Source organism: Engystomops pustulosus, chromosome 4, assembly GCF_040894005.1.
Source record: "Engystomops pustulosus chromosome 4, aEngPut4.maternal, whole genome shotgun sequence".
Classification (NCBI taxonomy): Eukaryota; Metazoa; Chordata; class Amphibia; order Anura; family Leptodactylidae; genus Engystomops; species Engystomops pustulosus.
The window spans coordinates 26,791,390-26,863,478 of NC_092414.1; the positions used below are offsets into that span (position 1 = coordinate 26,791,390).

The 72,089-nt window shown below is 44.7% G+C and overlaps 1 long non-coding RNA gene across 1 annotated transcript; it reads left to right on the forward strand.

The window, feature by feature from the left end:
- The first annotated feature begins 18,854 nt into the window (after nt 1-18,854).
- On the forward strand, nt 18,855-22,850 carry LOC140128910 (uncharacterized). The gene is made up of 3 exons (XR_011855180.1): nt 18,855-18,917; nt 19,964-20,026; nt 22,674-22,850. It is a non-coding gene; the product is annotated as an uncharacterized lncRNA (long non-coding RNA).
- Nucleotides 22,851-72,089: the final 49,239 nt, after the last annotated feature.

Here is a 72,089-nt window from a genome sequence, read left to right on the forward strand (position 1 = left end):
TGCCAATAAAGTCTGGCAGCACATTCTGGGGATGAAACAGAGGTCAGACAGCTCGATCTCAGGATCGCCCCGGGAGTCAGACAGCCTGCTCTGGAGGGCGGACAAGGAGTCTAACAGTCTGACAAAATTCAGACTGGGGCGGACAAGGAGTCTGACAGTCTGACAAAATTCTTTTAGTCCACCCTGGGGGTGGACCAAGAAATGGACAGCCAGCTCCGGGAGTGGCACAAAAGTATGACTGCACATTCTGGGGAAGACCAAGAAGACTGACAGCACACTCTGAGGGTGTGGCCCAGGAGTCAGACAACCTTCTCTTGGAGGGGATCCAGGAGTCTGTCAACCAACTCTTGGGTTTGACTCAGAAGTCTGACAGCCCACTATGGGAATGGCCCAGAAGTCTGACAGCTGGCTCTGGGGAGGGCAAAGTATTTTACCAGTGCTAAACACGTATTTCAGGGCAAAACCAAATACAAGGTGGTTGATTTTAATCCTGCCAATTTTTATGAAAACCAATTAAATTGATTAAAGTTCACCTATTAAAAAACGGCCTCCTCCATAAACCCCTACAGCCGTCCTAACCATCACCAGAATAGGTGAATATTCCACCATTATAGATAGAAAAACCTTTAATCAATTTACTAAAAATATGGACAAAGTGAAAAGATTATATACCATAGAAATCTGCTAAATAAACTGTTAAAAACTATCTAACTTACATTGTAAAAATTATTACAGATAACATACTCAGTCTTTGCTTTACTTGTTATTTCTTCATTATGGGTGGCCACGGAGTTCCATTGCCATGAGCTAGGGATGCCCCAGAAGTTTGGCAGCTTGCTCCGAGGGTGACTTTGGAGTATTGCAACTTGTAAATGGTGGTGATCTAGAAGTCTTCCAGACTCTTCTGTAAGTGAACCAGGTCTCTTACAGCCTCCTTTGGGGGTGACTACTGAGTCATACATGAAGCACTGTTGGTGACCAAGGAGTCTGACAGCCTGCTCTAGGGGTGGCTTGAAGTTTGACAGGCCTATCTAGGGGTGGCTCAGCAGTCTGACAGTCTGCTCTAGGGGAAGCTAAGGAATCTAACAGCCCACTCTTGGGTTTACCCAAGAGTCTCACAGTCCACTCAGGGGATGAACCAAAAGTCTGACAGCACATTCTGGGTATGACCCAGAAGTCTGAAAGCATGATCAGAGGGTGGCCCAGGCAGAGGACAGTCTGCCCTGGGAAGTGACCAATGAGTCTAAGAGCCCACTTTAGGGGTGGCCCAAGAGTTTTAAAGTCCACTCTGGGGGTGGCCCAAGAAACTGAAAGCATGCTCTGGGGCTGGGCCAAAAGTCTGACTGCACATTCTGGGAATGACACAGAGGTCAGACAGTGTGTGCTGGAGGGTGGCAAAGAAGTCTTACTGCCACATCTAGGTGGGGCCCAAAAGTCTCACAGTCCACCCTGGGGGTGGACCAAGAGATGGTCAGCTAGCTCTAGGGGTGATACCAATGTCTGAATGCACATTCTAGGGAATAACCAGGAGTGTGACACCATGCTCTGAGAGTTGAACCAGAGGTCTGACAGCATGATCTTAAGGTGGCCCAGGCAAAGGATAGCTTGAACTGAGAGTTGGCCAAGGAGCCCACTCTAGGGGTGGACCAAGAAAATGACAGCCTGCTCTGGGATTGGGCCAAAAGTCTGAATGCACATTCTGGGGTTGAAACAGTGCTCAGCCAGCACAATCTCAGGGTGACCCAGGAGTCAGACAGCCTGCTCTGGAGGGCAGCCAAGGAGTCTGACAGCCATTGGGCCCAAAAGTCTCACAGTTTACCCTGAGGGTGGACAAGGAAACTGACAGCCTGCTCTAGGGGTGCCAATAAAGTCTGGCAGCACATTCTGGGGATGAAACAGAGGTCAGACAGCTCGATCTCAGGATCGCCCCGGGAGTCAGACAGCCTGCTCTGGAGGGCGGACAAGGAGTCTAACAGTCTGACAAAATTCAGACTGGGGCGGACAAGGAGTCTGACAGTCTGACAAAATTCTTTTAGTCCACCCTGGGGGTGGACCAAGAAATGGACAGCCAGCTCCGGGAGTGGCACAAAAGTATGACTGCACATTCTGGGGAAGACCAAGAAGACTGACAGCACACTCTGAGGGTGTGGCCCAGGAGTCAGACAACCTTCTCTTGGAGGGGATCCAGGAGTCTGTCAACCAACTCTTGGGTTTGACTCAGAAGTCTGACAGCCCACTATGGGAATGGCCCAGAAGTCTGACAGCTGGCTCTGGGGAGGGCAAAGTATTTTACCAGTGCTAAACACGTATTTCAGGGCAAAACCAAATACAAGGTGGTTGATTTTAATCCTGCCAATTTTTATGAAAACCAATTAAATTGATTAAAGTTCACCTATTAAAAAACGGCCTCCTCCATAAACCCCTACAGCCGTCCTAACCATCACCAGAATAGGTGAATATTCCACCATTATAGATAGAAAAACCTTTAATCAATTTACTAAAAATATGGACAAAGTGAAAAGATTATATACCATAGAAATCTGCTAAATAAACTGTTAAAAACTATCTAACTTACATTGTAAAAATTATTACAGATAACATACTCAGTCTTTGCTTTACTTGTTATTTCTTCATTATGGGTGGCCACGGAGTTCCATTGCCATGAGCTAGGGATGCCCCAGAAGTTTGGCAGCTTGCTCCGAGGGTGACTTTGGAGTATTGCAACTTGTAAATGGTGGTGATCTAGAAGTCTTCCAGACTCTTCTGTAAGTGAACCAGGTCTCTTACAGCCTCCTTTGGGGGTGACTACTGAGTCATACATGAAGCACTGTTGGTGACCAAGGAGTCTGACAGCCTGCTCTAGGGGTGGCTTGAAGTTTGACAGGCCTATCTAGGGGTGGCTCAGCAGTCTGACAGTCTGCTCTAGGGGAAGCTAAGGAATCTAACAGCCCACTCTTGGGTTTACCCAAGAGTCTCACAGTCCACTCAGGGGATGAACCAAAAGTCTGACAGCACATTCTGGGTATGACCCAGAAGTCTGAAAGCATGATCAGAGGGTGGCCCAGGCAGAGGACAGTCTGCCCTGGGAAGTGACCAATGAGTCTAAGAGCCCACTTTAGGGGTGGCCCAAGAGTTTTAAAGTCCACTCTGGGGGTGGCCCAAGAAACTGAAAGCATGCTCTGGGGCTGGGCCAAAAGTCTGACTGCACATTCTGGGAATGACACAGAGGTCAGACAGTGTGTGCTGGAGGGTGGCAAAGAAGTCTTACTGCCACATCTAGGTGGGGCCCAAAAGTCTCACAGTCCACCCTGGGGGTGGACCAAGAGATGGTCAGCTAGCTCTAGGGGTGATACCAATGTCTGAATGCACATTCTAGGGAATAACCAGGAGTGTGACACCATGCTCTGAGAGTTGAACCAGAGGTCTGACAGCATGATCTTAAGGTGGCCCAGGCAAAGGATAGCTTGAACTGAGAGTTGGCCAAGGAGCCCACTCTAGGGGTGGACCAAGAAAATGACAGCCTGCTCTGGGATTGGGCCAAAAGTCTGAATGCACATTCTGGGGTTGAAACAGTGCTCAGCCAGCACAATCTCAGGGTGACCCAGGAGTCAGACAGCCTGCTCTGGAGGGCAGCCAAGGAGTCTGACAGCCATTGGGCCCAAAAGTCTCACAGTTTACCCTGAGGGTGGACAAGGAAACTGACAGCCTGCTCTAGGGGTGCCAATAAAGTCTGGCAGCACATTCTGGGGATGAAACAGAGGTCAGACAGCTCGATCTCAGGATCGCCCCGGGAGTCAGACAGCCTGCTCTGGAGGGCGGACAAGGAGTCTAACAGTCTGACAAAATTCAGACTGGGGCGGACAAGGAGTCTGACAGTCTGACAAAATTCTTTTAGTCCACCCTGGGGGTGGACCAAGAAATGGACAGCCAGCTCCGGGAGTGGCACAAAAGTATGACTGCACATTCTGGGGAAGACCAAGAAGACTGACAGCACACTCTGAGGGTGTGGCCCAGGAGTCAGACAACCTTCTCTTGGAGGGGATCCAGGAGTCTGTCAACCAACTCTTGGGTTTGACTCAGAAGTCTGACAGCCCACTATGGGAATGGCCCAGAAGTCTGACAGCTGGCTCTGGGGAGGGCAAAGTATTTTACCAGTGCTAAACACGTATTTCAGGGCAAAACCAAATACAAGGTGGTTGATTTTAATCCTGCCAATTTTTATGAAAACCAATTAAATTGATTAAAGTTCACCTATTAAAAAACGGCCTCCTCCATAAACCCCTACAGCCGTCCTAACCATCACCAGAATAGGTGAATATTCCACCATTATAGATAGAAAAACCTTTAATCAATTTACTAAAAATATGGACAAAGTGAAAAGATTATATACCATAGAAATCTGCTAAATAAACTGTTAAAAACTATCTAACTTACATTGTAAAAATTATTACAGATAACATACTCAGTCTTTGCTTTACTTGTTATTTCTTCATTATGGGTGGCCACGGAGTTCCATTGCCATGAGCTAGGGATGCCCCAGAAGTTTGGCAGCTTGCTCCGAGGGTGACTTTGGAGTATTGCAACTTGTAAATGGTGGTGATCTAGAAGTCTTCCAGACTCTTCTGTAAGTGAACCAGGTCTCTTACAGCCTCCTTTGGGGGTGACTACTGAGTCATACATGAAGCACTGTTGGTGACCAAGGAGTCTGACAGCCTGCTCTAGGGGTGGCTTGGAGTTTGACAGGCCTATCTAGGGGTGGCTCAGCAGTCTGACAGTCTGCTCTAGGGGAAGCTAAGGAATCTAACAGCCCACTCTTGGGTTTACCCAAGAGTCTCACAGTCCACTCAGGGGATGAACCAAAAGTCTGGCAGCACATTCTGGGTATGACCCAGAAGTCTGAAAGCATGATCAGAGGGTGGCCCAGGCAGAGGACAGCCTGCCCTGGGAAGTGACCAATGAGTCTAAGAGCCCACTTTAGGGGTGGCCCAAGAGTTTTAAAGTCCACTCTGGGGGTGGCCCAAGAAACTGAAAGCATGCTCTGGGGCTGGGCCAAAAGTCTGACTGCACATTCTGGGAATGACACAGAGGTCAGACAGTGTGTGCTGGAGGGTGGCGAAGAAGTCTTACTGCCACATCTAGGTGGGGCCCAAAAGTCTCACAGTCCACCCTGGGGGTGGACCAAGAGATGGTCAGCTAGCTCTAGGGGTGATACCAATGTCTGAATGCACATTCTAGGGAATAACCAGGAGTGTGACACCATGCTCTGAGAGTTAAACCAGAGGTCTGACAGCATGATCTGAAGGTGGCCCAGGCAAAGGATAGCTTGAACTGAGAGTTGGCCAAGGAGCCCACTCTAGGGGTGGACCAAGAAAATGACAGCTTGCTCTGGGATTGGGCCAAAAGTCTGAATGCACATTCTGGGGTTGAAACAGTGCTCAGCCAGCACAATCTCAGGGTGACCCAGGAGTCAGACAGCCTGCTCTGGAGGGCAGCCAAGGAGTCTGACAGCCATTGGGCCCAAAAGTCTCACAGTTTACCCTGAGGGTGGACAAGGAAACTGACAGCCTGCTCTAGGGGTGCCAATAAAGTCTGGCAGCACATTCTGGGGATGAAACAGAGGTCAGACAGCTCGATCTCAGGATCGCCCCGGGAGTCAGACAGCCTGCTCTGGAGGGCGGACAAGGAGTCTAACAGTCTGACAAAATTCAGACTGGGGCGGACAAGGAGTCTGACAAAATTCTTTTAGTCCACCCAGGGGGTGCACCAAGAAATGGACAGCCAGCTCCGGGAGTGGCACAAAAGTATGACTGCACATTCTGGGGAAGACCAAGAAGACTGACAGCACACTCTGAGGGTGTGGCCCAGGAGTCAGACAACCTTCTCTTGGAGGGGATCCAGGAGTCTGTCAACCAACTCTTGGGTTTGACTCAGAAGTCTGACAGCCCACTATGGGAATGGCCCAGAAGTCTGACAGCTGGCTCTGGGGAGGGCAAAGTATTTTACCAGTGCTAAACACGTATTTCAGGGCAAAACCAAATACAAGGTGGTTGATTTTAATCCTGCCAATTTTTATGAAAACCAATTAAATTGATTAAAGTTCACCTATTAAAAAACGGCCTCCTCCATAAACCCCTACAGCCGTCCTAACCATCACCAGAATAGGTGAATATTCCACCATTATAGATAGAAAAACCTTTAATCAATTTACTAAAAATATGGACAAAGTGAAAAGATTATATACCATAGAAATCTGCTAAATAAACTGTTAAAAACTATCTAACTTACATTGTAAAAATTATTACAGATAACATACTCAGTCTTTGCTTTACTTGTTATTTCTTCATTATGGGTGGCCACGGAGTTCCATTGCCATGAGCTAGGGATGCCCCAGAAGTTTGGCAGCTTGCTCCGAGGGTGACTTTGGAGTATTGCAACTTGTAAATGGTGGTGATCTAGAAGTCTTCCAGACTCTTCTGTAAGTGAACCAGGTCTCTTACAGCCTCCTTTGGGGGTGACTACTGAGTCATACATGAAGCACTGTTGGTGACCAAGGAGTCTGACAGCCTGCTCTAGGGGTGGCTTGGAGTTTGACAGGCCTATCTAGGGGTGGCTCAGCAGTCTGACAGTCTGCTCTAGGGGAAGCTAAGGAATCTAACAGCCCAATCTTGGGTTTACCCAAGAGTCTCACAGTCCACTCAGGGGATGAACCAAAAGTCTGGCAGCACATTCTGGGTATGACCCAGAAGTCTGAAAGCATGATCAGAGGGTGGCCCAGGCAGAGGACAGTCAGCCCTGGGAAGTGACCAATGAGTCTAAGAGCCCACTTTAGGGGTGGCCCAAGAGTTTTAAAGTCCACTCTGGGGGTGGCCCAAGAAACTGAAAGCATGCTCTGGGGCTGGGCCAAAAGTCTGACTGCACATTCTGGGAATGACACAGAGGTCAGACAGTGTGTGCTGGAGGGTGGCGAAGAAGTCTTACTGCCACATCTAGGTGGGGCCCAAAAGTCTCACAGTCCACCCTGGGGGTGGACCAAGAGATGGTCAGCTAGCTCTAGGGGTGATACCAATGTCTGAATGCACATTCTAGGGAATAACCAGGAGTGTGACACCATGCTCTGAGAGTTAAACCAGAGGTCTGACAGCATGATCTGAAGGTGGCCCAGGCAAAGGATAGCTTGAACTGAGAGTTGGCCAAGGAGCCCACTCTAGGGGTGGACCAAGAAAATGACAGCTTGCTCTGGGATTGGGCCAAAAGTCTGAATGCACATTCTGGGGTTGAAACAGTGCTCAGCCAGCACAATCTCAGGGTGACCCAGGAGTCAGACAGCCTGCTCTGGAGGGCAGCCAAGGAGTCTGACAGCCATTGGGCCCAAAAGTCTCACAGTTTACCCTGAGGGTGGACAAGGAAACTGACAGCCTGCTCTAGGGGTGCCAATAAAGTCTGGCAGCACATTCTGGGGATGAAACAGAGGTCAGACAGCTCGATCTCAGGATCGCCCCGGGAGTCAGGCAGCCTGCTCTGGAGGGCGGACAAGGAGTCTAACAGTCTGACAAAATTCAGACTGGGGCGGACAAGGAGTCTGACAAAATTCTTTTAGTCCACCCAGGGGGTGCACCAAGAAATGGACAGCCAGCTCCGGGAGTGGCACAAAAGTATGACTGCACATTCTGGGGAAGACCAAGAAGACTGACAGCACACTCTGAGGGTGTGGCCCAGGAGTCAGACAACCTTCTCTTGGAGGGGATCCAGGAGTCTGTCAACCAACTCTTGGGTTTGACTCAGAAGTCTGACAGCCCACTATGGGAATGGCCCAGAAGTCTGACAGCTGGCTCTGGGGAGGGCAAAGTATTTTACCAGTGCTAAACACGTATTTCAGGGCAAAACCAAATACAAGGTGGTTGATTTTAATCCTGCCAATTTTTATGAAAACCAATTAAATTGATTAAAGTTCACCTATTAAAAAACGGCCTCCTCCATAAACCCCTACAGCCGTCCTAACCATCACCAGAATAGGTGAATATTCCACCATTATAGATAGAAAAACCTTTAATCAATTTACTAAAAATATGGACAAAGTGAAAAGATTATATACCATAGAAATCTGCTAAATAAACTGTTAAAAACTATCTAACTTACATTGTAAAAATTATTACAGATAACAGTAATAAAAGTCTTTGCTTTACTTGTTATTTCTTCATTATGGGTGGCCACGGAGTTCCATTGCCATGAGCTAGGGATGCCCCAGAAGTTTGGCAGCTTGCTCCGAGGGTGACTTTGGAGTATTGCAACTTGTAAATGGTGGTGATCTAGAAGTCTTCCAGACTCTTCTGTAAGTGAACCAGGTCTCTTACAGCCTCCTTTGGGGGTGACTACTGAGTCATACATGAAGCACTGTTGGTGACCAAGGAGTCTGACAGCCTGCTCTAGGGGTGGCTTGGAGTTTGACAGGCCTATCTAGGGGTGGCTCAGCAGTCTGAAAGTCTGCTCTAGGGGAAGCTAAGGAATCTAACAGCCCACTCTTGGGTTTACCCAAGAGTCTCACAGTCCACTCAGGGGATGAACCAAAAGTCTAACAGCACATTCTGGGTATGACCCAGAAGTCTGAAAGCATGATCAGAGGGTGGCCCAGGCAGAGGACAGCCTGCCCTGGGAAGTGACCAATGAGTCTAAGAGCCCACTTTAGGGGTGGCCCAAGAGTTTTAAAGTCCACTCTGGGGGTGGCCCAAGAAACTGAAAGCATGCTCTGGGGCTGGGCCAAAAGTCTGACTGCACATTCTGGGAATGACACAGAGGTCAGACAGTGTGTGCTGGAGGGTGGCAAAGAAGTCTTACTGCCACATCTAGGTGGGGCCCAAAAGTCTCACAGTCCACCCTGGGGGTGGACCAAGAGATGGTCAGCTAGCTCTAGGGGTGATACCAATGTCTGAATGCACATTCTAGGGAATAACCAGGAGTGTGACACAATGCTCTGAGAGTTGAACCAGAGGTCTGACAGCATGATCTTAAGGTGGCCCAGGCAAAGGATAGCTTGAACTGAGAGTTGGCCAAGGAGCCCACTCTAGGGGTGGACCAAGAAAATGACAGCCTGCTCTGGGATTGGGCCAAAAGTCTGAATGCACATTCTGGGGTTGAAACAGTGCTCAGCCAGCACAATCTCAGGGTGACCCAGGAGTCAGACAGCCTGCTCTGGAGGGCAGCCAAGGAGTCTGACAGCCATTGGGCCCAAAAGTCTCACAGTTTACCCTGAGGGTGGACAAGGAAACTGACAGCCTGCTCTAGGGGTGCCAATAAAGTCTGGCAGCACATTCTGGGGATGAAACAGAGGTCAGACAGCTCGATCTCAGGATCGCCCCGGGAGTCAGACAGCCTGCTCTGGAGGGCGGACAAGGAGTCTAACAGTCTGACAAAATTCAGACTGGGGCGGACAAGGAGTCTGACAGTCTGACAAAATTCTTTTAGTCCACCCTGGGGGTGGACCAAGAAATGGACAGCCAGCTCCGGGAGTGGCACAAAAGTATGACTGCACATTCTGGGGAAGACCAAGAAGACTGACAGCACACTCTGAGGGTGTGGCCCAGGAGTCAGACAACCTTCTCTTGGAGGGGATCCAGGAGTCTGTCAACCAACTCTTGGGTTTGACTCAGAAGTCTGACAGCCCACTATGGGAATGGCCCAGAAGTCTGACAGCTGGCTCTGGGGAGGGCAAAGTATTTTACCAGTGCTAAACACGTATTTCAGGGCAAAACCAAATACAAGGTGGTTGATTTTAATCCTGCCAATTTTTATGAAAACCAATTAAATTGATTAAAGTTCACCTATTAAAAAACGGCCTCCTCCATAAACCCCTACAGCCGTCCTAACCATCACCAGAATAGGTGAATATTCCACCATTATAGATAGAAAAACCTTTAATCAATTTACTAAAAATATGGACAAAGTGAAAAGATTATATACCATAGAAATCTGCTAAATAAACTGTTAAAAACTATCTAACTTACATTGTAAAAATTATTACAGATAACATACTCAGTCTTTGCTTTACTTGTTATTTCTTCATTATGGGTGGCCACGGAGTTCCATTGCCATGAGCTAGGGATGCCCCAGAAGTTTGGCAGCTTGCTCCGAGGGTGACTTTGGAGTATTGCAACTTGTAAATGGTGGTGATCTAGAAGTCTTCCAGACTCTTCTGTAAGTGAACCAGGTCTCTTACAGCCTCCTTTGGGGGTGACTACTGAGTCATACATGAAGCACTGTTGGTGACCAAGGAGTCTGACAGCCTGCTCTAGGGGTGGCTTGGAGTTTGACAGGCCTATCTAGGGGTGGCTCAGCAGTCTGACAGTCTGCTCTAGGGGAAGCTAAGGAATCTAACAGCCCAATCTTGGGTTTACCCAAGAGTCTCACAGTCCACTCAGGGGATGAACCAAAAGTCTGGCAGCACATTCTGGGTATGACCCAGAAGTCTGAAAGCATGATCAGAGGGTGGCCCAGGCAGAGGACAGTCAGCCCTGGGAAGTGACCAATGAGTCTAAGAGCCCACTTTAGGGGTGGCCCAAGAGTTTTAAAGTCCACTCTGGGGGTGGCCCAAGAAACTGAAAGCATGCTCTGGGGCTGGGCCAAAAGTCTGACTGCACATTCTGGGAATGACACAGAGGTCAGACAGTGTGTGCTGGAGGGTGGCGAAGAAGTCTTACTACCACATCTAGGTGGGGCCCAAAAGTCTCACAGTCCACCCTGGGGGTGGACCAAGAGATGGTCAGCTAGCTCTAGGGGTGATACCAATGTCTGAATGCACATTCTAGGGAATAACCAGGAGTGTGACACCATGCTCTGAGAGTTAAACCAGAGGTCTGACAGCATGATCTTAAGGTGGCCCAGGCAAAGGATAGCTTGAACTGAGAGTTGGCCAAGGAGCCCACTCTAGGGGTGGACCAAGAAAATGACAGCCTGCTCTGGGATTGGGCCAAAAGTCTGAATGCACATTCTGGGGTTGAAACAGTGCTCAGCCAGCACAATCTCAGGGTGACCCAGGAGTCAGACAGCCTGCTCTGGAGGGCAGCCAAGGAGTCTGACAGCCATTGGGCCCAAAAGTCTCACAGTTTACCCTGAGGGTGGACAAGGAAACTGACAGCCTGCTCTAGGGGTGCCAATAAAGTCTGGCAGCACATTCTGGGGATGAAACAGAGGTCAGACAGCTCGATCTCAGGATCGCCCCGGGAGTCAGACAGCCTGCTCTGGAGGGCGGACAAGGAGTCTAACAGTCTGACAAAATTCAGACTGGGGCGGACAAGGAGTCTGACAGTCTGACAAAATTCTTTTAGTCCACCCTGGGGGTGGACCAAGAAATGGACAGCCAGCTCCGGGAGTGGCACAAAAGTATGACTGCACATTCTGGGGAAGACCAAGAAGACTGACAGCACACTCTGAGGGTGTGGCCCAGGAGTCAGACAACCTTCTCTTGGAGGGGATCCAGGAGTCTGTCAACCAACTCTTGGGTTTGACTCAGAAGTCTGACAGCCCACTATGGGAATGGCCCAGAAGTCTGACAGCTGGCTCTGGGGAGGGCAAAGTATTTTACCAGTGCTAAACACGTATTTCAGGGCAAAACCAAATACAAGGTGGTTGATTTTAATCCTGCCAATTTTTATGAAAACCAATTAAATTGATTAAAGTTCACCTATTAAAAAACGGCCTCCTCCATAAACCCCTACAGCCGTCCTAACCATCACCAGAATAGGTGAATATTCCACCATTATAGATAGAAAAACCTTTAATCAATTTACTAAAAATATGGACAAAGTGAAAAGATTATATACCATAGAAATCTGCTAAATAAACTGTTAAAAACTATCTAACTTACATTGTAAAAATTATTACAGATAACATACTCAGTCTTTGCTTTACTTGTTATTTCTTCATTATGGGTGGCCACGGAGTTCCATTGCCATGAGCTAGGGATGCCCCAGAAGTTTGGCAGCTTGCTCCGAGGGTGACTTTGGATTATTGCAACTTGTAAATGGTGGTGATCTAGAAGTCTTCCAGACTCTTCTGTAAGTGAACCAGGTCTCTTACAGCCTCCTTTGGGGGTGACTACTGAGTCATACATGAAGCACTGTTGGTGACCAAGGAGTCTGACAGCCTGCTCTAGGGGTGGCTTGGAGTTTGACAGGCCTATCTAGGGGTGGCTCAGCAGTCTGACAGTCTGCTCTAGGGGAAGCTAAGGAATCTAACAGCCCAATCTTGGGTTTACCCAAGAGTCTCACAGTCCACTCAGGGGATGAACCAAAAATCTGACAGCACATTCTGGGTATGACCCAGAAGTCTGAAAGCATGATCAGAGGGTGGCCCAGGCAGAGGACAGCCTGCCCTGGGAAGTGACCAATGAGTCTAAGAGCCCACTTTAGGGGTGGCCCAAGAGTTTTAAAGTCCACTCTGGGGGTGGCCCAAGAAACTGAAAGCATGCTCTGGGGCTGGGCCAAAAGTCTGACTGCACATTCTGGGAATGACACAGAGGTCAGACAGTGTGTGCTGGAGGGTGGCGAAGAAGTCTTACTGCCACATCTAGGTGGGGCCCAAAAGTCTCACAGTCCACCCTGGGGGTGGACCAAGAAATGGTCAGCTAGCTCTAGGGGTGATACCAATGTCTGAATGCACATTCTAGGGAATAACCAGGAGTGTGACACCATGCTCTGAGAGTTGAACCAGAGGTCTGACAGCATGATCTTAAGGTGGCCCAGGCAAAGGATAGCTTGAACTGAGATTTGGCCAAGGAGCCCACTCTAGGGGTGGACCAAGAAAATGACAGCCTGCTCTGGGATTGGGCCAAAAGTCTGAATGCACATTCTGGGGTTGAAACAGTGCTCAGCCAGCACAATCTCAGGACGACCCAGGAGTCAGACAGCCTGCTCTGGAGGGCAGCCAAGGAGTCTGACAGCCATTGGGCCCAAAAGTCTCACAGTTTACCCTGAGGGTGGACAAGGAAACTGACAGCCTGCTCTAGGGGAGCCAATAAAGTCTGGCAGCACATTCTGGGGATGAAACAGAGGTCAGACAGCTCGATCTCAGGATCGCCCCGGGAGTCAGACAGCCTGCTCTGGAGGGCGGACAAGGAGTCTAACAGTCTGACAAAATTCAGACTGGGGCGGATAAGGAGTCTGACAGTCTGACAAAATTCTTTTAGTCCACCCTGGGGGTGGACCAAGAAATGGACAGCCAGCTCCGGGAGTGGCACAAAAGTATGACTGCGCATTCTGGGGAGGACCAAGAAGACTGACAGCACACTCTGAGGGTGTGGCCCAGGAGTCAGACAACCTTCTCTTGGAGGGGATCCAGGAGTCTGTCAACCAACTCTTGGGTTTGACTCAGAAGTCTGACAGCCCACTATGGGAATGGCCCAGAAGTCTGACAGCTGGCTCTGGGGAGGGCAAAGTATTTTACCAGTGCTAAACACGTATTTCAGGGCAAAACCAAATATAAGGTGGTTGATTTTAATCCTGCCAATTTTTATGAAAACCAATTAAATTGATTAAAGTTCACCTATTAAAAAACGGCCTCCTCCATAAACCCCTACAGCCGTCCTAACCATCACCAGAATAGGTGAATATTCCACCATTATAGATAGAAAAACCTTTAATCAATTTACTAAAAATATGGACAAAGTGAAAAGATTATATACCATAGAAATCTGCTAAATAAACTGTTAAAAACTATCTAACTTACATTGTAAAAATTATTACAGATAACATACTCAGTCTTTGCTTTACTTGTTATTTCTTCATTATGGGTGGCCACAGAGTTCCATTGCCATGAGCTAGGGATGCCCCAGAAGTTTGGCAGCTTGCTCCGAGGGTGACTTTGGAGTATTGCAACTTGTAAATGGTGGTGATCTAGAAGTCTTCCAGACTCTTCTGTAAGTGAACCAGGTCTCTTACAGCCTCCTTTGGGGGTGACTACTGAGTCATACATGAAGCACTGTTGGTGACCAAGGAGTCTGACAGCCTGCTCTAGGGGTGGCTTGGAGTTTGACAGGCCTATCTAGGGGTGGCTCAGCAGTCTGACAGTCTGCTCTAGGGGAAGCTAAGGAATCTAACAGCCCACTCTTGGGTTTACCCAAGAGTCTCACAGTCCACTCAGGGGATGAACCAAAAGTCTGACAGCACATTCTGGGTATGACCCAGAAGTCTGAAAGCATGATCAGAGGGTGGCCCAGGCAGAGGACAGCCTGCCCTGGGAAGTGACCAATGAGTCTAAGAGCCCACTTTAGGGGTGGCCCAAGAGTTTTAAAGTCCACTCTGGGGGTGGCCCAAGAAACTGAAAGCATGCTCTGGGGCTGGGCCAAAAGTCTGACTGCACATTCTGGGAATGACACAGAGGTCAGACAGTGTGTGCTGGAGGGTGGCGAAGAAGTCTTACTGCCACGTCTAGGTGGGGCCCAAAAGTCTCACAGTCCACCCTGGGGGTGGACCAAGAGATGGTCAGCTAGCTCTAGGGGTGATACCAATGTCTGAATGCACATTCTAGGGAATAACCAGGAGTGTGACACCATGCTCTGAGAGTTGAACCAGAGGTCTGACAGCATGATCTTAAGGTGGCCCAGGCAAAGGATAGCTTGAACTGAGAGTTGGCCAAGGAGCCCCCTCTAGGAGTGGACCAAGAAAATGACAGCCTGCTCTGGGATTGGGCCAAAAGTCTGAATGCACATTCTGGGGTTGAAACAGTGCTCAGCCAGCACAATCTCAGGGTGACCCAGGAGTCAGACAGCCTGCTCTGGAGGGCAGCCAAGGAGTCTGACAGCCATTGGGCCCAAAAGTCTCACAGTTTACCCTGAGGGTGGACAAGGAAACTGACAGCCTGCTCTAGGGGTGCCAATAAAGTCTGGCAGCACATTCTGGGGATGAAACAGAGGTCAGACAGCTCGATCTCAGGATCGCCCCGGGAGTCAGACAGCCTGCTCTGAAGGGCGGACAAGGAGTCTAACAGTCTGACAAAATTCAGACTGGGGCGGACAAGGAGTCTGACAGTCTGACAAAATTCTTTTAGTCCACCCTGGGGGTGGACCAAGAAATGGACAGCCAGCTCCGAGAGTGGCACAAAAGTATGACTGCACATTCTGGGGAAGACCAAGAAGACTGACAGCACACTCTGAGGGTGTGGCCCAGGAGTCAGACAACCTTCTCTTGGAGGGGATCCAGGAGTCTGTCAACCAACTCTTGGGTTTGACTCAGAAGTCTGACAGCCCACTATGGGAATGGCCCAGAAGTCTGACAGCTGGCTCTGGGGAGGGCAAAGTATTTTACCAGTGCTAAACACGTATTTCAGGGCAAAACCAAATACAAGGTGGTTGATTTTAATCCTGCCAATTTTTATGAAAACCAATTAAATTGATTAAAGTTCACCTATTAAAAAACGGCCTCCTCCATAAACCCCTACAGCCGTCCTAACCATCACCAGAATAGGTGAATATTCCACCATTATAGATAGAAAAACCTTTAATCAATTTACTAAAAATATGGACAAAGTGAAAAGATTATATACCATAGAAATCTGCTAAATAAACTGTTAAAAACAAGTGGAAGAGCCCTTTAGGGGTGGCCCAAGTGTTTTACAGTCTACTCTGGGGGTTGCCCAAGAAACTGAAAGTATGGTCTTGGGCTGGACAAAAAGTTTGACTGCACATTCTGGGTCAGGTCAGTCAGCATGTTCTCAGAATGGTGCTGGAGTCAGACAACCTGTGCTGGAGGGCGGCCAAGGAGTCTCACAGCCCAGTCTAGGTGGGGCCCAAAAGTCTCACAGTCCACCGTGACAATGGACCAAGAGATGGTCAGCCAGCTCTGGGGTAATACCAACGTCTGGGAAAGAACCAGGAGCGTGACACCATGCTCTGCGAGTTTGACCCAGAAGTCTGACAGCAAGTTCTAAAGGTGGCCCACCTGCATTGGGATGTGGCCAAGTAGCGTATGAGCCCACTCTAGTGGTGGACCAAGATTATTTTATGTGGAAATAATTTACTAAAAAATTAGACAAAGTGGTAGAACAATATCACATGCAACTATCCTCACTCAACAATCATGGATTGTCTACTTTACACTCTAAACACTATTCTATTGAATACTCTTGCCCTTGGGTCTAATAATGTCAGAACACAATTGGTTAGCCTAATAGATGGTTAAAATCCACAATAGACCGCCCATGTTGGTTATTGTCAAAGTACTGAGTTTGCGGCACTCGACACGTAGTACAACACACATCAATGCACAAGTTCCTGCAATTAAGTTAAAAAGTTATAATTTTGCCTATGATCAACATATATCCCAATTTGCTAAAATTGTAGACAGCTGCAGGCATGCTACAGGGAATTGGAGACAAGATTTTCCCTATACAAGATAGAATTATGCCTAAACTAATTCAGGAACTATGGGTGCCCCTAGGTGGTGTATACATAAGATAGAAATATGCAGCTTTCTGGCGCAAATTATACTAAAAATATTAAAACAAGTCATATGAGAGTTGCCAAATTAATAGAAGACATAAGCTTTAGCTGTGTGCCAAAGTTTTAATCTGTTTTTATACAATTTATACTGGAAATCGGCAGTAGCGGCGTCGGCCGTGACGTTGCTTGGCCATGTTTACTGGACCGGAGTTACCATGGCAATCAAGGCCAACATGCAAAATCTGAGCAGTTTTAGTGGGCCTACGTTAGATTGTTTTTTTAATAGAAATTGTTTGTTAAAGTTTTAGTATTATGATATTACAGTACTACTACTCTTATCCTGTATATATATTATGGATATCACAGTACTACTACTCCTATCCTGTATATATATTATGGATATAACAGTACTACTACTGCTATCCTGTATATATATGGATATCACAGTACTACTACCGCTATCCTGTATATATATTATGGATATCACAGTACTACTACCGCTATCCTGTATATATATTATGGATATCACAGTACTACTACTCCTATCCTGTATATATATTATATGGATATCACAGTACTACTACTGCTATCCTGTATATATATTATATGGATATCACAGTACTACTACCGCTATCCTGTATATATATTATGGATATCACAGTACTACTACCGCTATCCTGTATATATATTATATGGATATTACAGTACTACTACTGCTATCCTGTATATATATTATATGGATATCACAGTACTACTACCGCTATCCTGTATATATATTATGGATATCACAGTACTACTACCGCTATCCTGTATATATATTATGGATATCACAGTACTACTACCGCTATCCTGTATATATATTATGGATATCACAGTACTACTACCGCTATCCTGTATATATATTATATGGATATCACAGTACTACTAACGCTATCCTGTATATATATTATATGGATATTACAGTACTACTACCGCTATCCTGTATATTTATTATATGGATATTACAGTACTACTACTCCTATCCTGTATATATATTATATGGATATCACAGTACTACTACTCCTATCCTGTATAAATATTATATGGATATCACAGTACTACTACTCCGATCCTGTATATATATTATATGAATATCACAGTACTACTACTCCTATCCTGTATATATATATTATATGGATATCACAGTACTACTACACGATAGCGTATATAAGCACAGATTAAACCACAACTGATAAAAGTGGCAGGAGAGGTGCCAAATTAATAAAAGTTGTAAGCTTTGGCAGTACACCAAACTTTGGACATTTTCATACAATTTATACCAGGGAATGGTCTAAAATGGAAGACAACATCCCTCACCCCTCCATAATAAGCGCTTGAGTACTTAGCTTCTTTCCTGTGCTTTAGTCATCATTGCCTTCTGGACAGGTATTGCGCTCTACTGGAGTTCAGGTCTCCGGGTCTCTAGGGTCCAGGTCTTCCAGTCTCCATGTCCTTCTCCTAGCTCTGCCACCTGCAGAATGACTCTAGTGCCTGCAGGCGCAGGTATTTATAGCCTGGAAGGTGGGCGGGACTACAGAAAATGTTCCTGATTGGACAGTTCGGTTTGGCGGAGCTGTAGAATCTTACACCTGTTGGTTATACACATTGTGACTACAGAATCGTCAGTGTTCTATCCCATGACGTTGCTCGCCCATGTTTACCGGATGGCAGTAACCAAGGCAAAAGTGGCCGACAGGCAAAAATTGAGCATTTTTATGGGCCTAAGTTGGGCTGTTTTTTAATAGATGTTGTCTATTAAAGTTTTAACATAATGATAATACAGTAATATTACTCCTATCCTGCATATATAGTAAGGGGATATCACAGTACTACTATTCCTAGGCTGTAAATATAGTAGGGGGATATCACAGTACTTTTACTCTTATCCTAAATACATAGCATAATGATATCACAGTAATACTACTCCTATCATGTATATATATATATTATCAGGATATCACAGTACTACTACCTCTATCCTGTAAATAAGCCAAAAATATACTAAAACTGATAAAAGTGGCAATTAATAAAAGTTGTAAGCTTTGGCAGTACACCAAAATTTGGACATTTTTCATACAATTTATACCAGGAAGTGGTCTAAACTGTATGAGTACTTAGCTTCTATCCTGTGCTTTAGTCATCATTGCCTTCTGACCAGGTATTGCGTTCTCCAGGGTCCAGGTCTTCCAGTCTCCATGTCCTTCTCCTTGCTCTGCCACCTGTAGAATGACTCTAGTGCCTGCAGGCGCAGGTATTTATAGCCTGGACGGTGGGCGGGACTACAGAAATTGCTCCTGATTGAAATGTTCAGTTGGGCGGAGCTGTAGAATCTTACACCTGATTGGTTATACACATTGTGACTACAGAATCGTCAGTGTTCTATCCCATGACGTTGCTCGGCCATGTTTACTGGATGGCAGTTACCAAGGCAAAAGTGGCCGACAGGCAAAAAGTGAGCGTTTTTATGGGCCTAAGTTGGGTTATTTTTTAATAGATGTTGTCTATTAAAGTTTTAACATAATGATAATACAGTAATATTAATCGTATCCTGCATATATAGCAAGGGGATATCACAGTACTACTATTCCTAGGCTGTAAATATAGTAGGGGGATATCACAGTACTTTTACTCTTATCCTAAATACATAGCATAATGATATCACAGTGCTACTACTCCTATCATGTATATATATATATAAAAGTGGCAATTAATAAAAGTTGTAAGCTTTGGCAGTACACCAAAATTTGAACATTTTTCATACAATTTATACCAGGAAGTGGTCTAAACTGTATGAGTACTTAGCTTCTTTCCTGTGCTTTAGTCATCATTGCCTTCTGACCAGTTATTGCGGTCTCCAGGGTCCAGGTCTTCCAGTCTCCATGTCCTTCTCCTAGCTCTGCCACCTGCAGAATGACTCTAGTGCCTGCAGGCGCAGGTATTTATAGTCTGGAAGGTGGGCGGGACTACAGAAATTGCTCCTGATTGGACGGTTCAGTTGGGCGGAGCTGTAGAATCTAACGCCTGATTGGTTAGTTTCAGGTGTGTCTATGACATCATACACATTGTGACCTCATAATAGCCAGTGTTCTATCCCATGATGTGGCTTGACCATGTTTACTGGACTGCAGTTACCAAGGCAACCAGGGCCTACATGCAAAAACTGAGCCATTTTAGTAGTTCTTGGTGAGGTGGCTATTTACTAATGGTTGTCTATTAAAGTTGTAAGTGGCCTTATTACTGAAAATTATTTATTCTTTGCAAATTATTTCCAGGAAAAAGGAAGCCCCTATAAATCCCAAATAATGTTTGTATAGTCATTATTTACACTGACCATAGAGCATGTGGTGCAGCTTTGTTGGGCCCCCTATGGCTGTTGGGGGTTTCTTCTCAGTCCTTTATCTACCTGCCTATCTATGGAGGCAGCATTTTTCTATTTTCATATACATAGAGAGGAGGACACCATTACATGTGCTGACAGGTTTCCTATTAACCTTCCAGGACCTGAGAGGAGTCATTCACCCACAGCAAAGCATGGCAGAGGTGATGGAGCAGGAGACTGAGGTGTGTACTGCTTTGTGTATGCAACAATACTGCCAATGCATAGCGCCCTATGCTTGTCAGGAACTGTCTGATGAGCCTGCACAACTCACTCAGAAGTTACTGCTAGAGGGTATAAAAATCCCTTGTAGGAGCACATGGTGAATCAGTCAGTTCAGTCCTGAGTCAGTCATATCAGACTCAGTAAATCAGCAAAGTAAGCAGAGGAGAGTGCTGTACGAGCCAGTGTCACACTACCAGGAAGCAGAGGTGTCTCAGACCAGCTGCCTGACACCTTGGTGCAGTCAGGAGATTAAGCCCCAGAGGAGAGGTCTACCGGCCGGAGATTAAGCCCCAGAGGAGAGGTCTACCGGCCGGACTCAGCTCCATCTTATCTAGCCCAGTCTGAAGTTCATACAGGGCTGGGAGCAACCCTTCCTGCAGACCAGCAATCTACTACCAGCTTTCAGTTCAAATAAAGAACTGTGAATTGATTTGCACAAAGTGCCTTCGTGTGATCCCTGGATCAGGCTGATTACCCAGGGATCCCTATATACACCACCTTCATCAGCCTCTCCCTCCATATTTCCTTGTACATACCACCTGCTGGAGACCTGCTAGGCTGTAGGCCCATCCTCTGGTTCCAATACAAAGCACCTTGACCATAACATGCCCAAGGCCGCATAAGCCATCCGCTCCGGTATCCTAGGCCCTGGCTGTCTACAGCCACTGAAGAAAGGCTAGGCTCCGGTGGAGGGTGTTGCATGTACAGCAGATGATATTGTCCGTCTATCCTGCACAGTGCTACTACTCCTATCTCTTACATATAGTATGGGAATAGCACACTACTACTACTCCTATCCTGTATATACAGTATGAGGATTTCACATTACTACTACACCTTTCCTGAATATTGTATGGGGATATCTCACTACTACTACTCATATCCTAAATATAGTATAAGGATATCACTGTACTACTACTGCCATCCTGTAAATATATTAGAGCATGACAGGGGATGGAGCACAAGAGTGAGGTGTGTACTGCTATATGTTGATGATTTTGTATGTCTATTCTGCACAGTAAAACTACTCCTATTCTGTATACATAGTATGGGGATATAATAGTACTACTCCTCTTATACTGTTTATACAGTTTGAAGATATCACACTGCTACTACACCTATCCTGTATATATAGTATGAGGATGTCATAGTACTACTGCTACTTCTTTATATAGTATAAATATATATAGTATGTGGATATCACACTACTACTACTACTACTACTGTACTCCTATCCCAACAAGTATAAACCCACAAAATCTTCAATAGTGCAGTTTAGTGCCACCAACTGTATTAACCATATATACAAGAAGCTCTACATCACGTAAATATAATTGTTATTGTAAAACTAGACAGAAAATACACAAAAAATACATATAACACATGGATAGTTAATGGTTAAGAACCAAAGAATGCAGATCAACTCCAACAATGGGGCTCATTAACTAAGGGCTTTGCGATACACTTTAGTCGGAGTGTTGATGTTCTTCTAGGCTAAAATGGCTTGCACAGGTATTTAATAAGTGTGTGCGCTGCGATTGTGGCACATGCGACCCTTTTGTGCTGCAGATGCGCTGCTTCCATGCAACGCAAATAATGTAAAGATGCACCACAAAAAAGATTGGGAACGCTGTCGGACCAGTGTGGGGAAGCGCCAGATTCATGATTTCTGGCACACAATCTTAGTGAATCGCTGCACGCAGCATTATAGGCGGACAATGCACATTCAGTGAACTCGAGCGGCAATGTAAGTAAATGTGCCCCAATGGAGCAGATTTACTTACCCTGTCGCGATCCCGCAGTGCATTTTCCGACGAGGATTTGGGTCTGCCGCGATTCACTAAGATCATGTGCCCGAGTTCCTGCATCAGTTGCTTCTGCACCGAGGTCCGCCGGAGTTCACCTGCTTCTTCCCAGCGCTTGTAAGTGCGTGTCTTGCGACACAATTCAAAATGTTAAATCCTGCGCATTGTCCGAATCCTTCGGGTTGTCCAAAGGCCCCACCCCCCATTTCTGTCACGTGCAAGCCAGTGCCGATGCGGCAAAATCCGATTGTGTGCACCAAAATCCTGGGGCAATTCGGCACAAAACGGAAATCGACGGGAAACCCGGCGAAAATGCGTCCGACGGACGCATTGCATCCACCCTGGGCCTAGTAGCATAAATTTTAGTTACAGTGAAGTAAAGTGCATTTAGATAAGGAAAACCTCTTTTCCTAACCAGAGCCTGACATACAGAGATTTGGCTCGCAGGAAAAAAAATCCAGGGTTCTCCGCCTTTTTCAGAGACTGCTAACAATACAAAATGTGTGTCCTATAATGGAAATTAAAAGTGTTACTCGTCACTTACACATCCAGCTTATCCTGAAAAGTTACCCAACACTGAGCTTTTCCTTGTCTCGAATAATACGGATTTTTCCTGCCGAATCAGTTGTTTTCCCTTCTACCAACTTCTATCATCAATGGGAGATTGTATTTGGAAGGGTTTTCGTGTGGCAATTAACATGTCCGCAAACAAGCAACTTATGGGAATCACGAGGTATCTACATGATTTGTTTATGCTGTCTGCAATTCTCGATATGGTTTTTTTTTCCCCAACACTAAGCAGATTAAATCGGTGAGAACATGAATACAGCCTCACAACACCGCTGCAGCATCTCGAGAAAATGGTTGGACGTGTATTTGCCAATATGATTAAATTAATGCAAGAAGAAGAGGGGATTCAGGCCGTTTTCTGCTCCCTCGGTAAATTCTGGACAATGAGTACAATGATTCCCGGCAGAGCACAGAACTTTTATTTTCCTTTAATTGCTTAAGGGAACGTTGCAGTCGTTTTCCAGATTTCAGCGAAACAAAGAGAAGAGATAATTGTTTGCTGGTCTCATCATTGTTTTACAACTTTTCTATGAACTCTGGAGACAGTTTCCACATATGCGCAGAGTAAAAACCATAAATAAGGAAAGTTAGACAAGTCAGGCGTATCTAATTGTATCTCAACTCTATGGGTGGAAACAGAATGGTCCGTGTCCCCAAAAGGGGGGCAAAAAAAGTGGAGAAGCAGAAGGGTTTTTCCTTATCAACCTTATTTGCTCTTCCCGAAGACTACATGCACATGACTGTATTTTCTGGCCGTGTGCTAGCCGTACCGCAACATTTTTTTCATGGCTAGCACAAGACCCTATTGTTTTCAATGGAAAATACGGTCATCCATTTGATTGACTGTATTTGAGACTGAACTGTAGGATGAAAACACGTAGCTTGCCACGTCTTTCCATCTTGCTTTTTTTGGCGTACGGGAGGTATAGTGGCCAGACAGAGGCAACAACAATGCCTATGTCAGCCACTACTTGTCATTGTATGTGCTTAGCGTTTAGTGTATATATAAAACGTGGTGTGAACCCAGCCTAAGCTGGGTGCCTAATGTAGAACTGCAACCACCAAGCTCTGAGACCTCTCGTCTTGTCGGACAATGCACTTTCGGGAACTTAGTCAGACAGGTAAATGTGCCCCGTTGTATTCTTCTATTACCTGCAAGTGTGAAGCTCTGTTGGAGTAGCTAAACAGGGAATGATATCAGCACATTCCAGCTCATTTGCATATTATATAAAAAAACTGAATCGTGAATTATCTCAAAAAATAAAAACACCTTTATTTCATTCGATACAGATATAACCAAAAAAATTATACAAGGATCTCTAACAAGTGCCTACCTTAAAACCATTTGATGGTCCAGGAAACCCATCAATCTGACATGCAATGAACTTCAGATGTGTCCTTACAGTCTTCCCGCGATCCAAGAGATTCAGAAAGTGCCAAGGTCCTTCCTATCCATTAAAGGTAAGTCCTTTTGCGTCCTCAGTGCAGATCCTAATGTTTTTTCTTTTTGCCTTAAAAAAACCTCATTCTCTGTCGGAAGAGCGAGCAAGAGACTGGGGAACAACCGCAATACAAAGCAAATACCCTAACATGGCATAAGAGGCCCCAAATTTGTCCAGTTTTGGGACCATCAATCTGCACAGACTATAAAATTAACATTATGTGTGTAGGCTTCATGCCTTGAACACATGATGTTAAAAACCTCCAGCATCCTCCATCCCCTTACAGCTGGCCCCTTTACCTCCAGAGTCGGCTTGATGGTCCAAAAACTGGAAAATCGGAAGAAGAAACTAAAACAATGCCCTGTTCCCCTTGCATCAGAGTACTCTCTGTGACCAAGTAATGGAGACATAGGATGTGTCTTCCATTGTTGGACTGCAGGGAATATGCAAGGGAAATGGCAGAGGCGCTAAAATAACGAAAAGTAAAGAATGAATGTTCCTACCTTAAAACCATTTGATGGTCCAGGAGACCCATCAATCTGACATGCAATGAACTTCAGATGTGTCCTTACAGTCTTCCCGCGATCCAAGAGATTCAGAAAGTGCCAAGGTCCTTCCTATCCATTAAAGGTAAGTCCTTTGCGTCCTCAGTGCAGATCCTAATGTTTTTTCTTTTTGCCTAAAAAACCCCCATTCTCTGTCGGCAGAGTGAGCAAGAGACTGGGGAACAACCGCAATACAAAGCAAATACCCTAACATGACATAAGACGCCCCAAAGTTGTCCAGTTTTGGGACCATCAATCTGCACAGACTATAAAATTAACATTATGTGTGTAGGCTTCATGCCTTGCACACATGATGTTAAAAACCTCCAGCCTCCTCCATCCCCTTACAGCTGGCCCCTTTACCTCCAGAGTCGGCATGATGGTCCAAAAACTGGAAAATCTAAATTAAAAACTAAAACAATGCCCTGTTCCCCTTGCATCAGAGTACTCTCTGTGACCAAGTAATGGAGACATTGGATGTGTCTTCCATTTTTGGACTGCAGGAAACATGCAAGGGAAATGGCAGAGGCGCAAAAATAACGAAAAGTAAAGAATGAATGTGCCTACCTTAAAACCATTTGATGGTCCAGGAGACCCATCAATCAGACATGCAATGAAGTTCAGATGTGTCCTTACAGTCTTCGGCGATCCAAGAGATTCGCAAAGTGCCAAGGTCCTTCCTATCCATTAAAGGTAAGTCCTTTTGCGTCCTCAGTGCAGATACTACAGTTTTTTCTTTTTGCCTAAAAAAAACCCCATTCTCTGTCGGCAGAGTGAGCAAGAGACTGGGGAACAACCGCAATACAAAGCAAATACCCTAACATGGCATAAGATGCCCCAAAGTTGTCCAGTTTTGGGACCATCAATCTGCACAGACTATAAAATTAACATTATGTGTGTAGGCTTCATGCCTTGCACACATGATGTTAAAAACCTCCAGCCTCCTCCATCCCCTTACAGCTGGCCCCTTTACCTCCAGAGTCGGCATGATGGTCCAAAAACTGGAAAATCTAAATTAAAAACTAAAACAATGCCCTGTTCCCCTTGCATCAGAGTACTCTCTGTGACCAAGTAATGGAGACATTGGATGTGTCTTCCATTTTTGGACTGCAGGAAACATGCAAGGGAAATGGCAGAGGCGCAAAAAAAACGAAAAGTAAAGAATGAATGTGCCTACCTTAAAACCATTTGATGGTCCAGGAGACCCATCAATCTGACATGCAATGAACTTCAGATGTGTCCTTACAGTCTTCCCGCGATCCAAGAAATTCGCAAAGTGCCAAGGTCCTTCCTATCCATTAAAGGTAAGTCCTTTTGCGTCTTCAGTGCAGATACTAATGTTTTTTCTTTTTGCCTAAAAAAACCCCCATTCTCTGTAGGCAGAGCGAGCAAGAGACTGGGGAACAACCACAATACGAAGCAAATACCCTAACATGGCATAAGACGCCCCAAAGTTGTCCAGTTTTGGGACCATCAATCTGCACAGACTATAAAATTAACATTATGTGTGTAGGCTTCATGCCTTGCACACATGATGTTAAAAACCTCCAGCCTCCTCCATCCCCTTACAGCTGGCCCCTTTACCTCCAGAGTCGGCTTGATGGTCCAAAAACTGGAAAATCTAAATTAAAAACTAAAACAATGCCCTGTTCCCCTTGCATCAGAGTACTCTCTGTGACCAAGTAATGGAGACATAGGATGTGTCTTCCATTTTTGGACTGCAGGGAACATGCAAGGGAAATGGCAGAGGCGCAAAAATAATGAAAAGTAAAGAATGAATGTGCCTACCTTAAAACCATTTGATGGTCCAGGAGACCCATCAATCTGACATACAAATAACTTCAGATGTGTCCTTACAGTCTTCCCGCGAGCCGAGAGATTCGCAAAGTGCCAAGGTCCTTCCTATCCATTAAAGGTAAGTTCTTTTGCGTCCTCAGTGAAGATCCTAATGTTTTTTCTTTTTGCCTAAAAAAAACCCCATTCTCTGTCGGCAGAGCGAGCAAGAGACTGGGGAACAACCACAATACAAAGCAAATACCCTAACATGGCATAAGACGCCCCAAAGTTGTCCAGTTTTGGGACCATCAATCTGCACAGACTATAAAATTAACATTATGTGTGTAGGCTTCATGCCTTGCACACATGATGTTAAAAACCTCCAGCCTCCTCCATCCCCTTACAGCTGGCCCCTTTACCTTCAGAGTCGGCATGATGGTCCAAAAACTGGAAAATCGGAAGACAAAACTAAAACAATGCCCTGTTCCCCTTGCATCAGAGTATTCTCTGTGACCAAGTAATGGAGACGTAGGATGTGTCTTCCATTTTTGGACTGCAGGAAATATGCAAGGGAAATGGCAGAGGCGCAAAAATAACGAAAAGTAAAGAATGAATGTGCCTACCTTAAAACCATTTGATGGTCCAGGAGACCCATCAATCTGACATGCAATGAACTTCAGATGTGTCCTTACAGTCTTCCCGCGATCCAAGAAATTCGCAAAGTGCCAAGGTCCTTCCTATCCATTAAAGGTAAGTCCTTTTGCGTCTTCAATGCAGATACTAATGTTTTTTCTTTTTGCCAAAAAAAAACCCATTCTCTGTCGGCAGAGCGAGCAAGAGACTGGGGAACAACCACAATACGAAGCAAATACCCTAACATGGCATAAGACGCCCCAAAGTTGTCCAGTTTTGGGACCATCAATCTGCACAGACTATAAAATTAACATTATGTGTGTAGGCTTCATGCCTGGCACACATGATGTTAAAAACCTCCAGCCTCCTCCATCCCCTTACAGCTGGCCCCTTTACCTCCAGAGTCGGCTTGATGGTCCAAAAACTGGAAAATCTGAAACAAAAACTAAAACAATGCCCTGTTCCCCTTGCATCAGAGTACTCTCTGTGACCAAATAATGGAGACGTAGGATGTGTCTTCCATTGTTGGACTACAGGGAGCATGCAAGGGATATGGCAGGGGCGCAAAAATAACGAAAAATAAAGAATGAATGTGCCTACCTTAAAACCATTTGATGGTCCAGGAGACCCATCAATCTGACATGCAATGGACTTCAGATGTGTCCTTACAGTCTTCCCCTGATCCAAGAGATTCAGAAAGTGCCAAGGTCCTTCCTATCCATTAAAGGTAAGTCCTTTTGCGTCCTCAGTGCAGATACTACAGTTTTTTCTTTTTGCCTAAAAAAAACCTCATTCTCTGTCCGCAGAGCGAGCAAGAGACTGGGGAACAACCGCAATACAAAGCAAATACCCTAACATGGCATAAGATGCCCCAAAGTTGTCCAGTTTTGGGACCATCAATCTGCACAGACTATAAAATTAACATTATGTGTGTAGGCTTCATGCCTTGCACACATGATGTTAAAAACCTCCAGCCTCCTCCATCCCCTTACAGCTGGCCCCTTTACCTCCATAGTCGGCATGATGGTCCAAAAACTGGAAAATCTAAATTAAAAACTAAAACAATGCCCTGTTCCCCTTGCATCAGAGTACTCTCTGTGACCAAGTAATGGAGACATAGGATGTGTCTTCCATTTTTGGACTGCAGGAAACATGCAAGGGAAATGGCAGAGGCGCAAAAATAACGAAAAGTAAAGAATGAATGTGCCTACCTTAAAACCATTTGATGGTCCAGGAGACCCATCAATCTGACATGCAATGAACTTCAGATGTGTCCTTACAGTCTTCCCACGATCCAAGAAATTCGCAAAGTGCCAAGGTCCTTCCTATCCATTAAAGGTAAGTCCTTTTGCGTCCTCAGTGAAGATCCTAATGTTTTTTCTTTTTGCCTAAAAAAAACCCCCATTCTCTGTCGGCAGAGCGAGCAAGAGACTGGGGAACAACCGCAATACAAAGCAAATACCCTAACATGACATAAGACGCCCCAAAGTTGTCCTGTTTTGGGACCATCAATCTGCACAGACTATAAAATTAACATTATGTGTGTAGGCTTCATGCCTTGCACACATGATGTTAAAAACCTCCAGCCTCCTCCATCCCCTTACAGCTGGCCCCTTTACCTCCAGAGTCGGCATGATGGTCCAAAAACTGGAAAATCGGAAGACAAAACTAAAACAATGCCCTGTTCACCTTGCATCAGAGTACTCTCTGTGACCAAGTAATGGGGACATAGGATGTGTCTTCCATTGTTGGACTGCAGGAAACATGCAATAGAAATGGCAGAGGCGCAAAAATAATGAAAAGTAAAGAATGAATGTGCCTACCTTAAAACCATTTGATGGTCCAGGAGACCCATCAATCTGACATGCAATGAACTTCAGATGTGTCCTTACAGTCTTCCCGCGATCCAAGAGATTCAGAAAGTGCCAAAGTCCTTCCTATCCATTAAAGGTAAGTCCTTTTGCGTCCTCAGTGCAGATACTACAGTTTTTTCTTTTTGCCTAAAAAAACCACCATTCTCTGTCCGCAGAGCGAGCAAGAGACTGGGGAACAACCGCAATACAAAGCAAATACCCTAACATGGCATAAGATGCCCCAAAGTTGTCCAGTTTTGGGACCATCAATCTGCACAGACTATAAAATTAACATTATGTGTGTAGGCTTCATGCCTTGCACACATGATGTTAAAAACCTCCAGCCTCCTCCATCCCCTTACAGCTGGCCCCTTTACCTCCAAAGTCGGCATGATGGTCCAAAAACTGGAAAATCTGAAACAAAGACTAAAACAATGCCCTGTTCCCCTTGCATCAGAGTACTCTCTGTGGCCAAGTAATGGAGACATAGGATGTGTCTTCCATTGTTGGACTGCAGGGAACATGCAAGGGAAATGGCAGAGGCGCAAAAATAACGAAAAGTAAAGAATGAATGTGCCTACCTTAAAACCATTTGATGGTCCAGGAGACCCATCAATCTGACATGCAATGAACTTCAGATGTGTCCTTACAGTCTTCCCGCGATCCGAGAGATTCGCAAAGTGCCATGGTCCTTCCTATCCATTAAAGGTAAGTCCTTTTGCGTCCTCAGTGCAGATACTACAGTTTTTTCTTTTTGCCTAAAAAAACCACCATTCTCTGTCCGCAGAGCGAGCAAGAGACTGGGGAACAACCGCAATACAAAGCAAATACCCTAACATGGCATAAGACGCCCCAAAGTTGTCCAGTTTTGGGACCATCAATCTGCACAGACTATAAAATTAACATTATGTGTGTAGGCTTCATGCCTTGCACACATGATGTTAAAAACCTCCAGCCTCCTCCATCCCCTTACAGCTGGCCCCTTTACCTCCAGAGTCGGCATGATGGTCCAAAAACTGGAAAATCGGAAGACAAAACTAAAACAATGCCCTGTTCCCCTTGCATCAGAGTACTCTCTGTGACCAAGTAATGGGGACATAGGATGTGTCTTCCATTGTTGGACTGCAGGGAACATGCAAGGGAAATGGCAGAGGCGCAAAAATAACAAAAAGTAAAGAATTAATGTGCCTACCTTAAAACCATTTGATGGTCCAGGAGACCCATCAATCTGACATGCAATGAACTTCAGATGTGTCCTTACAGTCTTCCCGCGATCCAAGAGATTCAGAAAGTGCCAAGGTCCTTCCTATCCATTAAAGGTAAGTCCTTTTGCGTCCTCAGTGAAGATCCTAATGTTTTTTCTTTTTGCCTAAAAAAAACCCCATTTTCTGTCGGCAGTGCGAGCAAGAGACTGGGGAACAACCGCAATACAAAGCAAATACCCTAACATGGCATAAGACGCCCCAAAGTTGTCCAGTTTTGGGACCATCAATCTGCACAGACTATAAAATTAACATTATGTGTGTAGGCTTTATGCCTTGCACACATGATGTTAAAAACCTCCAGCCTCCTCCATCCCCTTACAGCTGGCCCCTTTACCGCCAAAGTCGGCATGATGGTCCAAAAACTGGAAAATCTGAAACAAAGACTAAAACAATGCCCTGTTCCCCTTGCATCAGAGTACTCTCTGTGACCAAGTAATGGAGAGATAGGATGTGTCTTCCATTGTTGGACTGCAGGTAACATGCAAGGGAAATGGTAGAGGCGCAAAAATAACGAAAAGTAAAGAATGAATGTGCCTACCTTAAAACCATTTGATGGTCCAGGAGACCCATCAATCTGACATGTAATGAACTTCAGATGTGTCCTTACAGTCTTCCCGCGATCCAAGAGATTCAGAAAGTGCCAAAGTCCTTCCTATCCATTAAAGGTAAGTCCTTTTGCGTCCTCAGTGCAGATACTACAGTTTTTTTATTTTTGCCTAAAAAAAACCCCATTCTCTGTCCGCAGAGCGAGCAAGAGACTGGGGAACAACCGCAATACAAAGCAAATACCCTAACATGGCATAAGATGCCCCAAAGTTGTCCAGTTTTGGGACCATCAATCTGCACAGACTATAAAATTAACATTATGTGTGTAGGCTTCATGCCTTGCACACATGATGTTAAAAGCCTCCAGCCTCCTCCATCCCCTTACAGCTGGCCCCTTTACCTCCAGAGTTGGCTTGATGGTCCAAAAACTGGAAAATCGGAAGACAAAACTAAAACAATGCCCTGTTCCCCTTGCATCAGAGTACTCTCTGTGACCAAGTAATGGAGACATAGGATGTGTCTTCCATTTTTGGACTGCAGGGAACATGCAAGGGAAATGGCAGAGGCGCAAAAATAACGAAAAGTAAAGAATGAATGTGCCTACCTTAAAACCATTTGATGGTCCAGGAGACCCATCAATCTGACATGCAATGAACTTCAGATGTGTCCTTACAGTCTTCCCGCGATCCGAGAGATTCGCAAAGTGCCAAGGTCCTTCGTAGCCAATAAAGGTAAGTCCTTTTGCGTCCTCAGTGCAGATCCTTATGTTTTTTCTTTTTGCCTAAAAAAAACCCCATTCTCTGTCTGCAGTGCGAGCAAGAGACTGGGGAACAACCGCAATACAAAGCAAATACCCTAACATGGCATAAGACGCCCCAAAGTTGTCCAGTTTGGGGACCATCAATCTGCACAGACTATAAAATTAACATTATGTGTGTAGGCTTCATGCCTTGCACACATGATGTTAAAAACCTCCAGCCTCCTCCATCCCCTTACAGCTGGCCCCTTTACCTCCAGAGTCGGCATGATGGTCCAAAAACTGGAAAATTGGAAGACAAAACTAAAAGAATGCCCTGTTCCCCTTGCATCAGAGTACTCTCTGTGACCAAGTAATGGAGACATAGGATGTGTCTTCCATTTTTGGACTGCAGGGAACATGCAAGGGAAATGGCAGAGGCGCAAAAATAACGAAAAGTAAAGAATGAATGTGCCTACCTTAAAACCATTTGATGGTCCAGGAGACCCATCAATCTGACATGCAATGAACTTCAGATGTGTCCTTACAGTCTTCCCGCGATCCAAGAGATTCGCAAAGTGCCAAGGTCCTTCCTATCCATTAAAGGTAAGTCCTTTTGCGTCCTCAGTGCAGATCCTAATGTTTTTTCTTTTTGCCTAAAACCCCCCCCCCATTCTCTGTCGGCAGAGCGAGCAAGAGACTGGGGAACGACCGCAATACAAAGCAAATACCCTAACATGGCATAAGACGCCCCAAAGTTGTCCAGTTTTGGGACCATCAATCTGCACAGACTATAAAATTAACATTATGTGTGTAGGCTTCATGCCTTGCAGACATGATGTTAAAAACCTCCAGCCTCCTCCATCCCCTTACAGCTGGCCCCTTTACCTCCAGAGTCGGCATGATGGTCCAAAAACTGGAAAATCTAAATTAAAAACTAAAACAATGCCCTGTTCCCCTTGCATCAGAGTACTCTCTGTGACCAAGTAATGGAGACATAGGATGTGTCTTCCATTTTTGGACTGCAGGGAACATGCAAGGGAAATGGCAGAGGCGCAAAAATAACGAAAAGTAAAGGATGAATGTGCCTACCTTAAAACCATTTGATGGTCCAGGAGACCCATCAATCTGACATGTAATGAACTTCAGATGTGTCCTTACAGTCTTCCCGCGATCCAAGAGATTCGCAAAGTGCCAAGGTCCTTCCTATCCATTAAAGGTAAGTCCTTTTGCGTCCTCAGTGCAGATCCTAATGTTTTTTCTTTTTGCCTAAAAAAAACCCCATTCTCTGTCCGCAGAGCGAGCAAGAGACTGGGGAACAACCGCAATACAAAGCAAATACCCTAACATGACATAAGACGCCCCAAAGTTGTCCAGTTTGGGGACCATCAATCTGCACAGACTATAAAATTAACATTATGTGTGTAGGCTTCATGCCTTGCACACATGATGTTAAAAACCTCCAGGGTCCTCCATCCCCTTACAGCTGGCCCCTTTACCTCCAGAGTCGGCATGATGGTCCAAAAACTGGAAAATTGGAAGACAAAACTAAAAGAATGCCCTGTTCCCCTTGCATCAGAGTACTCTCTGTGACCAAGTAATGGAGACATAGGATGTGTCTTCCATTTTTGGACTGCAGGGAACATGCAAGGGAAATGGCAGAGGCGCAAAAATAACGAAAAGTAAAGAATGAATGTGCCTACCTTAAAACCATTTGATGGTCCAGGAGACCCATCAATCTGACATGCAATGAACTTCAGATGTGTCCTTACAGTCTTCCCGCGATCCAAGAGATTCGCAAAGTGCCAAGGTCCTTCCTATCCATTAAAGGTAAGTCCTTTTGCGTCCTCAGTGCAGATCCTAATGTTTTTTCTTTTTGCCTAAAACCCCCCCCCCATTCTCTGTCGGCAGAGCGAGCAAGAGACTGGGGAACGACCGCAATACAAAGCAAATACCCTAACATGGCATAAGACGCCCCAAAGTTGTCCAGTTTTGGGACCATCAATCTGCACAGACTATAAAATTAACATTATGTGTGTAGGCTTCATGCCTTGCAGACATGATGTTAAAAACCTCCAGCCTCCTCCATCCCCTTACAGCTGGCCCCTTTACCTCCAGAGTCGGCATGATGGTCCAAAAACTGGAAAATCTAAATTAAAAACTAAAACAATGCCCTGTTCCCCTTGCATCAGAGTACTCTCTGTGACCAAGTAATGGAGACATAGGATGTGTCTTCCATTTTTGGACTGCAGGGAACATGCAAGGGAAATGGCAGAGGCGCAAAAATAACGAAAAGTAAAGGATGAATGTGCCTACCTTAAAACCATTTGATGGTCCAGGAGACCCATCAATCTGACATGTAATGAACTTCAGATGTGTCCTTACAGTCTTCCCGCGATCCAAGAGATTCGCAAAGTGCCAAGGTCCTTCCTATCCATTAAAGGTAAGTCCTTTTGCGTCCTCAGTGCAGATCCTAATGTTTTTTCTTTTTGCCTAAAAAAAACCCCATTCTCTGTCCGCAGAGCGAGCAAGAGACTGGGGAACAACCGCAATACAAAGCAAATACCCTAACATGACATAAGACGCCCCAAAGTTGTCCAGTTTTGGGACCATCAATCTGCACAGACTATAAAATTAACATTATGTGTGTAGGCTTCATGCCTTGCACACATGATGTTAAAAACCTCCAGACTCCTCCATCCCCTTACAGCTGGCCCCTTTACCTCCAGAGTCGACTTGATGGTCCAAAAACTGGAAAATCTGAAACAAAAACTAAAACAATGCCCTGTTCCCCTTGCATCAGAGTACTCTCTGTGACCAAGTAATGGAGACATAGGATGTGTCTTCCATTTTTGGACTGCAGGGAACATGCAAGGGAAATGGCAGAGGCGCAAAAATAACGAAAAGTAAAGAATGAATGTTCATACCTTAAAACCATTTGATGGTCCAGGAGACCCATCAATCTGACATGTAATGAACTTCAGATGTGTCCTTACAGTCTTCCCGCGATCCAAGAGATTCGGAAAGTGCCAAGTTCCTTCCTATCCAATAAAGGTAAGTCCTTTTGCGTCCTCAGTGCAGATCCTAATGTTTTTTCTTTTTGCCTAAAAAAAACCCCATTCTCTGTCCACAGAGCGAGCAAGAGACTGGGGAACAACCGCAATACAAAGCAAATACCCTAACATGGCATAAGACGCCCCAAAGTTGTCCAGTTTTGGGACCATCAATCTGCACAGACTATAAAAATTAACATTATGTGTGTAGGCTTCATGCCTTGCACACATGATGTTAAAAACCTCCAGCCTCCTCCATCCCCTTACAGCTGGCCCCTTTACCTCCAGAGTCGGCATGATGGTCCAAAAACTGGAAAATTGGAAGACAAAACTAAAAGAATGCCCTGTTCCCCTTGCATCAGAGTACTCTCTGTGACCAAGTAATGGAGACATAGGATGTGTCTTCCATTTTTGGACTGCAGGGAACATGCAAGGGAAATGGCAGAGGCGCAAAAATAACGAAAAGTAAAGAATGAATGTTCCAACCTTAAAACCATTTGATGGTCCAGCAGACCCATCAATCTGACATGTAATGAACTTCAGATGTGTCCTTACAGTCTTCCCGCGATCCAAGAGATTCGGAAAGTGCCAAGGTCCTTCCTATCCATTAAAGGTAAGTCCTTTGCGTCCTCAGTGCAGATCCTAATGTTTTTTCTTTTTGCCTAAAAAAAATCCATTCTCTGTCCGCAGAGCGAGCAAGAGACTGGGGAACAACCGCAATACAAAGCAAATACCCTAACATGGTATAAGACTCCCCAAAGTTGTCCAGTTTTGGGACCATCAATCTGCACAGACTATAAAATTAACATTATGTGTGTAGGCTTCATGTCTTGCACACATGATGTTAAAAACCTCCAGCCTCCTCCATCCCCTTACAGCTGGCCCCTTTACCTCCAGAGTCGGCATGATGGTCCAAAAACTGGAAAATCTAAATTAAAAACTAAAACAATGCCCTGTTCCCCTTGCATCAGAGTACTCTCTGTGACCAAGTAATGGAGACATAGGATGTGTCTTCCATTTTTGGACTGCAGGGAACATGCAAGGGAAATGGCAGAGGCGCAAAAATAACGAAAAGTAAAGAATGAATGTGCCTACCTTAAAACCATTTGATGGTCCAGGAGACCCATCAATCTGACATGCAATGAACTTCAGATGTGTCCTTACAGTCTTCCCGCGATTCAAGAAATTCGCAAAGTGCCAAGGTCCTTCCTATCCATTAAAGGTAAGTTCTTTTGCGTCCTCAGTGCAGATACTAATGTTTTTTCTTTTTGCCTAAAAAAAAACCCATTCTCTGTCGGAAGTGCGAGCAAGAGACTGGGGAACAACCGCAATACAAAGCAAATACCCTAACATGGCATAAGACGCCCCAAAGTTGTCCAGTTTTGGGACCATCAATCTGCACAGACTATAAAATTAACATTATGTGTGTAGGCTTCATGCCTTGAACACATGATGTTAAAAACCTCCAGCCTCCTCCATCCCCTTACAGCTGGCCCCTTTACCGCAAGAGTCGGCATGATGGTCCAAAAACTGGAAAATTGGAAGACAAAACTAAAAGAATGCCCTGTTCCCCTTGCATCAGAGTACTCTCTGTGACCAAGTAATGGAGACATAGGATGTGTCTTCCATTTTTGGACTGCAGGGAACATGCAAGGGAAATGGCAGAGGCGCAAAAATAACGAAAAGTAAAGAATGAATGTGCCTACCTTAAAACCATTTGATGGTCCAGGAGACCCATCAATCTGACATGCAATGAACTTCACATGTGTCCTTACAGTCTTCCCGCGATTCAAGAAATTCGAAAAGTGCCAAGGTCTTTCCTATCCATTAAAGGTAAGTTCTTTTGCGTCCTCAGTGCAGATACTAATGTTTTTTCTTTTTGCCTAAAAAAAAACCCATTCTCTGTCGGAAGTGCGAGCAAGAGACTGGGGAACAACCGCAATACAAAGCAAATACCCTAACATGGCATAAGACGCCCCAAAGTTGTCCAGTTTTGGGACCATCAATCTGCACAGACTATAAAATTAACATTATGTGTGTAGGCTTCATGCCTTGAACACATGATGTTAAAAACCTCCAGCCTCCTCCATCCCCTTACAGCTGGCCCCTTTACCGCAAGAGTCGGCATGATGGTCCAAAAACTGGAAAATTGGAAGTCAAAACTAAAAGAATGCCCTGTTCCCCTTGCATCAGAGTACTCTCTGTGACCAAGTAATGGAGACATAGGATGTGTCTTCCATTTTTGGACTGCAGGGAACATGCAAGGGAAATGGCAGAGGCGCAAAAATAACGAAAAGTAAAGAATGAATGTGCCTACCTTAAAACCATTTGATGGTCCAGGAGACCCATCAATCTGACATGCAATGAACTTCAGATGTGTCCTTACAGTCTTCCCGCGATCCAAGAGATTCGCAAAGTGCCAAGGTCCTTCCTATCCATTAAAGGTAAGTCCTTTTGCGTCCTCAGTGCAGATCCTAATGTTTTTTCTTTTTGCCTTAAAAAAACCTCATTCTCTGTCGGAAGTGCGAGCAAGAGACTGGGGAACAACCGCAATACAAAGCAAATACCCTAACATGGCATAAGACGCCCCAAAGTTGTCCAGTTTTGGGACCATCAATCTGCACAGACTATAAAATTAACATTATGTGTGTAGGCTTCATACCTTGCACACATGATGTTAAAAACCTCCAGCCTCCTCCATCCCCTTACAGCTGGCCCCTTTTCCTCCAGAGTCGACATGATGGTCCAAAAACTGGAAAATCGGAAGACAAAACTAAAACAATGCCCTGTTCCCCTTGCATCAGAGTACTCTCTGTGACCAAGTAATGGAGACATAGGATGTGTCTTCTATTGTTGGACTGCAGGGAACATGCAAGGGAAATGGCAGAGGCTCAAAAATAACGAAAAGTAAAGAATGAATGTTCCTACCTTAAAACCATTTGATGGTCCAGGAGACCCATCAATCTGACATGCAATGAACTTCAGATATGTCCTTACAGTCTTCCCGCGATCCAAGAGATTCAGAAAGTGCCAAGGTCCTTCCTATCCATTAAAGGTAAGTCCTTTGCGTCCTCAGTGCAGATCCTAATGTTTTTTCTTTTTGCCTAAAAAAAATTCATTCTCTGTCGGCAGAGCGAGCAAGAGACTGGGGAACAACCGCAATACAAAGCAAATACCCTAACATGGCATAAGACGCCCCAAAGTTGTCCAGTTTTGGGACCATCAATTTGCACAGACTATAAAATTAACATTATGTGTGTAGGCTTCATGCCTTGAACACATGATGTTAAAAACCTCCAGCCTCCTCCATCCCCTTACAGCTGGCCCCTTTACCTCCAGAGTCGGCATGCGGGTCCAAAAACTGGAAAATCGGAAGAAAAAACTAAAACAATGCCCTGTTCCCCTTGCATCAGAGTACTCTCTGTGACCAAGTAATGGAGACATAGGATGTGTCTTCCATTGTTGGACTGCAGGGAACATGCAAGGGAAATGGCAGAGGCGCAAAAATAACGAAAAGTAAAGAATGAATGTGCCTACCTTAAAACCATTTGATGGTCCAGGAGACCCATCAATCTGACATGCAATGAACTTCAGATGTGTCCTTACAGTCTTCCCGCGATCCAAGAGATTCGCAAAGTGCCAAGGTCCTTCCTATCCATGAAAGGTAAGTCCTTTTGCGTCCTCAGTGCAGATCCTAATGTTTTTTCTTTTTGCCTAAAAAAAAAACCCCATTCTCTGTCGGCAGAGCGAGCAAGAGACTGGGGAACAACCGCAATACAAAGCAAATACCCTAACATGGCATAAGACGCCCCAAAGTTGTCCAGTTTTGGGACCATCAATCTGCACAGACTATAAAATTAACATTATGTGTGTAGGCTTCATGCCTTGCACACATGATGTTAAAAACCTCCAGCCTCCTCCATCCCCTTACAGCTGGCCCCTTTACCTCCAGAGTCGGCATGCGGGTCCAAAAACTGGAAAATCGGAAGAAAAAACTAAAACAATGCCCTGTTCCCCTTGCATCAGAGTACTCTCTGTGACCAAGTAATGGAGACATAGGATGTGTCTTCCATTGTTGGACTGCAGGGAACATGCAAGGGAAATGGCAGAGGCGCAAAAATAACGAAAAGTAAAGAATGAATGTGCCTACCTTAAAACCATTTGATGGTCCAGGAGACCCATCAATCTGACATGCAATGAACTTCAGATGTGTCCTTACAGTCTTCCCGCGATCCAAGAGATTCGCAAAGTGCCAAGGTCCTTCCTATCCATGAAAGGTAAGTCCTTTTGCGTCCTCAGTGCAGATCCTAATGTTTTTTCTTTTTGCCTAAAATAAAAACCCCATTCTCTGTCTGCAGAGCGAGCAAGAGACTGGGGAACAACCGCAATACCAAGCAAATACCCTAACATGGCATAAGACGCCCCAAAGTTGTCCAGTTTTGGGACCATCAATCTGCACAGACTATAAAATTAACATTATGTGTGTAGGCTTCATGCCTTGCAGACATGATGTTAAAAACCTCCAGCCTCCTCCATCCCCTTACAGCTGGCCCCTTTACCTCCAGAGTCGGCATGATGGTCCAAAAACTGGAAAATCTAAATTAAAAACTAAAACAATGCCCTGTTCCCCTTGCATCAGAGTACTCTCTGTGACCAAGTAATGGAGACATAGGATGTGTCTTCCATTTTTGGACTGCAGGGAACATGCAAGGGAAATGGCAGAGGCGCAAAAATAACGAAAAGTAAAGAATGAATGTGCCTACCTTAAAACCATTTGATGGTCCAGGAGACCCATCAATCTGACATGCAATGAACTTCAGATGTGTCCTTACAGTCTTCCCGCGATCCAAGAGATTCGCAAAGTGCCAAGGTCCTTCCTATCCATTAAAGGTAAGTCCTTTTGCGTCCTCAGTGCAGATCCTAATGTTTTTTCTTTTTGCCTAAAACCCCCCCCCCCATTCTCTGTCGGCAGAGCGAGCAAGAGACTGGGGAACGACCGCAATACAAAGCAAATACCCTAACATGGCATAAGACGCCCCAAAGTTGTCCAGTTTTGGGACCATCAATCTGCACAGACTATAAAATTAACATTATGTGTGTAGGCTTCATGCCTTGCACACATGATGTTAAAAACCTCCAGCCTCCTCCATCCCCTTACAGCTGCCCCTTTACCTCCAGAGTCGGCATGCGGGTCCAAAAACTGGAAAATCGGAAGAAAAAACTAAAACAATGCCCTGTTCCCCTTGCATCAGAGTACTCTCTGTGACCAAGTAATGGAGACATAGGATGTGTCTTCCATTGTTGGACTGCAGGGAACATGCAAGGGAAATGGCAGAGGCGCAAAAATAACGAAAAGTAAAGAATGAATGTGCCTACCTTAAAACCATTTGATGGTCCAGGAGACCCATCAATCTGACATGCAATGAACTTCAGATGTGTCCTTACAGTCTTCCCGCGATCCAAGAGATTCGCAAAGTGCCAAGGTCCTTCCTATCCATGAAAGGTAAGTCCTTTTGCGTCCTCAGTGCAGATCCTAATGTTTTTTCTTTTTGCCTAAAAAAAAAACCCCATTCTCTGTCTGCAGAGCGAGCAAGAGACTGGGGAACAACCGCAATACAAAGCAAATACCCTAACATGGCATAAGACGCCCCAAAGTTGTCCAGTTTTGGGACCATCAATCTGCACAGACTATAAAATTAACATTATGTGTGTAGGCTTCATGCCTTGCAGACATGATGTTAAAAACCTCCAGCCTCCTCCATCCCCTTACAGCTGGCCCCTTTACCTCCAGAGTCGGCTTGATGATCCAAAAACTGGAAAATCTGAAACAAAAACTAAAACAATGCACTGTTCCCCTTGCATGAGAGTACTCTCAGTGACCAAGTAATGGAGACATAGGATGTGTCTTCCATTGTTGGACTACAGGGAACGTGCAAGGGAAATGGCAGAGGCACAAAAATAACGAAAAGTAAAGAATGAATGTGCCTACCTTAAAACCATTTGATGGTCCAGGAGACCCATCAATCTGACATGTAATGAACTTCAGATGTGTCCTTACAGTCTTCCCGCGATCCAAGAGATTCGCAAAGTGCCAAGGTCCTTCGTATCCATTAAAGGTAAGTCCTTTTGCGTCCTCAGTAGAGATCCTAATGTTTTTTCTTTTTGCCTAAAAAAAAAACCCCATTCTCTGTCCGCAGAGCGAGCAAGAGACTGGGGAACAACCGCAATACAAAGCAAATACCCTAACATGGAATAAGACGCCCCAAAGTTGTCCAGTTTTGGGACCATCAATCTGCACAGACTATAAAATTAACATTATGTGTGTAGGCTTCATGCCTTGCAGACATGATGTTTAAATCCTCCAGCCTCCTCCATCCCCTTACAGCTGGCCCCTTTACCTCCAGAGTCAGCATGATGGTCCAAAAACTGGAAAATCTAAATTAAAAACTAAAACAATGCCCTGTTCCCCTTGCATCAGAGTACTCTCTGTGACCAAGTAATGGAGACATAGGATGTGTCTTCCATTGTTGGACTGCAGGGAACATGCAAGGGAAATGGCAGAGGCGCAAAAATAACGAAAAGTAAAGAATGAATGTGCCTACCTTAAAACCATTTGATGGTCCAGGAGACCCATCAATCTGACATGCAATGAACTTCAGATGTGTCCTTACAGTCTTCCCGCGATCCAAGAGATTCGCAAAGTGCCAAGGTCCTTCCTATCCATGAAAGGTAAGTCCTTTTGCGTCCTCAGTGCAGATCCTAATGTTTTTTCTTTTTGCCTAAAAAAAAAACCCCATTCTCTGTCTGCAGAGCGAGCAAGAGACTGGGGAACAACCGCAATACAAAGCAAATACCCTAACATGGCATAAGACGCCCCAAAGTTGTCCAGTTTTGGGACCATCAATCTGCACAGACTATAAAATTAACATTATGTGTGTAGGCTTCATGCCTTGCAGACATGATGTTAAAAACCTCCAGCCTCCTCCATCCCCTTACAGCTGGCCCCTTTACCTCCAGAGTCGGCTTGATGATCCAAAAACTGGAAAATCTGAAACAAAAACTAAAACAATGCACTGTTCCCCTTGCATGAGAGTACTCTCAGTGACCAAGTAATGGAGACATAGGATGTGTCTTCCATTTTTGGACTACAGGGAACGTGCAAGGGAAATGGCAGAGGCACAAAAATAACGAAAAGTAAAGAATGAATGTGCCTACCTTAAAACCATTTGATGGTCCAGGAGACCCATCAATCTGACATGTAATGAACTTCAGATGTGTCCTTACAGTCTTCCCGCGATCCAAGAGATTCGCAAAGTGCCAAGGTCCTTCGTATCCATTAAAGGTAAGTCCTTTTGCGTCCTCAGTAGAGATCCTAATGTTTTTTCTTTTTGCCTAAAAAAAAAACCCCATTCTCTGTCCGCAGAGCGAGCAAGAGACTGGGGAACAACCGCAATACAAAGCAAATACCCTAACATGGAATAAGACGCCCCAAAGTTGTCCAGTTTTGGGACCATCAATCTGCACAGACTATAAAATTAACATTATGTGTGTAGGCTTCATGCCTTGCAGACATGATGTTTAAAACCTCCAGCCTCCTCCATCCCCTTACAGCTGGCCCCTTTACCTCCAGAGTCAGCATGATGGTCCAAAAACTGGAAAATCTAAATTAAAAACTAAAACAATGCCCTGTTCCCCTTGCATCAGAGTACTCTCTGTGACCAAGTAATGGAGACATAGGATGTGTCTTCCATTGTTGGACTGCAGGGAACATGCAAGGGAAATGGCAGAGGCGCAAAAATAACGAAAAGTAAAGAATGAATGTGCCTACCTTAAAAGCATTTGATGGTCCAGGAGACCCATCAATCTGACATGTAATGAACTTCAGATGTGTCCTTACAATCTTCCCGCGATCCAAGAGATTCAGAAAGTGCCAAGGTCCTTCCTATCCATTAAAGGTAAGTCCTTTTGCATCCTCAGTGCAGATCCTAATGTTTTTTCTTGTTGCCTAAAAAAAAACCCCCATTCTCTGTCGGCAGAGCGAGCAAGAGACTGGGGAACAACCGCAATACAAAGCAAATACCCTAACATGGCATAAGATGCCCCAAAGTTGTCCAGTTTTGGGACCATCAATCTGCACAGACTATAAAATTAACATTATGTGTGTAGGCTTCATGCCTTGCACACATGATGTTAAAAACCTCCAGCCTCCTCCATCCCCTTACAGCTGGCCCCTTTACCTCCAGAGTCGGCATGATGGTCCAAAAACTGGAAAATCTAAATTAAAAACTAAAACAATGCCTTGTTCCCCTTGCATCAGAGTACTCTCTGTGACCAAGTAATGGAGACATAGGATGTGTCTTCCATTGTTGGACTGCAGGGAACATGCAAGGGAAATGGCAGAGGCGCAAAAATAATGAAAAGTAAAGAATGAATGTGCCTACCTTAAAACCATTTGATGGTCCAGGAGACCCATCAATCTGACATGCAATGAACTTCAGATGTGTCCTTACAGTCTTCCCGCGATCCAAGAGATTCGCAAAGTGCCAAGGTCCTTCCTATCCATTAAAGGTAAGTCCTTTTGCGTCCTCAGTGCAGATCCTAATGTTTTTTCTTTTTGCCTAAAAAAAACCCCATTCTCTGTCGGCAGAGCGAGCAAGAGACTGGGGAACAACCGCAATACAAAGCAAATACCCTAACATGGAATAAGACGCCCCAAAGTTGTCCAGTTTTGGGACCATCAATCTGCACAGACTATAAAATTAACATTATGTGTGTAGGCTTCATGCCTTGCAGACATGATGTTTAAAACCTCCAGCCTCCTCCATCCCCTTACAGCTGGCCCCTTTACATCCAGAGTCAGCATGATGGTCCAAAAACTGGAAAATCTAAATTAAAAACTAAAACAATGCCCTGTTCCCCTTGCATCAGAGTACTCTCTGTGACCAAGTAATGGAGACATAGGATGTGTCTTCCATTGTTGGACTGCAGGGAACATGCAAGGGAAATGGCAGAGGCGCAAAAATAACGAAAAGTAAAGAATGAATGTGCCTACCTTAAAACCATTTGATGGTCCAGGAGACCCATCAATCTGACATGTAATGAACTTCAGATGTGTCCTTACAATCTTCCCGCGATCCAAGAGATTCAGAAAGTGCCAAGGTCCTTCCTATCCATTAAAGGTAAGTCCTTTTGCATCCTCAGTGCAGATCCTAATGTTTTTTCTTGTTGCCTAAAAAAAAACCCCCATTCTCTGTCGGCAGAGCGAGCAAGAGACTGGGGAACAACCGCAATACAAAGCAAATACCCTAACATGGCATAAGATGCCCCAAAGTTGTCCAGTTTTGGGACCATCAATCTGCACAGACTATAAAATTAACATTATGTGTGTAGGCTTCATGCCTTGCACACATGATGTTAAAAACCTCCAGCCTCCTCCATCCCCTTACAGCTGGCCCCTTTACCTCCAGAGTCGGCATGATGGTCCAAAAACTGGAAAATCTAAATTAAAAACTAAAACAATGCCTTGTTCCCCTTGCATCAGAGTACTCTCTGTGACCAAGTAATGGAGACATAGGATGTGTCTTCCATTGTTGGACTGCAGGGAACATGCAAGGGAAATGGCAGAGGCGCAAAAATAATGAAAAGTAAAGAATGAATGTGCCTACCTTAAAACCATTTGATGGTCCAGGAGACCCATCAATCTGACATGCAATGAACTTCAGATGTGTCCTTACAGTCTTCCCGCGATCCAAGAGATTCGCAAAGTGCCAAGGTCCTTCCTATCCATTAAAGGTAAGTCCTTTTGCGTCCTCAGTGCAGATCCTAATGTTTTTTCTTTTTGCCTAAAAAAAACCCCATTCTCTGTCGGCAGAGCGAGCAAGAGACTGGGGAACAACCGCAATACAAAGCAAATACCCTAACATGGCATAAGATGACCCAAAGTTGTCCAGCTTTGGGACCATCAATCTGCACAGACTATAAAATTAACATTATGTGTGTAGGCTTCATGCCTTGCACACATGATGTTAAAAACCTCCAGCCTCCTCCATCCCCTTACAGCTGGCCCCTTTACCTCCAGAGTCGACTTGATGGTCCAAAAACTGGAAAATCTGAAACAAAAACTAAAACAATGCCCTGTTCCCCTTGCATCAGAGTACTCTCTGTGACCAAGTAATGGAGACATAGGATGTGTCTTCCATTGTTGGACTGCAGGGAACATGCAAGGGAAATGGCAGAGGCGCAAAAATAACGAAAAGTAAAGAATGAATGTGCCTACCTTAAAACCATTTGATGGTCCAGGAGACCCATCAATCTGCCATGCAATGAACTTCAGATGTGTCCTTACAGTCTTCCCGCGATCCAAGAGATTCGCAAAGTGCCAAGGTCCTTCCTATCCATTAAAGGTAAGTCCTTTTGCATCCTCAGTGCAGATCCTAATGTTTTTTCTTGTTGCCTAAAAAAAACCCCATTCTCTGTCCACAGAGCGAGCAAGAGACTGGGGAACAACCGCAATACAAAGCAAATACCCTAACATGGCATAAGACGCCCCAAAGTTGTCCAGTTTTGGGACCATCAATCTGCACAGACTATAAAATTAACATTATGTGTGTAGGCTTCATGCCTTGCACACATGATGTTAAAAACCTCCAGCCTCCTCCATCCCCTTACAGCTGGCCCCTTTACCTCCAGAGTCAGCTTGATGGTCCAAAAACTGGAAAATCTGAAACAAAAACTAGAACAATGCCCTGTTCCCCTTGCATCAGAGTACTCTCTGTGACCAAGTAATGGAGACATAGGATGTGTCTTCCATTGTTGGACTGCAGGGAACATGCAAGGGAAATGGCAGAGGCGCAAAAATAACGAAAAGTAAAGAATGAATGTGCCTACCTTAAAACCATTTGATGGTCCAGGAGACCCATCAATCAGACATGCAATGAACTTCAGATGTGTCCTTACAGTATTCCCGCGATCCAAGAGATTCGCAAATTGCCAAGGTCCTTCCTATCCATTAAAGGTAAGTCCTTTTGCGTCCTCAGTGCAGATCCTAATGTTTTTTCTTTTTGCCTAAAAAAAAACCCATTCTCTGTCGGCAGAGCGAGCAAGAGACTGGGGAACAACCACAATACGAAGCAAATACCCTAACATGGCATAAGACGCCCCAAAGTTGTCCAGTTTTGGGACCATCAATCTGCACAGACTATAAAATTAACATTATGTGTGTAGGCTTCATGCCTTGCACACATGATGTTAAAAACCTCCAGCCTCCTCCATCCCCTTACAGCTGGCCCCTTTACCTCCAGAGTCGGCATGATGGTCCAAAAACTGGAAAATCTGAAACAAAAACTAAAACAATGCCCTGTTCCCCTTGCATCAGAGTACTCTCTGTGACCAAGTAATGGAGACGTAGGATGTGTCTTCCATTGTTGGACTACAGGGAACATGCAAGGGAAATGGCAGAGGCGCAAAAATAATGAAAAGTAAAGAATGAATGTGCCTACCTTAAAATCATTTGATGGTCCAGGAGACCCATCAATCAGACATGCAATGAACTTCAGATGTGTCCTTACAGTCTTCGCCGATCCAAGAGATTCGCAAAGTGCCAAGGTCCTTCCTATCCATTAAAGGTAAGTCCTTTTGCGTCCTCAGTGCAGATCCTAATGATTTTTCTTTTTGCCTTAAAAAAAACCCCATTCTCTGTCGGCAGAGTGAGCAAGAGACTGGGGAACAACCGCAATACAAAGCAAATACCCTAACATGGCATAAGATGCCCCAAAGTTGTCCAGTTTTGGGACCATCAATCTGCACAGACTATAAAATTAACATTATGTGTGTAGGCTTCATGCCTTGCACACATGATGTTAAAAACCTCCAGCCTCCTCCATCCCCTTACAGCTGGCCCCTTTACCTCCAGAGTCGGCATGATGGTCCAAAAACTGGAAAATCTAAATTAAAAACTAAAACAATGCCCTGTTCCCCTTGCATCAGAGTACTCTCTGTGACCAAGTAATGGAGACATAGGATGTGTCTTCCATTTTTGGACTGCAGGAAACATGCAAGGGAAATGGCAGAGGCGCAAAAATAATGAAAAGTAAAGAATGAATGTGCCTACCTTAAAACCATTTGATGTTCCAGGAGACCCATCAATCAGACATGCAATGAACTTCAGATGTGTCCTTACAGTCTTCGGCGATCCAAGAGATTCGCAAAGTGCCAAGGTCCTTCCTATCCATTAAAGGTAAGTCCTTTTGCGTCCTCAGTGCAGATACTACAGTTTTTTCTTTTTGCCTAAAAAAAACCCCATTCTCTGTCGGCAGAGTGAGCAAGAGACTGGGGAACAACCGCAATACAAAGCAAATACCCTAACATGGCATAAGATGCCCCAAAGTTGTCCAGTTTTGGGACCATCAATCTGCACAGACTATAAAATTAACATTATGTGTGTAGGCTTCATGCCTTGCACACATGATGTTAAAAACCTCCAGCCTCCTCCATCCCCTTACAGCTGGCCCCTTTACCTCCAGAGTCGGCATGATGGTCCAAAAACTGGAAAATCTAAATTAAAAACTAAAACAATGCCCTGTTCCCCTTGCATCAGAGTACTCTCTGTGACCAAGTAATGGAGACATTGGATGTGTCTTCCATTTTTGGACTGCAGGAAACATGCAAGGGAAATGGCAGAGGCGCAAAAATAACGAAAAGTAAAGAATGAATGTGCCTACCTTAAAACCATTTGATGGTCCAGGAGACCCATCAATCTGACATGCAATGAACTTCAGATGTGTCCTTACAGTCTTGCCGCGATCCAAGAAATTCGCAAAATGCCAAGGTCCTTCCTATCCATTAAAGGTAAGTCCTTTTGCGTCTTCAGTGCAGATACTAATGTTTTTTCTTTTTGCCTAAAAAAAAACCCATTCTCTGTCGGCAGAGCGAGCAAGAGTCTGGGGAACAACCACAATACGAAGCAAATACCCTAACATGGCATAAGACGCCCCAAAGTTGTCCAGTTTTGGGACCATCAATCTGCACAGACTATAAAATTAACATTATGTGTGTAGGCTTCATGCCTTGCACACATGATGTTAAAAACCTCCAGCCTCCTCCATCCCCTTACAGCTGGCCCCTTTACCTCCAGAGTCGGCATGATGGTCCAAAAACTGGAAAATCTAAATTAAAAACTAAAACAATGCCCTGTTCCCCTTGCATCAGAGTACTCTCTGTGACCAAGTAATGGAGACATAGGATGTGTCTTCCATTTTTGGACTGCAGGGAACATGCAAGGGAAATGGCAGAGGCGCAAAAATAATGAAAAGTAAAGAATGAATGTGCCTACCTTAAAACCATTTGATGGTCCAGGAGACCCATCAATCAGACATGCAATGAACTTCAGATGTGTCCTTACAGTCTTCCCGCGATCCAAGAGATTCGCAAAGTGCCAAGGTCCATCCTATCCATTAAAGGTAAGTCCTTTTGCGTCCTCAGTGCAGATCCTAATGTTTTTTCTTTTTGCCTTAAAAAAAACCCCATTCTCTGTCGGCAGAGTGAGCAAGAGACTGGGGAACAACCGCAATACAAAGCAAATACCCTAACATGGCATAAGATGCCACAAAGTTGTCCAGTTTTGGGACCATCAATCTGCACAGACTATAAAATTAACATTATGTGTGTAGGCTTCATGCCTTGCACACATGATGTTAAAAACCTCCAGCCTCCTCCATCCCCTTACAGCTGGCCCCTTTACCTCCAGAGTCGGCATGATGGTCCAAAAACTGGAAAATCTAAATTAAAAACTAAAACAATGCCCTGTTCCCCTTGCATCAGAGTACTCTCTGTGACCAAGTAATGGAGACATAGGATGTGTCTTCCATTTTTGGACTGCAGGGAACATGCAAGGCAAATGGCAGAGGCGCAAAAATAATGAAAAGTAAAGAATGAATGTTCCTACCTTAAAACCATTTGATGGTCCAGGAGACCCATCAATCTGACATACAAATAACTTCAGATGTGTCCTTACAGTCTTCCCGCGGTCCGAGAGATTCGCAAAGTGCCAAGGTCCTTCCTATCCATTAAAGGTAAGTCCTTTTGCGTCCTCAGTGAAGATCCTAATGTTTTTTCTTTTTGCCTAAAAAAAAAACCCCATTCTCTGTCCGCAGAGCGAGCAAGAGACTGGGGAACAACCGCAATACAAAGCAAATACCCTAACATGGCATAAGACGCCCCAAAGTTGTCCAGTTTTGGGACCATCAATTTGCACAGACTCTGAATTTAACATTATGTGTGTAGGCTTCATGCCTAGCACACATGATGTTAAAAACCTCCAGCCTCCTCCATCCCCTTACAGCTGGCCCCTTTACCTCCAGAGTCGACATGATGGTCCAAAAACTTGAAAATCGGAAGACAAAACTAAAACAATGCCCTGTTCCCCTTGCATCAGAGTACTCACTGTGACCAAGTAATGGGGACATAGGATGTGTCTTCCATTGTTGGACTGCAGGGAACATGCAAGGGAAATGGCAGAGGCGCTAAAATAACGAAAAGTGAAGAATGAATGTGCCTACCTTAAAACCATTTGATGGTCCAGGAGACCCATCAATCTGACATGCAATGAACTTCAGATGTGTCCTTACAGTCTTCCCGCGATCCAAGTGATTCGCAAAGTGCCAAGGTCCTTCCTATCCATTAAAGGTAAGTCCTTTTGCGTCCTCAGTGCAGATCCTAATGTTTTTTCTTTTTGCCTTAAAAAAAACCCCATTCTCTGTCGGCAGAGTGAGCAAGAGATTGGGGAACAACCGCAATACAAAGCAAATACCCTAACATGGCATAAGATGCCCCAAAGTTGTCCAGTTTTGGGACCATCAATCTGCACAGACTATAAAATTAACATTATGGGGCACATTTACTTACCCGGCCCATTCGTGATCCAGCGGCGCGTTCTCTGCACAGGATTCGGGTCCGGCTGGGATTTAAGATGGTAGTTCCTCCGCCGTCCACCAGGTGGCGAGGCAGCGCCGAAAATAATCTTAACGCCCCGGAATGCACCATCCCATAGAAGGTGAAGGTGAGCGCTCCCCAAGCGACACAGTTTCGGTTTTTAAATGCGGCGGTTTTTCCGAATACGTCGGGTTTTAGTTCGGCCACGCCCCCCCGATTTCTGTCGCGCGCATGCCGGCCCCGATGCGCCACAATCCGATCGCGTGCGCCAAAAACCCGGGGCAATTCATGTACAAGCGGCGCAAATCGGAAATATTCGGGTAACACGTCGGGAAAACGCGAATCGGGCCCTTAGTAAATGACCCCCTATGTGTGTAGGCTTCATGCCTTGCACACATGATGTTAAAAACCTCCAGCCTCCTCCATCCCCTTACAGCTGGCCCCTTTACCTCCAGAGTCGGCATGATGGTCCAAAAACTGGAAAATCTAAATTAAAAACTAAAACAATGCCCTGTTCCCCTTGCATCAGAGTACTCTCTGTGACCAAGTAATGGAGACATTGGATGTGTCTTCCATTTTTGGACTGCAGGAAACATGCAAGGGAAATGGCAGAGGCGCAAAAATAATGCAAAGTAAAGAATTAATGTGCCTATCTTAAAACCATTTGATGGTCCAGGAGACCCATCAATCAGACATGCAATGAACTTCAGATGTGTCCTTACAGTCTTCGGCGATCCAAGAGATTCGCAAAGTGCCAAGGTCCTTCCTATCCATTAAAGGTAAGTCCTTTTGCGTCCTCAGTGAAGATCCTAATGTTTTTTCTTTTTGCCTAAAAAAAACCCCCCATTCTCTGTCGGCAGAGTGAGCAAGAGACTGGGGAACAACCGCAATACAAAGCAAATACCCTAACATGACATAAGACGCCCCAAAGTTGTCCAGTTTTGGGACTATCAATTTGCACAGACTATAAAATTAACATTATGTGTGTAGGCTTCATGCCTTGAACACATGATGTTAAATACCTCCAGCCTCCTCCATCCCCTTACAGCTGGCCCCTTTACCTCCAGAGTCGGCATGATGGTCCAAAAACTGGAAAATCGGAAGACAAAACTAAAAGAATGCCCTGTTCCCCTTGCATCAGAGTACTCTCTGTGACCAAGTAATGGGGACATAGGATGTGTCTTCCATTTTTGGACTGCAGGGAACATGCAAGGGAAATGGCAGAGGCGTAAAAATAATGAAAAGTAAAGAATGAATGTGCCTACCTTAAAACCATTTGATGGTCCAGGAGACCCATCAATCTGACATGCAATGAACTTCAGATGTGTCCTTACAGTCTTCCCGCGATCCAATAAATTCGCAAAGTGCCAAGGTCCTTCCTATCAATTAAAGGTAAGTCCTTTTGCGTCTTCAGTGCAGATACTAATGTTTTTTCTTTTTGCCTAAAAAAAAACCCATTCTCTGTCGGCAGAGCGAGCAAGAGACTGGGGAACAACCACAATAAGAAGCAAATACCCTAACATGGCATAAGACGCCCCAAAGTTGTCCAGTTTTGGGACCATCAATCTGCACAGACTATAAAATTAACATTATGTGTGTAGGCTTCATGCCTTGCACACATGATGTTAAAAACCTCCAGCCTCCTCCATCCCCTTACAGCTGGCCCCTTTACCTCCAGAGTCGGCTTGATGGTCCAAAAACTGGAAAATCTAAATTAAAAACTAAAACAATGCCCTGTTCCCCTTGCATCAGAGTACTCTCTGTGACCAAGTAATGGAGACATAGGATGTGTCTTCCATTTTTGGACTGCAGGGAACAAACAAGGCAAATGGCGGAGGCGCAAAAATAATGAAAAGTAAAGAATGAATGTGCCTACCTTAAAACCATTTGATGGTCCAGGAGACCCATCAATCTGACATAGAAATAACTTCAGATGTGTCCTTACAGTCTTCCCGCGGTCCGAGAGATTCGCAAAGTGCCAAGGTCCTTCCTATCAATTAAAGGTAAGTCCTTTTGCGTCTTCAGTGCAGATACTAATGTTTTTTCTTTTTGCCTAAAAAAAAACCCATTCTCTGTCGGCAGAGCGAGCAAGAGACTGGGGAACAACCACAATAAGAAGCAAATACCCTAACATGGCATAAGACGCCCCAAAGTTGTCCAGTTTTGGGACCATCAATCTGCACAGACTATAAAATTAACATTATGTGTGTAGGCTTCATGCCTTGCACACATGATGTTAAAAACCTCCAGCCTCCTCCATCCCCTTACAGCTGGCCCCTTTACCTCCAGAGTCGGCTTGATGGTCCAAAAACTGGAAAATCTAAATTAAAAACTAAAACAATGCCCTGTTCCCCTTGCATCAGAGTACTCTCTGTGACCAAGTAATGGAGACATAGGATGTGTCTTCCATTTTTGGACTGCAGGGAACAAACAAGGCAAATGGCAGAGGCGCAAAAATAATGAAAAGTAAAGAATGAATGTGCCTACCTTAAAACCATTTGATGGTCCAGGAGACCCATCAATCTGACATAGAAATAACTTCCGATGTGTCCTTACAGTCTTCCCGCGGTCCGAGAGATTCGCAAAGTGCCAAGGTCCTTCCTATCCATTAAAGGTAAGTCTTTTTGCGTCCTCAGTGAAGATCCTAATGTTTTTTCTTTTTGCCTAAAAAAAAAACCCCATTCTCTGTCGGCAGAGCGAGCAAGAGACTGGGGAACAACCGCAATACAAAGCAAATACCCTAACATGGCATAAGACGCCCCAAAGTTGTCCAGTTTTGGGACCATCAATCTGCACAGACTATAAAATTAATATTATGTGTGTAGGCTTCATGCCTAGCACACATGATGTTAAAAACCTCCAGCCTCCTCCATCCCCTTACAGCTGGCCCCTTTACCTCCAGAGTCGACATGATGGTCCAAAAACTGGAAAATCGGAAGACAAAACTAAAACAATGCCCTGTTCCCCTTGCATCAGAGTACTCACTGTGACCAAGTAATGGGGACATAGGATGTGTCTTCCATTGTTGGACTGCAGGGAACATGCAAGGGAAATGGCAGAGGTGCAAAAATAACGAAAAGTGAAGAATGAATGTGCCTACCTTAAAACCATTTGATGGTCCAGGAGACCCATCAATCTGACATGCAATGAACTTCAGATGTGTCCTTACAGTCTTCCCGCGATCCAAGAGATTCGCAAAGTGCCAAGGTCCTTCCTATCCATTAAAGGTAAGTCCTTTTGCGTCCTCAGTGCAGATCCTAATGTTTTTTCTTGTTGCCTAAAAAAAAAACCCCATTCTCTGTCGGCAGAGCGAGCAAGAGACTGGGGAACAACCGCAATACAAAGCAAATACCCTAACATGGCATAAGATGCCCCAAAGTTGTCCAGTTTTGGGACCATCAATCTGCACAGACTATAAAATTAACATTATGTGTGTAGGCTTCATGCCTTGCACACATGATGTTAAAAACCTCCAGCCTCCTCCATCCCCTTACAGCTGGCCCCTTTACCTCCAGAGTCGGCATGATGGTCCAAAAACTGGAAAATCTAAATCAAAAACTAAAACAATGCCTTGTTCCCCTTGCATCAGAGTACTCTCTGTGACCAAGTAATGGAGACATAGGATGTGTCTTCCATTGTTGGACTGCAGGGAACATGCAAGGGAAATGGCAGAGGCGCAAAAATAATGAAAAGTAAAGAATGAATGTGCCTACCTTAAAACCATTTGATGGTCCAGGAGACCCATCAATCTGACATGCAATGAACTTCAGATGTGTCCTTACAGTCTTCCCGCAATCCAAGAGATTCGCAAAGTGCCAAGGTCCTTCCTATCCATTAAAGGTAAGTCCTTTTGCGTCCTCAGTGCAGATCCTAATGTTTTTTCTTTTTGCCTAAAAAAAACCCCATTCTCTGTCGGCAGCGCGAGCAAGAGACTGGGGAACAACCGCAATACAAAGCAAATACCCTAACATGGCATAAGATGACCCAAAGTTGTCCAGTTTTGGGACCATCAATCTGCACAGACTATAAAATTAACATTATGTGTGTAGGCTTCATGCCTTGCACACATGATGTTAAAAACCTCCAGCCTCCTCCATCCCCTTACAGCTGGCCCCTTTACCTCCAGAGTCGGCTTGATGGTCCAAAAACTGGAAAATCGGAAGAAAAAACTAAAACAATGCCCTGTTCCTCTTGCATCAGAGTACTCTCTGTGACCAAGTAATGGAGACATAGGATGTGTCTTCCATTGTTGGACTGCAGGGAACATGCAAGGGAAATGGCAGAGGCGCAAAAATAATGAAAAGTAAAGAATGAATGTGCCTACCTTAAAACCATTTGATGGTCCAGGAGACCCATCAATCTGACATGCAATGAACTTCAGATGTGTCCTTACAGTCTTCCCGCGATCCAAGAGATTCAGAAAGTGCCAAGGTCCTTCCTATCCATTAAAGGTAAGTCCTTTTGCGTCCTCAGTGCAGATCCTAATGTTTTTTCTTGTTGCCTAAAAAAAACCCCATTCTCTGTCCACAGAGCGAGCAAGAGACTGGGGAACAACCGCAATACAAAGCAAATACCCTAACATGGCATAAGACGCCCCAAAGTTGTCCAGTTTTGGGACCATCAATCTGCACAGACTATAAAATTAACATTATGTGTGTAGGCTTCATGCCTTGCACACATGATGTTAAAAACCTCCAGCCTCCTCCATCCCCTTACAGCTGGCCCCTTTACCTCCAGAGTCGGCATGATGGTCCAAAAACTGGAAAATCTGAAACAAAAACTAAAACAATGCCCTGTTTCCCTTGCATCAGAGTACTCTCTGTGACCAAGTAATGGAGACATAGGATGTGTCTTCCATTTTTAGACTGCAGGGAACATGCAAGGGAAATGGAAGAGGCGCAAAAATAACGAAAAGTAAGGAATGAATGTTCCTACCTTAAAACCATTTAATGGACCAGGAGACCCATCAATCTGACATGTAATGAACTTCAGATATGTCCTTACAGTCTTCCCGCGATCCAAGAGATTCGCAAAGTGGCAAGGTCCTTCCTATCCATTAAAGATAAGTCCTTTTGTGTCCTCAGTGCAGATCCTAATGTTTTTTCTTTTTGCCTAAAAAAAACCCCATTCTCTGTCGGCAGAGCGAGCAAGAGACTGGGGAACAACCGCAATACAAAGCAAATACCCTAACATGGCATAAGATGACCCAAAGTTGTCCAGTTTTGGGACCATCAATCTGCACAGACTATAAAATTAACATGATGTGTGTAGGCTTCATGCCTTGCACACATGATGTTAAAAACCTCCAGCCTCCTCCATCCCCTTACAGCTGGCCCCTTTACCTCCAGAGTCGGCTTGATGGTCCAAAAACTGAAAAATCTAAATTAAAAACTAAAACAATGCCCTGTTCCCCTTGCATCAGAGTACTCTCTGTGACCAAGTATTGGAGAGATAGGATGTGTCTTCCATTTTTGGACTGCGGGGAACATGCAAGGGAAATGGTAGAGGCGCAAAAATAATGAAAAGTAAAGAATGAATGTGCCTACCTTAAAACCATTTGATGGTCCAGGAGACCCATCAATCTGACATGCAATGAACTTCAGATGTGTCCTTACAGTCTTCCCGCGATCCAAGAGATTGAGAAAGTGCCAAGGTCCTTCCTATCCATTAAAGGTAAGTCCTTTTGCGTCCTCAGTGCAGATCCTAATGTTTTTTCTTGTTGCCTAAAAAAAACCCCATTCTCTGTCCGCAGAGCGAGCAAGAGACTGGGGAACAACCGCAATACAAAGCAAATACCCTAACATGGCATAAGACGCCCCAAAGTTGTCCAGTTTTGGGACCATCAATTTGCACAGACTATAAAATTAACATTATGTGTGTAGGCTTCATGCCTTGCAGACATGATGTTAAAAACCTCCAGCCTCCTCCATCCCCTTACAGCTGGCCCCTTTACCTCCAGAGTCGGCACGATGGTCCAAAAACTGGAAAATTGGAAGACAAAACTAAAACAATGCCCTGTTCCCCTTGCATCAGAGTACTCTCTGTGACCAAGTAATGGAGACATAGGATGTGTCTTCCATTGTTGGACTGCAGGGAACATGGAAAGGAAATGGCAGAGGCGCAAAAATAACGAAAAGTAAAGAATGAATGTGCCTACCTTAAAACCATTTGATGGTCCAGGAGACCCATCAATCTGACATGCAATGAACTTCAGATGTGTCCTTACAGTCTTCCCGCGTTCCAAGAGATTCGCAAAGTGCCAAGGTCCTTCCTATCCATTAAAGGTAAGTCCTTTTGCGTCCTCAGTGAAGATCCTAATGTTTTTTCTTTTTGCCTAAAAAAAAAACCCCATTCTTTGTCGGCAGAGCGAGCAAGAGACTGGGGAACAACCGCAATACAAAGCAAATACCCTAACATGGCATAAGATGCCCCAAAGTTGTCCAGTTTTGGGACCATCAATCTGCACAGACTCTGAATTTAACATTATGTGTGTAGGCTTCATGCCTTGCAGACATGATGTTTAAAACCTCCAGCCTCCTCCATCCCCTTACAGCTGGCCCCTTTACCTCCAGAGTCGGCATGATGGTCCAAAAACTGGAAAATCGGAAGACAAAACTAAAACAATGCCCTGTTCCCCTTGCATCAAAGTACTCTCTGTGACCAAGTAATGGAGACATAGGATGTGTCTTCCATTTTTTGACTGCAGGGAACATGCAAGGGAAATGGCAGAGACGCAAAAATAACGAAAAGTAAAGAATGAATGTGCCTACCTTAAAACCATTTGATGGTCCAGGAGACCCATCAATCTGACATGCAATGAACTTCAGATGTGTCCTTACAGTCTTCCCGCGATCCAAGAGATTCGCAAAGTGCCAAGGTCCTTCCTGTCCATTAAAGGTAAGTCCTTTTGCGTCCTCAGTGCAGATCCTAATGTTTTTTCTTGTTGCCTAAAAAAAAAACCCCATTCTCTGTCGGCAGAGTGAGCAAGAGACTGGGGAACAACCGCAATACAAAGCAAATACCCTAACATGGCATAAGATGCCCCAAAGTTGTCCAGTTTTGGGACCATCAATCTGCACAGACTATAAAATTAACATTATGTGTGTAGGCTTCATGCCTTGCACACATGATGTTAAAAACCTCCAGCCTCCTCCATCCCCTTACAGCTGGCCCCTTTACCTCCAGAGTCGGCATGATGGTCCAAAAACTGGAAAATCGGAAGACAAAACTAAAACAATGCCCTGTTCCCCTTGCATCAGAGTACTCACTGTGACCAAGTAATGGAGACGTAGGATGTGTCTTCCATTTTTGGACTGCAGGGAACATGCAAGGGAAATGGCAGAGGCGCAAAAATAACGAAAAGTAAAGAATTAATGTGCCTACCTTAAAACCATTTGATGGTCCAGGAGACCCATCAATCTGACATGCAATGAACTTCAGATGTGTCCTTACAGTCTTCCCGCGATCCAAGAGATTCAGAAAGTGCCAAGGTCCTTCCTATCAATTAAAGGAAAGTCCTTTTGCGGCCTCAGTGCAGATCCTAATGTTTTTTTTTTTGCCTAAAAAAAACCCCCCATTCTCTGTCGGCAGAGCGAGCAAGAGACTGGGGAACAACCGCAATACAAAGCAAATACCCTAACATGGCATAAGACGCCCCAAAGTTGTCCAGTTTTGGGACCATCAATCTGCACAGACTATAAAATTAACAGTATGTGTGTAGGCTTCATGCCTTGCAGACATGATGTTAAAAACCTCCAACCTCCTCCATCCTCTTACAGCTGGCCCCTTTACCTCCAGAGTCGGCATGATGGTCCAAAAACTGGAAAATCTAAATTAAAAACTAAAACAATGCCCTGTTCCCCTTGCATCAGAGTACTCTCTGTGACCAAGTAATGGAGACATAGGATGTGTCTTTTATTTTTGGACTGCAGGGAACATGCAAGGGAAATGGCAGAGACGCAAAAATAACGAAAAGTAAAGAATGAATGTGCCTACCTTAAAACCATTTGATGGTCCAGGAGACCCATCAATCTGACATGTAATGAACTTCAGATGTGTCCTTACAGTCTTCCCGCGATCCAAGAGATTCAGAAAGTGCCAAGGTCCTTCCTATCCATTAAAGGTAAGTCCTTTTGCGTCCTCAGTGCAGATCCTAATGTTTTTTCTTTTTGCCTAAAAAACCCCCCCCATTCTCTGTCGGCAGAGCGAGCAAGAGACTGGGGAACGACCGCAATACAAAGCAAATACCCTAACATGGCATAAGACGCCCCAAAGTTGTCCAGTTTTGGGACCATCAATCTGCACAGACTATAAAATTAACATTATGTGTGTAGGCTTCATGCCTTGCAGACATGATGTTAAAAACCTCCAGCCTCCTCCATCCCCTTACAGCTGGCCCCTTTACCTCCAGAGTCGGCATGATGGTCCAAAAACTGGAAAATCTAAATTAAAAACTAAAACAATGCCCTGTTCCCCTTGCATCAGAGTACTCTCTGTGACCAAGTAATGGAGACATAGGATGTGTCTTTTATTTTTGGACTGCAGGGAACATGCAAGGGAAATGGCAGAGACGCAAAAATAACGAAAAGTAAAGAATGAATGTGCCTACCTTAAAACCATTTGATGGTCCAGGAGACCCATCAATCTGACATGTAATGAACTTCAGATGTGTCCTTACAGTCTTCCCGCGATCCAAGAGATTCAGAAAGTGCCAAGGTCCTTCCTATCCATTAAAGGTAAGTCCTTTTGCGTCCTCAGTGCAGATCCTAATGTTTTTTCTTTTTGCCTAAAACCCCCCCCCCATTCTCTGTCGGCAGAGCGAGCAAGAGACTGGGGAACGACCGCAATACAAAGCAAATACCCTAACATGGCATAAGACGCCCCAAAGTTGTCCAGTTTTGGGACCATCAATCTGCACAGACTATAAAATTAACATTATGGGGGTCATTTATTAAGGGCCCGATTCGCGTTTTCCCGACGTGTTACCCGAATATTTCCGTTTTGCGCCGCTTGTACTTAAATTGCCCCGGGATTTTGGCGCACGCGATCGGATTGTGGCGCATAGGCGCCGGCATGCGCGCGACGGAAATCGGGGGGCGTGGCCGAACGAAAACCCGACGTATTCGGAAAAACCGCCGCATTTAAAAACCGAAAATGTGTCGCATAAGGACCGCTTACCTTCACCTGGTCCAGCTCGGTGCATTCCGGCGCGATGAGTTTACTTTCAGCGCAGCAGCGCCACCTGGTGGACGGCGGAAGAACTACCTTATTAAATCCCGGCCGGACCCGAATCCAGAGCGGAGAAGCCGCCGCTGGAACGCGAATGGACCGGGTAAGTAAATTTGCCCCTATGTGTGTAGGTTTCATGCCTTGCACACATGATGTTAAAAACCTCCAGCCTCCTCCATCCCCTTACAGCTGGCCCCTTTACCTCCAGAGTCGGCATGATGGTCCAAAAACTGGAAAATCTAAATTAAAAACTAAAACAATGCCCTGTTCCCCTTGCATCAGAGTACTCTCTGTGACCAAGTAATGGAGACATAGGATGTGTCTTTTATTTTTGGACTGCAGGGAACATGCAAGGGAAATGGCAGAGACGCAAAAATAACGAAAAGTAAAGAATGAATGTGCCTACCTTAAAACCATTTGATGGTCCAGGAGACCCATCAATCTGACATGTAATGAACTTCAGATGTGTCCTTACAGTCTTCCCGCGATCCAAGAGATTCAGAAAGTGCCAAGGTCCTTCCTATCCATTAAAGGTAAGTCCTTTTGCGTCCTCAGTGCAGATCCTAATGTTTTTTCTTTTTGCCTAAAAAACCCCCCCCATTCTCTGTCGGCAGAGCGAGCAAGAGACTGGGGAACGACCGCAATACAAAGCAAATACCCTAACATGGCATAAGACGCCCCAAAGTTGTCCAGTTTTGGGACCATCAATCTGCACAGACTATAAAATTAACATTATGTGTGTAGGCTTCATGCCTTGCAGACATGATGTTAAAAACCTCCAGCCTCCTCCATCCCCTTACAGCTGGCCCCTTTTCCTCCAGAGTCGGCATGATGGTCCAAAAACTTGAAAATCGGAAGACAAAACTAAAACAATGCCCTGTTCCCCTTGCATCAGAGTACTCACTGTGACCAAGTAATGGAGACATAGGATGTGTCTTTTATTTTTGGACTGCAGGGAACATGCAAGGGAAATGGCAGAGACGCAAAAATAACGAAAAGTAAAGAATGAATGTGCCTACCTTAAAACCATTTGATGGTCCAGGAGACCCAACAATCTGACATGCAATGAACTTCAGATGTGTCCTTACAGTCTACCCGCGATCCAAGAGATTCGCAAAGTGCCAAGGTCCTTCCTATCCATGAAAGGTAAGTCATTTTGCGTCCTCAGTGCAGATCCTAATGTTTTTTCTTTTTGCCTAAAAAAAACCCCCATTCTCTGTCTGCAGAGCGAGCAAGAGACTGGGGAACAACCGCAATACAAAGCAAATACCCTAACATGGCATAAGACTCCCCAAAGTTGTCCAGTTTTGGGACCATCAATCTGCACAGACTATAAAATTAACATTATGTGTGTAGGCTTCATGCCTTGCACACATGATGTTAAAAACCTCCAGCCTCCTCCATCCCCTTACAGCTGGCCCCTTTACCTCCAGAGTCGGCATGATGGTCCAAAAACTGGAAAATCGGAAGAAAAAACTAAAACAATGCCCTGTTCCCCTTGCATCAGAGAACTCTCTGTGACCAAGTAATGGAGATATAGGATGTGTCTTCCATTTTGGACTGCAGGGAACATGCAAGGGAAATGGCAGAGGCGCAAAAATAACGAAAAGTAAAGAATGAATGTGCCTACCTTAAAACCATTTGATGGTCCAGGAGACCCATCAATCTGACATGTAATGAACTTCAGATGTGTCCTTACAGTCTTCCCGCGATCCAAGAGATTCGCAAAGTGCCAAGGTCCTTCCTATCCATTAAAGGTAAGTCCTTTTGCGTCCTCAGTGCAGATCCTAATTATTTTTTCTTTTTGCCTAAAAAAAAAACCATTCTCTGTCGGCAGAGCGAGCAAGAGACTGGGGAACAACCGCAATACAAAGCAAATACCCTAACATGGCATAAGATGCCCCAAAGTTGTCCAGTTTTGGGACCATCAATCTGCACAGACTATAAAATTAACATTATGTGTGTAGGCTTCATGCCTTGCACACATGATGTTAAAAACCTCCAGCCTCCTCCATCCCCTTACAGCTGGCCCTTTTACCTCCAGAGTCGGCATGATGGTCCAAAAACTGGAAAATTGGAAGACAAAACTAAAACAATGCCCTGTTCCCCTTGCATCAGAGTACTCTCTGTGACCAAGTAATGGAGACATAGGATGTGTCTTCCATTTTTGGACTGCAGGGAACATGCAAGGGAAATGGCAGAGGCGCAAAAATAACGAAAAGTAAAGAATTAATGTGCCTACCTTAAAACCATTTGATGGTCCAGGAGACCCATCAATCTGACATGCAATGAACTTTAGATGTGTCCTTACAGTCTTCCCGCGATCCAAGAGATTCGCAAAGTGCCAAGGTCCTTCCTATCCATTAAAGGTAAGTCCTTTTGCGTCCTCAGTGCAGATCCTAATGTTTTTTCTTTTTGCCTAAAAAAAAACCCCCATTCTCTGTCGGCAGAGAGAGCAAGAGACTGGGGAACAACCGCAATACAAAGCAAATACCCTAACATGGCATAAGACGCCCCAAAGTTGTCCAGTTTTGGGACCATCAATCTGCACAGACTATAAAATTAACATTATGTGTGTAGGCTTCATGCCTTGCACACATGATGTTAAAAACCTCCAGCCTCCTCCATCCCCTTACAGCTGGCCCCTTTACCTCCAGAGTCGGCATGATGGTCCAAAAACTGGAAAATCTAAATTAAAAACTATAACAATGCCCTGTTCCCCTTGCATCAGAGTACTCTCTGTGACCAAGTAATGGAGACATAGGATGTGTCTTCCATTTTTGGACTGCAGGGAACATGCAAGGGAAATGGCAGAGGCGCAAAAATAACGAAAAGTAAAGAATGAATGTGCCTACCTTAAAACCATTTGATGGTCCAGGAGACCCATCAATCTGACATGCAATGAACTTCATATGTGTCCTTACAATCTTCCCGCGATCCAAGAGATTCAGAAAGTGCCAAGGTCCTTCCTATCCATTAAAGGTAAGTCCTTTTGCGTCCTCAGTGCAGATCCTAATGTTTTTTCTTGTTGCCTAAAAAAAACCCCCCATTCTCTGTCGGCAGAGCGAGCAAGAGACTGGGAAACAACCGCAATACAAAGCAAATACCCTAACATGGCATAAGAAGCCCCAAAGTTGTCCAGTTTTGGGACCATCAATCTGCACAGACTATAAAATTAACATTATGTGTGTAGGCTTCATGCCTTGCACACATGATGTTAAAAACCTCCAGCCTCCTCCATCCCCTTACAGCTGGCCCCTTTACCTCCAGAGTCGGCATGATGGTCCAAAAACTGGAAAATCGGAAGAAAAAACTAAAACAATGCCCTGTTCCCCTTGCATCAGAGTACACTCTGTGACCAAGTAATGGAGACATAGGATGTGTCTTCCATTTTGGACTGCAGGGAACATGCAAGGGAAATGGCAGAGGCGCAAAAATAACGAAAAGTAAAGAATGAATGTGCCTACCTTAAAACCATTTGATGGTCCAGGAGACCCATCAATCTGACATGCAATGAACTTCAGATGTGTCCTTACAGTCTTCCCGCGATCCAAGAGATTCGCAAAGTGCCAAGGTCCTTCCTATCCATTAAAGGTAAGTCCTTTTGCGTCCTCAGTGCTGATACTAATGTTTTTTCTTTTTGCCTAAAAAAAACCCCATTCTCTGTCCGCAGAGCGAGCAAGAGACTGGGGAACAACCACAATAAAAAGCAAATACCCTAACATGGCATAAGACGCCCCAAAGTTGTCCTGGTTTGGGACCATCAATCTGCACAGACTATAAAATTAACATGATGTGTGTAGGCTTCATGCCTTGCACACATGATGTTAAAATCCTCCAGCCTCCTCCATCCCCTTACAGCTGGCCCCTTTACCTCCAGAGTCGGCATGATGGTCCAAAAACTGGAAAATCGGAAGAAAAAACTAAAACAATGCCCTGTTCCCCTTGCATCAGAGTACACTCTGTGACCAAGTAATGGAGACATAGGATGTGTCTTCCATTTTGGACTGCAGGGAACATGCAAGGGAAATGGCAGAGGCGCAAAAATAACGAAAAGTAAAGAATGAATGTGCCTACCTTAAAACCATTTGATGGTCCAGGAGACCCATCAATCTGACATGCAATGAACTTCAGATGTGTCCTTACAGTCTTCCCGCGATCCAAGAGATTCGCAAAGTGCCAAGGTCCTTCCTATCCATTAAAGGTAAGTCCTTTTGCGTCCTCAGTGCTGATACTAATGTTTTTTCTTTTTGCCTAAAAAAAACCCCATTCTCTGTCCGCAGAGCGAGCAAGAGACTGGGGAACAACCACAATAAAAAGCAAATACCCTAACATGGCATAAGACGCCCCAAAGTTGTCCTGGTTTGGGACCATCAATCTGCACAGACTATAAAATTAACATGATGTGTGTAGGCTTCATGCCTTGCACACATGATGTTAAAATCCTCCAGCCTCCTCCATCCCCTTACAGCTGGCCCCTTTACCTCCAGAGTCGGCATGATGGTCCAAAAACTGGAAAATCGGAAGAAAAAACTAAAACAATGCCCTGTTCCCCTTGCATCAGAGTACACTCTGTGACCAAGTAATGGAGACATAGGATGTGTCTTCCATTTTGGACTGCAGGAAACATGCAAGGGAAATGGCAGAGGCGCAAAAATAACGAAAAGTAAAGAATGAATGTGCCTACCTTAAAACCATTTGATGGTCCAGGAGACCCATCAATCTGACATGCAATGAACTTCAGATGTGTCCTTACAGTCTTCCCGCGATCCAAGAGATTCGCAAAGTGCCAAGGTCCTTCCTATCCATTAAAGGTAAGTCCTTTTGCGTCCTCAGTGCAGATCCTAATGTTTTTTCTTGTTGCCTAAAAAAAAACCCATTCTCTGACTGCAGAGCGAGCAAGAGACTGGGGAACAACCGCAATACAAAGCAAATACCCTAACATGGCATAAGATGCCCCAAAGTTGTCCAGTTTTGGGACCATCAATCTGCACAGACTATAAAATTAACATTATGTGTGTAGGCTTCATGCCTTGCACACATGATGTTAAAATCCTCCAGCCTCCTCCATCCCCTTACAGCTGGCCCCTTTACCTCCAGAGTCGGCATGATGGTCCAAAAACTGGAAAATCGGAAGAAAAAACTAAAACAATGCCCTGTTCCCCTTGCATCAGAGTACACTCTGTGACCAAGTAATGGAGACATAGGATGTGTCTTCCATTTTGGACTGCAGGGAACATGCAAGGGAAATGGCAGAGGCGCAAAAATAACGAAAAGTAAAGAATGAATGTGCCTACCTTAAAACCATTTGATGGTCCAGGAGACCCATCAATCTGACATGCAATGAACTTCAGATGTGTCCTTACAGTCTTCCCGCGATCCAAGAGATTCGCAAAGTGCCAAGGTCCTTCCTATCCATTAAAGGTAAGTCCTTTTGCGTCCTCAGTGCTGATACTAATGTTTTTTCTTTTTGCCTAAAAAAACCCCCATTCTCTGTCCGCAGAGCGAGCAAGAGACTGGGGAACAACCACAATACAAAGCAAATACCCTAACATGGCATAAGACGCCCCAAAGTTGTCCTGGTTTGGGACCATCAATCTGCACAGACTATAAAATTAACATGATGTGTGTAGGCTTCATGCCTTGCACACATGATGTTAAAAACCTCCAGCCTCCTCCATCCCCTTACAGCTGGCCCCTTTACCTCCAGAGTCGGCATGATGGTCCAAAAACTGGAAAATCTAAATTGAAAACTAAAACAATGCCCTGTTCCCCTTGCATCAGAGTACTCTCTGTGACCAAGTAATGGAGACATAGGATTTGTCTTCCATTGTTGGACTGCAGGGAACATGCAAGGGAAATGGCAGAGGTGCAAAAATAACGAAAAGTAAAGAATTAATGTGCCTACCTTAAAACTATTTGATGGTCCAGGAGACCCATCAGTCTGACATGCAATGAACTTCAGATGTGTCCTTACAGTCTTCCCGCGATCCAAGAGATTCAGAAAGTGCCAAGGTCCTTCCTATCCATTAAAGGTAAGTCCTTTTGCGTCCTCAGTGCAGATCCTAATGTTTTTTCTTGTTGCCTAAAAAAAACCCCATTCTCTGTCGGCAGAGCGAGCAAGAGACTGGGGAACAACCCCAATACAAAGCAAATACCCTAACATGGCATAAGATGACCCAAAGTTGTCCAGTTTTGGGACCATCAATCTGCACAGACTATAAAATTAACATGATGTGTGTAGGCTTCATGCCTTGCACACATGATGTTAAAAACCTCCAGCCTCCTCCATCCCCTTACAGCTGGCCCCTTTACCTCCAGAGTCGGCTTGATGGTCCAAAAACTGGAAAATCTGAAACAAAAACTAAAACAATGCCCTGTTCCCCTTGCATCAGAGTACTCTCTGTGACCAAGTAATGGAGACATAGGATGTGTCTTCCATTTTTGGACTGCAGGGAACATGCAAGGGAAATGGCAGAGGCGCAAAAATAACGAAAAGTAAAGAATGAATGTGCCTACCTTAAAACCATTTGATGGTCCAGGAGACCCATCAATCTGACATGCAATGAACTTCAGATGTGTCCTTACAGTCTTCCCGCGATCCAAGAGATTCAGAAAGTGCCAAGGTCCTTCGTATCTATTAAAGGTAAGTTCTTTTGCGTCCTCAGTGAAGATCCTAATGTTTTTTCTTTTTGCCTAAAAAAAACCCCATTCTCTATCGGCAGAGCGAGCAAGAGACTGGGGAACAACCGCAATACAAAGCAAATACCCTAACATGGCATAAGACGCCCCAAAGTTGTCCAGTTTTGGGACCATCAATCTGCACAGACTATAAAATTAACATTATGTGTGTAGGCTTCATGCCTTGCACACATGATGTTAAAAACCTCCAGCCTCCTCCATCCCCTTACAGCTGGCCCCTTTACCTCCAGAGTCGGCTTGATGGTCCAAAAACTGGAAAATCGGAAGAAAAAACTAAAACAATGCCCTGTTCCCCTTGCATCAGAGTACTCTCTGTGACCAAGTAATGGAGACATTGGATGTGTCTTCCATTTTTGGACTGCAGGGAACATGCAAGGGAAATGGCAGAGGCGCAAAAATAACGAAAAGTAAAGAATGAATGTGCCTACCATAAAACCATTTGATGGTCCAGGAGACCCATCAATCTGACATGTAATGAACTTCAGATGTGTCCTTACAGTCTTCCCGCGACCCAACGGGTTTAGAAAGCCCCAAGGTCCTTGTTATCTGTTGGGCCTGAGTCCTTTCGGGTCCCAAAGCAGATATGTTTTTTTTTTTGCTTAACTAAAACATCCCTTTCTTTCTAAAGGGTTACTAAACGGGCTCCGTATAAAACAAAGTAAAAATGTTTTGCCTCTTAGGACAGTGATGGGCAACCTTTTGAGCTTGGCGTGTCAAAATTCGCCAAAAAACCGAGCATAACTCGGGTGGTGTGTCACCTTGACAAAAAAAACATAATTTTGTGATATTTACAGTTTAAATAACCAATATGTATAATTATTTAACTTCTAGGGTATTATTTAACCATAGGATTGTCTGATTGACCCTACCATGTACTGCCATACTACAGTATGACAGTATATGGGGAATTTCCACATCATCTATTACTATGTGCAAATCGCACAATGTAATAGATCGGTTACAATCAGACACGTGTGGAAATGCTTAGTAACCTGCAAACTTTCAGTCATGAAAGTTCACAAGTTATAGCAAAGGCGCAGGCGCCGCTGTCTGCATCTCCCTCATGAGGAGCAAAGTAATCGCAATGTCTGGCGCTCTGCAAGGATTATTTCAGGGTTTGTATGTCACAAAACTGACACACAAGCCCTGTGGTTGTCCTCCCTGGTCCCTGCTGTTGAGATGGTCAGTGTAGAGGTGGCAGAGGTACACGGACCTTACTCACTGTATGATGGGAGTGGTTGTCCTCCCTGGTCCCTGCTGTGGAGATGGTCAGTGTAGAGGTGGCAGAGGTACACTGACGTTACTCACTGTATGATGGGAGTGGTTGTCCTCCCTGGCCCCTGCTGTGGAGGTGGTCAGTGTAGAGGTGGCAGCTGCTGGGACATCACACAGGGCAGCAGTGATGTGGCCTCTGACTGAGTTGTGGAGGTGGAGGGTGGCAGCAATCAGGAGCAGCAGAGGAGTCTCCATGTGTTTATGGCCGGGTCACCTCTCCTGCTGTGCCCTGTGATGACACCCGAGGCACAGCTCACACAGGGGGAGGAAAAGGAGAGGGAACAACTACTAGCTGCAGAGGAGTCTCCTATGGCCGTGTCACCTCTCTTGCTGTGCCCCGGGATGATACAGAGACACTAGCTCACACAGGGGGGAGGGGCCGGCCCGGGGGAGGAGGAGGGGGGAGTGCTGGGAGCTCAGTGCAATCTCTCAGCCTTCCGCTACTGCACCTCGCCGTGTACGATGTCAGTGAAAATGGCTAGGCGTGTCAGCACTGACACGCGTGTCATAGGTTCGCCATCACTGTCTTAGGACATGGTGAAAAAAAAAAAATGTAAATTTCTCACCAAATAAATTCTATATACGTTGAGTTTGTATGTAAGTCGGAACTGTATACTTTATTATTGTAACCCCAGTCAAACATTTTTTGGTCTATGTGACAATTGGATTTTAAAAATGTTGGGTTGTCATAAGAACCAGGATTAACAATAAATCTTAATTACAGGCACCTTTTATAACTGTTATAGCGGTTTAGTCATAGCTCCCAACCGTCCCGATTTTGACGGGACTTTCCCGTTTTTCGTACCTCTGCCCCGCGTCACGGGCAGCTATGATATTGTCACGGATTCTCCCCCCAGGTCCCGCTGTGTCCCGGCGCTGTGTCCGCATAGTAAATACTTTGAAAGTCTGAACTCACAGTACAGAATGGCTTCTACAGACATCGGGAGGGAATCCTTTTCAGAGAAGTGTCGGGCTTAGCGGAGAGAGCAGGGACCACGTCATCAGCTTCAGATCACCATCTGTCCATATATGGTCACTGCATCTCCTAGGGTTCCCCAGAGCAGACATCGGGAGGGAATCCTTTTCAGAGAAGTGTCGGGCTTAGCGGAGAGCAGGGACCACGTCATCAGGTCAGATCAGCATCTGTCCATATATGGTCACTGCAGGGAATCCTTTTCAGAGAAGTGTCAGGCTTAGCGGAGAGAGCAGGGACCACGTCATCAGCTTCAGATCTCTATCCATATATGGTCACTGCATCTCCTAGGGTTCCCCAGAGCAGACATCGGGCAGGGAATACTTTTCAGGGAAGTGTCGGGCTTAGCGGAGAGAGCAGGGACCACGTCATCAGGTCAGATCAGTATCTGTCCATATATGGTCTCCAGGGCTTCCCCAGACACAAGCTCTTTATATAATTAAATTAAATAAAGTTTTGCCCAGGCTGAGATTCGAACCTGGGACCCTCTGCACCATGGACAGGAGCTTAACTAACTGAGCTATAAGCCCAGTGATACTGAGCTGAGGATTTCTGGTAACTAAGAAGTGTTATCTTATACAAATCGCAAATGGGACAGGCACTACCAATGGTAAGACAAGTAATGCAGTCCACGTATCCAAGGAATACATATGACCACCAAAAAGACAAAGAAGGGGATACGCACAATGGACTAAAGTGATATACAACAACTTTATTAAAGCAAACATGAGTACAAAAAAAAAAAATAACAACAACACGACCACATACAGTTAAAAACACTAAAAAAGTGCACAATGAAAGGTGCACTATACCTCCCAGGACCAGTGTCACACACCCCTGAGGAAGTCACCGGAGCAGGTGACGATACGCGTGGGGTTTGCTCCTCTTTCTCCCCCCACTCTGACCATGCCTCTCTGCCCTTCTCACTGCATCATGTGGACTTTTATTGGGTATTGTATATTGTAGGCATTTAGGCAACCATACTCAGGACTGCTTTGCTTATTATTGCACTGGTCACTTTATGTATGCGCATACTCTCTGCTGCAGCCTGATGTTTTTCAGTTACATTTAGCACCTTTTGTTTGCCTTGTACTGTACTCTATTGTACCATTTGGTCAGTTGTGGGTTAGGGAGCCCAGGACACACTGGTCCTGGGAGGTATAGTGCACCTTTCATTGTGCACTTTTTTAGTGTTTTTAACTGTATGTGGTCGTGTTGTTGTTATTTTTTTTTTGTACTCATGTTTGCTTTAATAAAGTTGTTGTATATCACTTTAGTCCATTGTGCGTATCCCCTTCTTTGTCTTTTTGGTGGTCATAAGAAGTGTTATCTGCCACTGTTACACTGTGACACAGACTAATGCACTGATATATAGAGAGGGATCTTCTCAGAGGTTATTATTGTAATTATTGAGACTATTATTATTATTATTATTATAAATTTATTATTTTTATGGAGATGATTATTAATAATGGTAAAAATAATAATAATCATCTCAATAATAATAATAATAATAATAATAATAATAATAATAATAGTCTCAATAATTACAATAATCTGAAAAGATCCCTCCCTATATACCAAGGCAGTATATAGTCATAGTTCTTAGTTACCAAAATTCACCACCTTGTTAATCACTGAGATTATAGCTCAGTGGGTTGAAGAGCTGTGTTATTAATGTATATGGACACTGCAGGTTCTGGGTTCAAATCCCAATGAGGATATATTTTTTTTTTTTATTGATATAATTTTTATTATTTTAATATGGCTAAAATTTGGGGCGTGGTCAGGGAGTGATTGGGGGTGTGGCTACGCGTGCCGCCATTTTGTCCCTCTTTCCTTTTCACAAATGTTGGGAGGTATGGGTTTAGTGGAGCCTGGGACTAAAGTACAGCAAATTACTAAAATTCAGAGGTCCGTTCGTAACTAGGGGTCGTATGTAAGTCAGGTGTTCTTAAGTAGGGGACCGCCTGTACTGTAAAACAAGTCAAACATTTAAACCTATATAAATGTTATCGCCGTAATGGAGGAGTGAAAGGAGTGAAACAAAAAAGAAGCTAAAAACCCAAAACCAGAATTAATGCTTTTCTTATCCCCAAGATAGAAAGAGTTGATAAAATCATTAAGCTATTGACTCCCCCTAACTAATGTACCTAAAAAGTAGATCTAAATCCGGAAAAAATAAGCCCCCATATGTTCATATTGCAAAATAAATATTTTATAGTCTGTAAAATGTGACAATGCCAGATTTTCTCTGAACGGGACTTGTTCTATGCCGGTCGTGTGCCCATACAGCAGTTTACCACCACATATGGGGTACAGCATATTTAGGAAAAATTTGGTATCAACTCTTGTGGAGCTTTTGGTCAATTAATTCATTGTGAATATTTAATTTTAAGGCCAAAATTAATATCCGGAGCAGACCAGGCCTCAGCCTTGGAGAGAAGAAGCAAGAAATAGAAGGGAAAGAGTTAAAAATGTCTTGTTTCCTATGGGGGCGCTGATACTATTGGGGGTTGGGACTGCTGACTACTGTGGAGGTTGTGGGACTAATGGTACTGTGGGGGCAATGGGACTAATGGCCATTGTGGGGAGGTCCTGGGACTTGTCTACCTTTAGAGGTGCATCAACTTCTACAGTGGGGTTGCTCTGTTTTGGCCACTGCTGGTAAAAATGGGGACTTGTCTACTTTAGAAGTAGACTTGAGGGACACTGCGGCTTGATTACCATGGGGGGTGCACTGTATCTTGGCTACTTTTGGGGGCACTGTGAATTGGCTACTTTGGAGAACCGTGGGACAAGTAGTACTTTGGGGTCAAAGAGAGTAATAGCTATTGCAGAGGGCCCTAGGACTAGGGCTACTACGGGGCATTTTATCTTGGCCACTGTTGGGGGCATTTTGTCTTGGCCACAGTTGGGGGCACTGTGACGTAGCTACTATGGGGGGATAGAGTTACTTGGCTACTGTGGGGGACACTGTAACTTGGCTACTGTGGGAGCCCAGAGACTGGTAGTACTGTGGGGCACTGGGACTAATGGCCATTGTGGAAGTCCCTGGAACTTGGCTACTGTGGAGGCACTTTGTCCTGGCCACTGTTGGGGGCACTTTGACTTGGATAATGTGAGGCGGAGAATGGACCCTATTAGCTTCTGTCATATTCCCCTGAGAGCAGAACATTATCACATTTGTTTTATTAGTTTGCTAAAATTTCTGTGCTGCTAAATCTGCAGAGATGAGTCATGGCGGGAAGAAGCTGACATGGCATACAGGGAGAAGAAGAAAAGGAGAAATTCTCTAATTAAAGAGGTCACCAGATTTATAGTAAATTGTGATTTTACCCATGTGCTCACAGTTTGACAGAATCTCCCATGTGCTGTTACTCTACATCTATCATACTCTGGCTCTAATTGCACCAGCGTATGATGCTGCTCGCACCCCCGGGCACATGCTGGAGCCTCCTGATAAGTCCCAGATGGCAGGAGCGCAGCGATGACCTGATATAGAATTGCACCATAGTCTAAGACCGGCAGAAACAACCCGCGCTGGCCCACGGCACCAACCCCTCCTTGCCCAACCGGTGAATTAGGGGAAGTTGCAATAGGGGGCAGTGTCAGAAATATGACAAAATCACATCTTATATGGCAGTTATATGGAGACCGGGGTTTACTACTTCACATTTATCATCCAGCATCAGACACTGTGATAAATCTTCTGTAACCAATAAAGCAACTGAGGTACATACAAAATGACTACAATCACTAAAGGCTGCTCTTATATCCTACCTTTATATACTCTCATACCCCATTATATACTCTAATATAACATATTAACCTATAAAATTCCATGTCACACACCATAGTATGTATAATCATAAATTTTATTACTTCATCAAGTTCAAAACTATTAAAGCAAAGAGTCAATAAAACATACTACAAAAACAGGGGGAACATACAGGGGACAATTCATAAGATAAATGTGTGGGACTATATAGACCATAAATAACAGGAAATCTGTAGTTACAAAATAGATAAATATTGTGTGCACAATAAATGCAAATAAAGTGCAATATGAAAACATTAATATGAAGTGCGTATAGTAAAGATAAAACTCCACATTGCAATAACACACATAAACAACACACCAAAGAAATGTGATAGATCTGCTGCAATATAAAGCCGTCTGTTCAGGCTGCTTGGTTCCGGTGTTGTATCTATGTAGTAACCTTTGTTCTAGCAACATATCTATATAGCTATTTTGGTTCTTGTGTTTTATCTATGTAGTAAGCTTGGTTCCGGTGTTGTATCTATATAGTAAGCTTTGTTCCTGTAATTCATGTAGCTGCTGAACAGCCAATCTGGTAGATGAATGCCTCTAACAACTAGCCATTGCTATGACTGTCCAGGGGGACAAATAATATTAAATCTTGTCTTATTTCAGAGGAGCGCGGTCCTGACTGATACATGGGGGCTCATTACTAATGGGGGCTTCCATCATATACACACACACCCGTGGAGGGGCTCTTGGGTTACTATTGTATACGCAGGGTGCGCCCCCTTGTGGATACTTATTATACAGAATATTTATACATAAACACAAATAATAACTGGACACAATCAGCCTGTAGATAAGAGATAAGAGCGGGTGATGGGAGATGTAATAGTCACATTACAGCTTATGTGTAATCACCCCGGG